This window comes from Scophthalmus maximus, chromosome 2 (genome assembly GCF_022379125.1).
Source record: "Scophthalmus maximus strain ysfricsl-2021 chromosome 2, ASM2237912v1, whole genome shotgun sequence".
Lineage (NCBI taxonomy): Eukaryota > Metazoa > Chordata > Actinopteri > Pleuronectiformes > Scophthalmidae > Scophthalmus > Scophthalmus maximus.
In genome coordinates, this window is record NC_061516.1 from 14,048,502 (window position 1) to 14,117,805 (window position 69,304).

At 42.1% G+C, this 69,304-nt stretch overlaps 7 protein-coding genes across 16 annotated transcripts in view; 4 read left to right on the forward strand and 3 right to left on the reverse strand.

Annotated features, from left to right (window-relative positions):
• The first annotated feature begins 301 nt into the window (after positions 1 to 301).
• Positions 302 to 3,737, forward strand: LOC118300595 (mitochondrial uncoupling protein 2-like). Its single transcript, XM_035625114.2, has 7 exons — positions 302 to 653; positions 1,088 to 1,283; positions 1,394 to 1,601; positions 1,692 to 1,889; positions 1,978 to 2,079; positions 2,185 to 2,365; positions 2,455 to 3,737. The coding sequence occupies exons 2-7, from the start codon at positions 1,140 to 1,142 to the stop codon at positions 2,564 to 2,566; spliced, it is 945 nt and encodes a 314-aa protein (XP_035481007.1). The 5' UTR covers positions 302 to 653; positions 1,088 to 1,139; the 3' UTR covers positions 2,567 to 3,737.
• Positions 3,738 to 6,169: 2,432 nt separating this feature from the next.
• On the forward strand, positions 6,170 to 8,978 carry LOC118300597 (mitochondrial uncoupling protein 2). Its single transcript, XM_035625115.2, has 6 exons — positions 6,170 to 6,312; positions 6,553 to 6,769; positions 6,855 to 7,052; positions 7,143 to 7,244; positions 7,336 to 7,516; positions 7,641 to 8,978. The coding sequence occupies exons 1-6, from the start codon at positions 6,187 to 6,189 to the stop codon at positions 7,753 to 7,755; spliced, it is 939 nt and encodes a 312-aa protein (XP_035481008.2). The 5' UTR covers positions 6,170 to 6,186; the 3' UTR covers positions 7,756 to 8,978.
• dnajb13 (DnaJ heat shock protein family (Hsp40) member B13) lies at positions 7,914 to 11,552 on the reverse strand. Of its 2 annotated transcripts, XM_035625116.2 has the most exons (8): positions 11,195 to 11,552; positions 10,991 to 11,094; positions 10,293 to 10,454; positions 10,020 to 10,168; positions 9,779 to 9,892; positions 8,554 to 8,667; positions 8,386 to 8,462; positions 7,914 to 8,095 (listed from the first exon to the last, which is right to left on the reverse strand). In XM_035625116.2, exons 1-8 carry the CDS (start codon positions 11,254 to 11,256, stop codon positions 7,945 to 7,947), a joined length of 933 nt encoding a protein of 310 aa, XP_035481009.1. In that variant the 5' UTR covers positions 11,257 to 11,552; the 3' UTR covers positions 7,914 to 7,944. The 2 variants fall into 2 exon arrangements, with proteins under 2 accessions (XP_035481009.1, XP_035481010.1); XM_035625117.2 differs by lacking the exon at positions 8,386 to 8,462.
• A 559-nt stretch (positions 11,553 to 12,111) lies between these two features.
• Positions 12,112 to 21,378, reverse strand: rab6a (RAB6A, member RAS oncogene family). Of its 4 annotated transcripts, none has more exons than XR_004790113.2 (9): positions 20,921 to 21,378; positions 18,738 to 18,796; positions 18,547 to 18,600; positions 17,823 to 17,928; positions 17,398 to 17,509; positions 16,795 to 16,888; positions 15,908 to 16,001; positions 15,182 to 15,248; positions 12,112 to 13,825 (listed from the first exon to the last, which is right to left on the reverse strand). XR_004790113.2 is itself a non-coding variant. In XM_035625120.2 (8 exons), exons 1-8 carry the CDS (start codon positions 20,988 to 20,990, stop codon positions 13,761 to 13,763), a joined length of 627 nt encoding a protein of 208 aa, XP_035481013.1. In that variant the 5' UTR covers positions 20,991 to 21,369; the 3' UTR covers positions 12,112 to 13,760. The 4 variants fall into 4 exon arrangements, 2 of the variants coding, with proteins under 2 accessions (XP_035481013.1, XP_035481011.1); XR_004790112.2 differs by lacking the exon at positions 16,795 to 16,888 and having other exon boundaries at positions 12,112 to 12,346; positions 13,706 to 13,825; positions 20,921 to 21,369; XM_035625120.2 differs by lacking the exon at positions 15,908 to 16,001 and having other exon boundaries at positions 20,921 to 21,369.
• Positions 21,379 to 24,955: 3,577 nt separating this feature from the next.
• Positions 24,956 to 43,729, forward strand: LOC118301558 (gap junction delta-2 protein-like). Of its 2 annotated transcripts, XM_035627176.2 has the most exons (3): positions 24,956 to 26,336; positions 28,054 to 28,110; positions 40,792 to 43,729. In XM_035627176.2, the coding sequence occupies exons 1-3, from the start codon at positions 26,266 to 26,268 to the stop codon at positions 41,651 to 41,653; spliced, it is 990 nt and encodes a 329-aa protein (XP_035483069.1). In that variant the 5' UTR covers positions 24,956 to 26,265; the 3' UTR covers positions 41,654 to 43,729. The 2 variants fall into 2 exon arrangements, with proteins under 2 accessions (XP_035483069.1, XP_035483070.1); XM_035627177.2 differs by lacking the exon at positions 28,054 to 28,110.
• An 8,516-nt stretch (positions 43,730 to 52,245) lies between these two features.
• LOC118300975 (transgelin-3) lies at positions 52,246 to 58,967 on the forward strand. 4 transcript variants are annotated; one of them, XM_035625935.2, is made up of 5 exons: positions 52,246 to 52,415; positions 56,824 to 57,010; positions 57,100 to 57,271; positions 57,447 to 57,549; positions 57,666 to 58,967. In XM_035625935.2, exons 2-5 carry the CDS (start codon positions 56,831 to 56,833, stop codon positions 57,814 to 57,816), a joined length of 606 nt encoding a protein of 201 aa, XP_035481828.2. In that variant the 5' UTR covers positions 52,246 to 52,415; positions 56,824 to 56,830; the 3' UTR covers positions 57,817 to 58,967. The 4 variants fall into 4 exon arrangements, with proteins under 4 accessions (XP_035481828.2, XP_035481832.2, XP_035481829.2 ...); XM_035625939.2 differs by lacking the exon at positions 52,246 to 52,415 and adding an exon at positions 56,497 to 56,631; XM_035625936.2 differs by lacking the exon at positions 52,246 to 52,415 and adding an exon at positions 56,546 to 56,676.
• A 7,241-nt stretch (positions 58,968 to 66,208) lies between these two features.
• pafah1b2 (platelet-activating factor acetylhydrolase 1b, catalytic subunit 2) overlaps positions 66,209 to 69,304 on the reverse strand; it is a 9,122-nt gene continuing 6,026 nt past the window's right edge. For both annotated transcript variants that reach the window (XM_035625495.2, XM_047328976.1), the window contains 4 exons: positions 68,733 to 68,822; positions 68,213 to 68,329; positions 67,908 to 68,030; positions 66,209 to 67,729 (listed from right to left, as the gene is read on the reverse strand). In XM_035625495.2, coding sequence (XP_035481388.1) covers positions 67,451 to 67,729; positions 67,908 to 68,030; positions 68,213 to 68,329; positions 68,733 to 68,822 — 609 coding nt within the window. In that variant the 3' untranslated portion in view covers positions 66,209 to 67,450. The remainder of the gene's footprint in view (positions 67,730 to 67,907; positions 68,031 to 68,212; positions 68,330 to 68,732; positions 68,823 to 69,304) is intronic.

A 69,304-nucleotide genomic window follows, 5' to 3' on the forward strand; every position in this document is an offset into this window, starting at 1 on the left:
TGTTACTTCAATACATGCAGGGAGGAGGGGGGAGGGAATTCCTAAAGCTTCTTGACCAGTTTTGCATTTTGCTATGGGGCACCGACACTTAGAAGAGAATGTGGTGTGAACGTTATCCACCATACAACTCTTGTCAGGCGAATGTCCCGTGAAAACATGTAGGGAATACAGACAGGCCACATATACATCAACCAATAGTAACAGGCGGTATGATATTTGATGTCAGTGTAGTTATATGACATAAGCTATACCCAAGTTAAAGTTGAAATTGCAACTTAAAATACATATTCTATATTCATGATATTTTCAGCGAGTGAGTGTTACTGTGAAATGTGCTGCTTGCTGTGTGATCATAGAGCGTGAGTCCACACCAGGCGGCCATAATGAGACCGTTGGGAACAGATCAACAAGTGCTCAAATTTCCGTTTGTCTCCCAGCGGCTATTTGGTAAACATGAGATTCGCAGGGTGTGTACGGCCTGTCACGCTGCCCTGCAGTCATGTGCAAAAGGTGCCTATAAATTCAGGAGCTTCCTCGTCCCAGTGAACAGTGCTGCACAGCAGGACAGGAGGACACTAACGGGACTAACTGCCTAAAGGATGCTATATTCTTTCAATTGCGGTGGATTATAACTTTCCTGGAAAGCTTCTCAGGTAAAGTGATTTGGGAAAAAAATGCACATTTTTCATTGGTTCACACTCAACTTGTATCACTTGATATTTAGACAGAACAGTAGCTATATAATAACAAGACAAATGTTTTATATTTCTTATTTGTATCGGATATATCATTTGCACGTCTTTCTCCTGTAATTTACATGAAATGAGAAAAACAAAACACTTCTGGGATCACAAGTTACTTGCTTTTTTGTATTGCTGGTTGGCTCACTTCAAATAGAATTTATGACCCCGGGCATTTCTACAACAGAACCACTTCCAAAAGACTGGTTTACTTCTCTGGAACAGTTTTAGCACAGTTAAATGTTATTATCAGAACAAACCAAAGTGATTTAATACATGAGGAGTTATATTCCGAGTGTGTGTCTTGCTGAGCTGAGTGATGATTTTTTTTTTATTGCTGTGTTTAGTGTATGCGGTGTGACATACAGAGATCTGAGAGCAGATTCTTCCGTTTGTATCATGAAACCGGGTGTCGTAATGGTTGGCACGAAACCCATTGACGCGTTGCCCTCTGCGGCAGTTAAGTTCTTCGGAGCGGGCACTGCAGCCTGCATCGCTGACCTCATCACCTTTCCCCTGGATACCGCCAAAGTCAGACTACAGGTTAGATGCACACATTTTAACATTGAGATTTTGTTTATTAATAGTTCTGTATTCTTTTAACCTTCTTTCAACACATGCTAAGATTCCTTGAATGTCACCCTGTTGCCCAGATTCAGGGAGAGGCTAGTAAAATTGAAGGCGCCAGTGCGACAAAGTACCGTGGAGTGTTTGGCACCATCATGACCATGGTGCGCACGGAGGGGCCCAGGAGTCTTTATAGTGGACTGGTGGCAGGACTCCAGAGGCAGATGAGCTTCGCCTCCGTCCGAATCGGTCTTTATGACTCCATGAAGCAATTCTACACGCGTGGCACTGAGAGTACGTGTTCTTACCTGAGTATCACTGTGTTATATGAGCATTGTTTCTATCCTGCTCCTACATTGTGACTGATACAAATGTTCTGCACAGGTGCTGGGATTGTGACTCGCCTCATGGCGGGCTGTACCACAGGAGCCATGGCCGTGGCCTTTGCCCAACCAACAGACGTGGTGAAGGTGCGTTTCCAAGCCCAGGTACGACTGGCTGATGGTGGCAGGAGATACAACAGCACCCTGGATGCCTACAAGACAATTGCGCGGAATGAAGGAATAAAGGGACTTTGGAAAGGTACCACTTCAAAATAAATTGTAAATGTTACCCACCATGAATATTCCTTCCAGAGGTTTTTGAACAATCCTCTGCTGCTTTCTTCCAGGCTGCATGCCCAACATCACTCGTAACGCCATTGTCAACTGTGCCGAGCTGGTGACCTATGACATGATCAAGGAACTCATCCTGAAGTACGACCTAATGACAGGTGAGGCCGAAAAAAGCAACTTGTTGTAGAAAGTTTCACTCCGAGTCCACTGTAACATCTCACACAACCAACATCACATGACAAAATGCTTCTGTTCCCCAACAGACAACCTGCCCTGCCACTTCACTGCTGCCTTTGGTGCAGGCTTCTGCACAACAGTAGTGGCGTCTCCGGTGGATGTAGTCAAAACTCGCTTCATGAACTCGGGAGCTGGACAGTACGGCAGCGCGATCAACTGTGCTCTCACTATGCTGAGAAGTGAAGGACCCACAGCCTTCTACAAGGGGTAAACACACGCTTACATAACAGTGACCCACACAACAGTAAAATATTCAAGCAACACATGTTTACATTTCTTTCACTTGTCTCCATCAGTTTCACTCCTTCTTTCTTGCGACTGGGGTCCTGGAACATTGTGATGTTCGTGACGTATGAACAAATCAAACGAGGCATGACCCGGACACAATACTGGGAGTCGCCGTTCTGACCTCACCTCGTCGGACTGTTACCTCAGACGGGGTTGCACAGACAGTGAGGCCTTGCCTTCAGCACGACACAGTGGAGACCAGTGGTGACCCATGGTTGGAAAAGAAGATCTCCAAGTGCAAGTGCAAAACAAAAAGAAGCTTCAAATGGTTTCAGGGGTCCAAAGTCACATTACCGACGTGGCGCGGGGGTGAACTTGAGGCGTCATAAGAGCTCATGTGTTGTGAAGACTGATGGTAGGAATCTGGCTCACCGAATTCCTGAACTGACACCGTGGGCATGGTGTAAAACCAGAAGGATTGAAGTTAAGAGAGACACTGTGAATTGTAAGGGTGAGCGTCTCCATTAGAAAAACACTTCCCTTAGAAGATGGATTTTCATGTTTACAAGAATGAACTGGAAGCTCATATTTATATATATATATAATATTACATAACATATATAAATGTTATGGTGTAATGTTATTTTTGCGTTTCGGGCCAGTTTTCCATGAAAGCAATAGAGAGATTGAATCTGGCATCACTGACCTCAACAGTGATCTTCTTGTGGATTGTTTACAATGTTTACCATTATATGTGATGCATGTAGTCAGGAATTCATAGGTTAATCTCCCTGCTGCTAACTTGTACTTCGTATGATTTATCGCTGGTCGATGAGTCATATGAATAGACTAGAACATATTGTACACAATGGTAAAATAATGCCAAAAATAAATAAAGTGGAGATTTTTTATTTCCTTTGTCTCTCTTACGCCTAACAACTCCTGGAATACAAGTGAAAGGATGGGAATACATTTTGGGGGAAAAAAACAAACATGGGATGACTGGAGTGAGCTGATGAATCAATCTGCTTGATAAAATGGTGGAAGTTGTTAACAGGATGTTAAATATCTTGGGATTAAAGCGGAGCGGTGCTAAGTAAGTTTCTTTGTTGTAGAAATCCATAGTGTACCGTACACCATCTCAAAGGCTTTAGTCACCCAAACAGGATTTACTTCACCACTTATAATTAGACGGATAAGGCGAGATGAGCACCCAAGATGGTCACAAGTTATTGAAATAAAGTTTTAACATTAAAACACATAGTTATTAAAAGATAGAAATTTTACACTTCTTACCTGTTTGTTTATAGATGTAGATATATTTGTCAAGCAAATGTGAATTAGTCATGACAAAGCCTCAGATGTAGCATAGTATTCATGAAGATGAACCATATAAATCCTAGACTTATTTCCTCCTATCAGACACATGATGCCCCCTTCTTGACATGTCAGTGCAAAAGGATGAACCAGTGGCTACTCTCAGGATGGAGAATAGGTGTTCATATCGGTAAGCACTGATCTGACACAAATACACTCATGTGAACATCTCGGTCGGCGCCCTCAGAACTAGAGCTGTGATATGACAGAAAGGAAGCAATGTTTTCTCGTGGCACAAGACCACTGAATAAATGCAGCTTTTTATTCGTTGGGCCTGGAATGTTTCCAGAAACATCTGCTCCTAATGCTGCAGTCTCACACGTGAGACAGTCAGACCTATTGAGTGTTGCGGTCTTCATACAGCTGCACGTGTTGGACCAAATGTAACCAAGTATTCCTGCATTGCAGTTAACATGGCCTGTATTTCATATGATATGACTACTTTTATGCAACTTCACCAACCATTAACTTATTACACTGTACTGCTTTACAAAGCCCTTTGGAGGGTCAGGGAAACTGTGGAAAAGGTTGCCTACATAAACTTCATTCAAATTTGCAACACAACACTGTTTGTGAATTTATTTTCATGAACGCTTTTCAATTAGCCTGGTGTAGCCAGACTGATAGTCAACTGCGTATTAGTCTGGGACCTCTCAGTTAATTTTTGATTTCCAAGAGGCGTTAATAATGGACGCAGACCAAAAAGCCTCCGGGCGCAATTGGATAGTTGTACAAAGAGTGAGAGCAACGAATCATGTGACGTCTGTTGAGTGACGCAAAAATGTCAGCAGACAGCGGCCTTGGTTGTTTACAAAAGTCGCTTCTCTATGAACCCATTATCAGATAATCGGTTGTGATTGGACCCGCAATATTTCTGCCGGAGGGGAAATCACTTCCCAATAGAGCGGATGCAGACCCTATTCTGGCAGAGCAAATGAAATGAGCTCCTCGAATTCCTCTGGGTCCCGGGCTACTTTCAGATGTAGCGCCGGATCAATCGGTGAAGGTCACGGACATGTCATTTTAACAAAGAGATAGTGGTGATTTGTAAAAGGGTCTGAACATACGGATCTAATCTGGTGGGCGAAACACCATGTGTTCTTGTATTTTTCAGCATGACTCAGCACACTCTGCATGTCAGGTACGCTCTGTACTATGATTCTATTCAAGGAAATTTAAACAGATGCCCGACTTGAGCAAATGTTTTGAAGCAAGTTAGACAATCTGCAATGCATGTAATTGTAATGCGTCATTTATTTGCATTAAATAGTCAGCTCTCAAAATGTGCAGCCTGTTTTATTAATCACAACGCTGGTTGATAATCCTCCTCATAGTTGTTGTTGGTCTCAGGACACAGTATAGAGAGGGAGCTTGAAGACAACCATAACACCGACACACAGCCCCAGGCTGTTTGTCACACAGACAGGTTTATGGTCTGTCCATCGCACCAGCAGGAAGCCCGTAGATGCAGTGGGGGTGGGGCCGCACCAGCAACACATGCCATGATGTAACAGCACAACAGCAGTATTTAAAGAAGGTGGTTCTCTTCCTGACTGCATCCTGTTCACGAGTCGGTTCAGAATCTGATTCTTCTCGGTGCTCTCCTTTCAAGATATTTCTGCATTTAACCAGGCAGTTTGACTTCAAAAACAAACCAAGGTACAATCTCAAATATGATTTTTTTTTCTCTCCCCCTTACGACGACGGTATTTTTGTGAATACTTTGTTACGCTGCTGTGTTGTTGTTGTTGTTGTTTTTAAACTTGTTTCTGTCTTCTCAGGATTTGGGAGTATGATTTTAAGATCCATCACTTTTGAAAAATCTTCTATGGAAAAACAAGACCAGTTCATAGATGGGACTAAGTTCAGCCAGAGGGACGCCTTTAGAGAATCCTGGTCGCAAACGTTTCTGTCCTAAACATCTCCAAAAAGGTAAGGATTTCTAACCAAAGGTCAGATTTCAATGAGACGATGCATCATCAAATTAAAAGACGTTGTCCTTAATCATTTGCAGGGCTTTTGTTTTTGGTTGCGTACATAAACTTCATTCAAATTTGCAATACAACACTGTTTGTGAATGTATTTATGCCTATGCCTGCAGCATTTTCCTGTCTGCAGCTGTATTTCACTAAGTATCAGTAGAAACCTATTCTTTACGATCTCTTTTTCTTAATTGCCATGCTACATGAGCCGCCCAGTGAGCATTTTAATGTACAGAGTTAAGCTCAAGACATAATGGCTGGCATTTTGTGATTCTACTGTGTTAAGTTTGCTGAGGTGCACTTTTTACTTATAAATACAATCATCTTGGGATGGAATGTGTTCTGGGTCTATTTTTTCCAGCTTTCGGAGGAGCTTCTTGTCCTGTCCACAAACTGTAAGCCACACTCCAGTGCTAGCATTGACCGAAATAGCCCTGAAAAATGGTTGGATTGGGACCTGCTGATGTGCCGCCATCGGCAGCTGTGAAGTTTGTAGGAGCAGGAGCCGCGGCCTGTATCGCCGACCTGCTCACCTTTCCCCTGGACACGGCCAAAGTGCGACTGCAGGTAAAAAAAAAAAAAAGTTAACTTTCCATCAGCACATGCACAGATGTGTATACTGTTTTTATATATTTTTTTTTTATAATAAATAAACCACCAGAGGGTCACTGTGTAGGTATAGGACATTTTATGCATTTCTTTGTGTCTAAAAAGCTGAAGAAGCTGTTATGTTTATTGCAGCCCCCCCCACCCCCAATCCTTTCTTAGTTTGTTTTTTCAGCCTCTTTTACCTTTTACTCTGCACAGATCCAAGGGGAGGCCAGAGCCCCAGCAGCTGCAGGGAATGGGTCTGCGGTGAAGTATCGTGGAGTGTTTGGCACCATCACCACCATGGTGCGAACGGAGGGGCCCAGGAGTCTCTACAGTGGACTGGTGGCAGGACTCCAGAGGCAGATGAGCTTCGCCTCTGTCCGCATCGGTCTCTACGACTCTGTGAAGCAGTTCTACACCCGAGGCTCTGATCGTGAGTCTCCGTGAATTGCATCACCATCTGTTGGTCTAGCTGAGGGAGCCCCCTGCGCCAATTACCTCCCTTCTCTCTGGTTCAGATGTGGGCATCGGCAGCCGGCTGCTCGCGGGGGGCACCACGGGTGCCATGGCGGTTGCTTTCGCTCAGCCCACAGATGTGGTGAAAGTCCGCTTCCAGGCACAGGCCAGGTCTTCTGGGCACGCCAGACGCTACTGTAGCACCATTGACGCTTACAAGACCATTGCTAAGGAAGAAGGCATTCGTGGTCTGTGGAGAGGTATATTTTCACTCAAGATGGTTATGGGGGTCCTCAGGGTTCTCCTTTAACTTTGTATGCTAAATGTCTTCATATCACTCTGTCCTGCAGGTACCGCTCCAAACATTGTGCGCAATGCGACGGTCAACTGCACAGAACTGGTGACGTACGACTTCATCAAGGATGCTCTTCTTAAGTCCACTCCTCTGACAGGTAACACAATGGCTGCAGTGCAACGCGGTCCAGAGGCATGATCGCAGTGTGTCCATTCCTGGGCTACTAACTTTCAGCCTCTGCTCTACAGACAATCTGCCCTGCCACCTTGTGTCAGCCTTCGGCGCAGGGCTGTGCACGACAGTGATCGCCTCCCCAGTCGACGTGGTCAAGACAAGATTCATGAACTCTTCTCTTGGCCAGTACAGCAGTGTCCTCAACTGCGCTGCCAACATGATGACCAAAGAAGGACCACTTGCCTTTTATAAAGGGTAAGCACTGACCGCATGGGCAGTATTTAAATGATGCTTGATATAAATGAAACTTTGACAGAGGAAGGTGAGGAGACCAATGGCTGTAAACAAAAATGTCAATTATGTTTTTTTTGCTCTTAAGGTTCATGCCATCTTTCTTACGCCTGGGCTCCTGGAACGTGGTGATGTTCGTCACATACGAGCAGCTGAAACGGGCCATGATGGCGGCCAATCACAACGGCTCAACTATTCAATAATCATTGTTGTCTGACTGATGCTGAAGCACAGCAATGTTGTTTAGAAATGCCTTTTTACCTTTTGTTTCCTCAGTATCAATGTTGTACAAACTGTATCTGGGCGCATAAAGGGAAATACATGTGATTGCAATAGTCATTAGTCACAGGATAGCGAGACATTAAAATGTGATCAATTTATTCAAAATCAATTTATTTTAGAGCTTGTTTGATCTGATGCTTCCTCTCAGCGGAGAGCTTCTCTGGGAACTGAATGTCAAAAGTGATGATGAGGTTTCCTCTCCGTGAAGGATCCTGGGACTTCGGCATTCCCTCTCCAGTCACCACTTTTCTGTACGTGGGGCTGATTGTGTTGTGACAAACGAAACCAGAGACAGGAAAATGGCAACGGATGTAGATGAGATGCATAAACCCAAAACATATCCATGTAGAGAACGTCCCTGTTTAACTGTACAGGTGATGTATAGTATTTGAATTTCTTATGAGCATCCCTTCCTGTTCTGATAATAATGTTTAAACGATTCAATCAGCTGCAATAATATCTGAGATTAATGCCAAATTAACAAAACTACAATATGCACATGAGTGTTATTTAGCGTTCCACTCTGGCTTCAGGATAGCAAAAGCACTTACTGCACAATTTCATTGATGGGGATATTGAGTAGCCTGCCATCTAGTGTCGGCACATCCACAGAGAAGCCAGTCAAGGCCTGTTGGAGGGGGTTTTGTTTTTTGCATCAGTGTTTCTTCTACTTAAACCCAAGGCTGACTGATAATAAAACCACGTGTCACCGGACTCACCATCTCCAGAGAGACGTTGGCCTTGTAGATCAGGTCATCGTGTTGTCGTACGAACAGAGGGTGACTCTTCTGTCGCACTATGAACACAATGTCTGCAGGGATGCTGTTTGGTCCCTGACGGTAGAGATACGGCACAAGATGATTACACTGTAGTCAGGTTTCTACCCCAAAAACATGGCATAATAATGTTTTACCATGCTTTGATTGATAAAGAATAGCTACTTGGACACATTTTGACCACAATTTGAACAGATCATATAAAAGAATTAACTAATTGAATGACAATCATATAAGCATGCGTGAGCTGCTTGAGAGATGAGACGCCACCTGCTGGTGACAATGACAGATCTTGTGGAAATACTAAGAATAAAAAATATATATTTATTTACCTTATCATATTAAACCATTACCTTTTTTCTATTGTCTATACCTTGTTCTGACATTATTAACCAATTCCAAACTGCCCAGTTCTGCAAGTTTCCAAGAACTTGATATCTAGGTGTAATTATAATATGAATCCCCCTCCGACAGAGATGCCGACAAACATCAAAATGGTTACTATTATATTATGATAGTCCATCATAAATGTGTACAATATTGCATTATTAAAAATATTATAAATTAATATTCATTATTTACTACAAAACAAAACTCTCATTCCCTTGCTAGACTTCCCTCTGAAGCCTAAAGTGCACTCAAAGCTTGGATTATCTATAATCAAGTCGCATTTGCTGAGAATTCATCTCCAAGTATGAGGCAACAGAGAGTTCAGCACCAGAGACAGCAAGGGAAACCGAAACTCAGGTCTTATTACACATTTTTGTGAGAAATTCATAGTAAGTAAAAAATGTATTTGTACAAAGCTTTTTCACAATAGCATCATACAACAAACAGGAACCACAGAAAAAAGGGAAACACAGAAGATGAAGACCAAAGCAGTACCTTGTTAAATCAAAATTAAACATCAAATGTTAAATACCCTTTACAGTATTACAGTATATATCCCCACCTAAATATCCTTACGGTCTTCTTCAATCTAATTAAGGTCATACTGATGTTGAACTTCGACACAACTGTTGAAATAACCATTAACAACTAAGATAAAGGGTTTACAGCCATAAAAATGTAACGTAACGTAATACCATCGGATGAGTTCCCTTTCCTATCACAGACAGCTGTTATAAATATCATCATGAGATGAGTTTGTGTACTGTAGCTCTTTTACCTGATCTCCCTCTTTGGGGAAAACGATTCTGGTGCCATCTTTCCAGCCAGGACTGACATCCACAGACAGAATCTTGTCTTTGATACTGGACGTGTATCCATCCTCATTCATAATCTGTTAAGGCGAAACATAAATTTCTAATCCACTCAATATTTTTTCATGTGAAGCTAATTTGACTCATGTGCACAAGTTGTTCTCTGTGTCATGAATGATGTGAGAAGATAGTTGCAGACGTTCCTACCCTGCGAGATATCTTGATCTTTTTTGTGCATCCGTGGAAGATGTCGTCCAGGGACAAATGAAGGTCTCTCTCTATTGGCGAGTCTTGTGTCTTCACCACGACTGGTTGCAGGCCACCGAACTGAAGCGGCACCTCATTTGTGTAGAAGTCTATCGATGAATAAATGAATAAATACATTAATTAAAATATCGAATCAATGCAGTTGGTGTCAAATTTAAAAAAAGGCACATTTAGTGTATAGTATTTATTTTCAGTTTTTTTTCGCCGCCTCACCTGCAAATGGGTTGTCACCGCCAAAAAACTGTTTGAAAGTTTTGTCTGGATTCCCATGGTAGGTGTATTTAGAGGACCAAGCCCCACCGGTGCCAAACTCGGGGGGAATACCATCTCTTAGACCCTCCGCACCAAACTTGTCGTATGTTGCCTTTTTCCGAGCTGTAACAAAGCAAAAGCGAGATTAGATGTGTAGACACAAATTGCCAGTCTGTAAATACTGTGAGGTCGAAGACGGGTCATGTTCATACACACATGTTGGTCATATCAGACTGAAGCTTTCCTTGCACCACTTCCATCCCCATTTTATAACCATGATACATGAAGTGTAATGTTGTGTATTAATGATCATTTGTTCATTTTGAGACATAAGAGCAGATAGGCTGGAAATCGGTGACATTAATAATAAAAAAGATATACAAGTTGCTATTAAAATCTAAAGGCCAAGCACGCTACTCCCTTTTTTATTTGCAGCCTTTCATTTGATTGATTATATGTAACATTTCCGTTATTTCTATTGGGTTTATTCTATTTCAGTTGTGCTTTAACTTCAGTAATCCTTCAGATGACCTACAGCAGCATGTTGGATGTTACAGTGAAGTACACACAACAGCCTGCATAATGGGCTCTACTGCTTAAATTCATGTTCCAGCTCCGAATCAACTCTTCCTCTTCACTCTTCCGTCCTCTGCACTCACGGTCGCTCAACACGTCGTAGGCTTCCCCGAGTCGACTGAACCTCTCGGCGCTTCCAGCTTCTCTGTTGCTGCTCGGATGGAACTTCAACGCAAGGCGCCGATATCTGAGGAACAAATGAGTAAGGTAAAAGAGCACAAACCGCCGTCACAGCGAAGGCAAAGCGACCGGTATTAAACATCTGGTGAGTGTTTACAGAGACCTACGCCTTTTTGATGTCTGCGTCCGCTGCGTTTCTGTTTATTTCCAGCGTCTCGTAGTAATCCATACCATACAGACTGCGCTGCGAAGCAGGGGTCTGCGGTTATCCAGGTAACCGTGGTAACCTATGCTGAAGGTTCCGAGAGGAGAGTTCAAAGCCGGTCACCGGGCCAACTGCTGACCAATCAGATCGCTTGGAAACCCAGAGTCGTCGTTCAACAGGACCCTGAATTTGACAAAAAAGAGTTCTAGAGTAACTTGAAAAATATTATTAAAGCGCCGACCTCGCTTCGTAGAGAACAGCACCCTGCGGGCTCTGTTAACACGAGCCACACACACAGAGCTGCGGTTGTTTGGCTGGGTTGCCAGGGTAACAGCTGCTATGGGGCAACTCACGCGAGACTTGGACGTAAAAGACTCTTTAACTCCTGTTGTAATGTTGGAGGAAAAAGACAGAAACTATTTTATTCGATGTCATATTGCTGCGTGGAAAACGATTCCTAGGACAATGCAATATATTTGTCCTGTTCGTTCATCGGTGTGCTACAGTTTTTTGGCATTCAGTTTTAAGGATTGGTAGCTGTACCACCTCTGTGTTTATGCCTCCTTACCTCTGTACATTAAGTACAGTCAGTGCGTTTTTAAGAAACCTGATTGAGCCTGGTTTAGGAATATGAAGATGAACTAAAACAATACTTAACAGTACAGTAGTCACTGGGCCATTCCTGTGGTTCACACACGGTCGCTGTACCACTGAGACGAAGGCAGACGACTCATCAGAAACAGATCAACATCTGCAGTACTCCAGATAATCTGATTACCATTCTAATGACTTATAATTTAAGATATTAAAAAATATGCCCAAGTGAAACACTAAATCCAAAATTTGACATCTGTCAATAAGATGCATTTCAGCAGCGGAGACAAGTATATTTTTTATTCTTTCATTTAAAACCATATCAGACAGAAACATTAGGACTACTACAATATACTATACAAATCAGACACACCTCCATAAGTTTACACAAAAATTGCACAGAATTATCTGAATGATCAAATTGCAATGTAGGAGTGGTGGAGGGAACAGCAGACGCTCTCGACTCTGTTAAAGGTGGTCCAGATGGATGCACGTTTTATTAGTGATTCAGGAGCCATACCTAAAGTAAAGATATTAACAGCCATAAAAAAAGAAACATCAGTACAACGGAAATAAATATTACAAGTCATTGTGGATTAAATACAGGTGTAATAATCACTAACCAAAGATCAATGCCAACAAAAAAATAAAAAAGAAGCAAAACAAATCAAAAACTTTCAATTGTTCGTAAAATATCATACCAAGCTTAACTAAACAAACCCAAAGCCAAGGAAAAGCCTCTATAATTATTTTCCAAAAGGCAAATATCTCCATATCTAATGTTTATGGTGGGTTTTATTATTATAATTTTTAATACAGGAAAGAAAACATCCTGTTAAAAAAACACTACCATCAAACAAACTGTTTTAATCTATCATCGCTTTAGTCTTCAAAAAAAAAATCTATCCAAATAAAGAGGTAATAGAAAATGGAAGCCAAGTGTGTGAAGAGAGGAAGGACGGTAATGTGGATGGTGCGGTGATAGTGTTGTTCTTAAGGTGTCGTGTGTCTTTGCTGGTCTGTGGTTGTGCGACTTTGTGGTTTCAGTGTGTTGACTGTGTCATGTCTCGCTGGTGCACGTTGAAAGGGCGAATCAGCTTGTACAGGCCCCTCAGAGGGCAATCTCACTTAACAATTAACTCACGGCTGCCACCCCAACTTCAGCTGCTCTCTCCCTGTGTGTGTGTGTGTGTGTGTGTGAGTGTGAGTGTGAGTGTGAGTGTGTGTGTGTGTGTGTGTGTGTGTGTGTGTGTGTGTGTGTGTGTGTGCGTGTGCGTGTGTGTGTGTGCGTGTGTGTGTGTACAGTAAACTTGTCTACACTGGGATCTCTCAAATATGTTATTGATTTACTTTGACACAACATTTTCCCCCATATTATTCAACAAAAGAAATAAAAAAAGATATGTTGTTGATAACACAATTCATGAATTTATCATTGCCAATCGACTGCAACGACACAAATTTTGTTAACTGACAAATGCACACAAGAGCCACATTGTGCTCATCAAGCTTAAAGCAACATTTAACTTTTTAAAGAATATTCTCATTTTTTAAACACATAGCTTGATTTGATATCTTAAACAACACACACTATCTTTCTTTCAGTTTGGTTCAAAATGGTCATTTCATCTGAAATGACAAACAACAGGAGCTCAGGCAGTAAACGGAGGCTGAGCTCCAGCTGTGAATACTGTTATAATGTGTGTGTGTGTGTGTTACAGTGCATATATTCAATTTAAGTGATTTATGATTTTCAGAGCATCTGGGTGAGCGCGCAAAGTTTTTCAAGATGGCGAGGATAATGGATGTGTAGTGTTCTCTTTCGGGCTGGGGCACAGAGGCGGGCGTAGTGAAGGGTATAGATACAGAGGAAACCCACTCGGTTTTGAGAAAGCGCCAGTGAGAGAATTGTTTAGCCAGGACACTGGCAGACATTAGCAGGGACAGCCTCCTTCACTCATGGGCATCTCTGGGGGTTTCTCCAGCTTAATGTCGATCACTGAAGGGTTTGGTAGTTAAGGATTGTCACAGAATGGGAAAAATGGCACTCTAAAATATATATAAGGGATAGTTAATACTATCCAAAACTGTTTTTCAGACCTAAGTTAATAGGCATAAGATTTTTAAAGTTTGTAGAAAGATAAATGATAAAGTTATTTGCGTGACATAAAACCTCCCCCAACTCTAATTATATTATATACAAGTATAAAGATGACCAACAGGGTTTCTTAAGTAACTCTGAGGGATATATGAAGTGTGTTGTTACTAATTGTAAATTTAATATTTTGTGATTTCCTTTTGTTCCTTGTACTTCCAGGTGTCCGTACTTGAAGCTTTCTGAAGCATCTGATGTGATTTGTTTTTGCTCTTTAAGCTCTGAAGAAAGAGCACTAGTCCCAAAACACCTGCTTATGGAATAAAGCTCATGGCCTGCATAACTGTCAGAGTGCTCCTGCCTCTTTGCAATTTTTTTTGCTTGTTCATTCACTGCAGTTATTGAGAAGTCTTGTGCAGAGGAGCGAACCTCCCGACAGTTTTTAATGCGTGAGTAATAAAATAGATTTGGTCTTATTTGGGGGACAGATTTTTTTTTTTATTTAACTGCCACTAGGGCTGTATGTCAGGTTTGAAAATAATTTCAATACAAGTGTCTTTGAACTTCTAAATTAAATATTCTAAATTTGGCCAAATCTTAATTTTATTCAGGAACTATCAGATCAAATGATTAGTAAATATGATAATACTTTTCAAATCGTTTCTAGGATGGTGCTACAGAAACATTTCTGTGGGATCAAGCCATTTTTTGTTTTCAATACAAATTCCTACATTTCAGTGTCAACAGTGTTTTAGCAGATTAAAACAATAAAAGCATAAACTAAAGGCTTTAAACATAATGAACATATGGATCAGCAGCTCAAAAGACTTGTGTTGCAGGAGTAGTTTGAGATGTTACTGTCAATGTTTTAAAAATATATAATAACCGCTTTTAATCCAAGTTGCTTTCGTCCACTGACCGCAGGAGCATCCTAAAAAAAATCCTTTCAGTCACTTTGTGAGCCAAGCGGTGGCGTCTATTTTAAACTCAAAAAAATAGATGTTTCAGTGGACCAAGCTTTTAAGATAATGCCCCAGTAAACCGGTCAAAGATTTCAAACACAATATATGTCCTCACTGATGAAGTAAATCTGAAAGGACACAGGCTAAATGACAATAGTGAGCTGTCACATCACCGCACCAGATTTTCCTGCTGGGACTACTACATTTGACATTTGACATGACAGAATAGAGCGAGCAGATCCCCCTGACTCTCTTCTGTCTTGACAGACATAGACTCCGACATTAACACAAAGGATACTGTCCTCTCTACTCTTGTCCTGTGTGGTATCCATGCCAGGGAGGGCAGCTGCCACACGGCGGAAAAGCTGCAGGGAAAAGAGAACCAGATGTTTACCGTCAGGAGAAGGAAACACACTCGCGGTCTGACCAACACACAATATGAAATCAAGACGGTGTGCCGTGTACATGATTTAGCACAAGGACTACTCGAAGCTCACACAGAGGAAGACGCCCCAAAAGAGCTTTATGAAAGTCGATTTGGATTTAGCAGCATGTTTTTGAACTACTGCGAAGCATATTTCTGCACTGCAGAGGCGGTGATTGTGCCTCACTGAGACCTTCCATTGATGAGAGCTTGGCATAATTTTAAGTGATTGATGGATTTACAAAAGTGCGTTGAATGCGTGATGATGCTCAACATGCTCGCCCCTGCCACTGAACAGCGTCACATAGAGCTGGACTTGATTACATGCAGATTTCCCAGCAACGCAAATACTGTTACTGTGGTGAGCTGTGATGTGAGGAGTTTTGGTTTACAAACCCTGACCCACGCAAATGTTTGCCAATGCAATTTATTACTTTTACCAGGTGGGAGAGAGCTTGAAAGACAAAATCCACACATCTCACACGTGTCAATAGGAAGCTGATGTTTACAGCACACCTTGACGCACGCATGCAAGTGTAAAACAGGAAGAAAGCATGAGCAAAATGAACACACACACACAAAAGGGTGCACACGCTCTACCTGTTTGACATTGTAGCCTGTCTTTGCACTTGTTTCAATAAAAAGAACATTCATCTCTTTCGCTCTCTGCTCTCCCTCCTCTGTGGTTATCTGTCTGTGGTGACCCACAAGTCACCGTGTACAACAATGCAAGCACCCACGGGGAGACACACGTACCATCACAGACATTGACAAGACAAGGAGAAAAAAAAAAGTACAGTCATTATGTTGAAGTGGGTTAACAAGTCGTGCCCCTCCCTGCTGCTTACTGTCACCTTTGCTCAAAAACCAAAAGTTTCCAAATAAACCTTAGTAATTGTGTCAGCTGCGCTACACAACAGGAAGAGAAGTGATAGTTTAACGTCGACTGGGAGTTAGATCAGACGATTGCTACCACTCCCTTGTGTGTATGGTAAGTGAGTAGCTGTAACCTTCTGCCGGTAACTTAGCAGAGCATAAGTGAGGCTAGCATCGCTTTGTCCAGAAGGGACAAAATCTGCCCACCATAAACATATTATATCTTGTATGTTTAATTATAAACGCTGTAAAAATGTAAATTTTCTGTTTTCCACGAGGTTATTCACTGGATCATTTCTGGCAGTTCCCAGGCAACTGGCGTGAAGTTGAACTTTAATTTAAGTTAGCTTTAGTGCACGTAAAAGAAGAATTTGCTGATTGCTGCCAGTTCTAGCTACTTATTTATCATTAGTAATAACATAAATAAGAAAAAACTTATTTTCCCAAAATGTTGAATGTTGTTTTGTCTTTAAAAATACGGACAGAAAAAAGGACTTTTAACATCCAGGGACATAACACAAAGTTGATTTTGACAGGTGACCCTTGTACGTGGAGCCCAGGTGGCAGCATCAGCAGCAGGATGACAGAGCACGACTCACACACACTCTTACCTGCTTCACGTTGTAGCCCGCTTTCGCACTAGTCTCAATAAACATTACATTTAGTTCTTTGGCTTTCCGCTCACCCTCTTCAATAGATACTTGCCTGTGGTAGATAGGGGGGTTAAAAGATGCAGAGCCAAAGACAAATGCGACTTCATTAAACAGGTACATGAAGGTACATATCACAGCTGCAAACTATGAATTTACTCATGAGCTTGACCAGTAAATATCTAATCAATACCTTTAAACAAAAATAAATATTACAAGTCATTGGGGTTTGAATACACATGTAGAATAATTACTAACAAAGTAGCAATTTAAGTGCTCCCAAAAATGTCATACCAGACCTATGTAGATACAGTACACCCAAAGCCAATGAAAACCCCTACAACTAAACGCGAAAGGCATATATCTCCAGGGAAGGCATTTAGTAATAAAAAAAACAACTAGAGTCAGTCAAAGCTTTGACACCACAAAGGGCAGAGACAACTCCCTCTGGTTGAATGCCGTCTGAGGACGGACCATCAGTGACAATCAATGCCTTCATTAGTATGCACTTAATGGAAAGAGCACTTTTACACTGAGGGAGGAGGAGGGAAGAACATACAGTACCTTTTGTCTGCAAGGTCCGTCTTGTTTCCCACCAACATGATAATGACGTCACTTCCTCTCTCCGTTCTCACGTCATCGATCCATTTTGTGGTTTGCTGGAAGGAATTGACATCTGAAAGAGAGACGGGGGAGAAACGGGAAGCGGAGCGTCAGTATTCAGGAGATTTTCAGCTGTGAAAAGAGACGAGCTTGAGACGGGGACACTATAACTACAAGTTGTATACATCTTGTCCAAGTCTGAAGCACAAATATGGTGTTACAATTTAAAAAAGAAAAGAAATATGTGCTTACGTCACATTATAAAGCAAACTTTTGTTTGCTGTAGTTGTAGCATTTTCAAGGATTTGAGCAGACACTCGTTTGTTTATGAATATTTAAAATCAAGAGAACAGAAAACAGGCAGGTTTCACAAGTAGTCTACCTACTTGTGATGTCATACACTACGACCGCAGCAGCAGAGTCTCTGATGTAACTCGGGATGAGGCTACGAAATCGCTCTTGTCCTGCCGTGTCCCACAACTGCAACCTGATCTGAGGGAGAGGAACGGGAAAAGGATGGTAGGAGAAATAAAAAGAGGAAAAGAAAAGAAGGGATGAAAACAAAACAAGAAAAAAACCAAGGTCAGAAATAAGGTAAGTTATGATGACAAAAAAAGCAAATTGAAAGAATAACAAAATCAAGTCAGACGCATGGGAAAAGACAAAGAGAACGTAGTTGCATGCAGGTAGTGAATGACCACCAGAAAGAGCAAGCCGTCCAGGCCCGTGGGGAGAAATAAATATCACCCTTCACTTGTCATCAAACCCTCCTCTCTTGATCAAGTAAGGTGTTTAATTCCAAAACAGGAATGGATAGAGTAGATGGAGGGGTAGGAGGGAGAGGAAGAAAAGTTGTGTTGAGGGACGAAACAAACAGAGAAACAGAGGACGGTCCAGGGAGTTCGGCAACCAGCTCACACTGGGAGAGCGGTGTGCGTTTTCTAGAGAGAATATAACTTAACTCCCGAAAAAGGATTAAAAAAATAAACAAAAAATATTGTTAGAAATCAGTTTGTCATGTGCCCCCTGGCATTCCTTACACTTCACAGTCAGTTGGGAGAATGTTCTTCATTCATTGATGTCACAAGTAGTGATGAAGATAAAACTTACTGTTCTGTCTTCAAGGTACATCGTCTTCGACAGGAAATCTATTCCTATTGTGGCCTGGAAATGGGTAAGATAAATAAACAACAAGATAAACACATATTCATAGCCATCTTCAATTAACATTACTGATGATATTTAGGATACTGGGGACTTTTTAAAATGGTGATTAAATTGGGTTGAGGTCTTCGTCTCACTTGGTAAGTGTTGTCAAAGCTGTCGTACATGAACCTGGTGATCAGCGACGTCTTTCCCACTGTAAAAACAAACAGAAACAAATGTGCAGTGATCATGCATTCGTCTCACTTCTCACAAAATGACTACTAATGGTGTGTTGTTACCACAAGTAAGACAGCGGCTATCGGTTATTTTTATAGTTGATTCATGTATCGATTCTATTCCACATCTGTTTAGCCAATAAAATGTAGGAGAAAATTGTAATGTCTCAGAGCCCAATTTAAAATATTCAGATTGCTTTTTTTTTATGGCCAACAGTCCAAAAATCAGACATTCAATTTATATAATAATAACATAAAAAACAGAAAAGTATCATACTCAACTTTTGACGGACTGGAATCATTGGCTTTTTGAAATTTGTGGTTGATAAACAATTATATTCTCTTGATTGATCACCAATCATTCAAACTCTAATCAACAACAATTAACAATGGCTAAATTAAATCCCAGAACGATATTAGCAGAATAATTGTGAGGAGTAAAAAGGTGGTCGGACTTTGCTGATATTGTAAAATGTTAGCAAATAACACATAGGGGATGGATCCTATCTATCTACAGCAAAATTTAAAGAGCGATGAATAAGAAACATCATCAAGTACCAAAAGGAATATTGTGCACTGGCCACAGATGAAGAACCTTTTTATCGGACTGCAGCTGAGAGAAGTGTGTTACGTAACACCTGCTTCCCTCTGAAGCTTCTAGGGCGTGGCGCACGATCACTCCCAAGTATTTGGGTTTGAAGTTGAAGGTTTGAAGAATGTAGAGAAATGGGAAGGGTTTAGAAAAAAAAGCACCCAGTTTACTTATCTTCTGAATAATGTTTTGCCTCACTGCGTCAAAACCCAAACTTCAACTTCATACCCAACATCATATACCACTTTCTCTACACGGAGCAGTTGTACACTGGTTTGTAAAAATCTCTTTCAACCATGCTTGATATTTTGGTAAACCTTACTCTGAGCACACAGAGGGACACACTCGAACAGTTGCTTTGAGGACCGGGAAGGAGCTTCGCAGACTGTTTTGCAGAGCTCGAGTTACATGATCGGTTACACCGAGCATGACACGGCCAAAGCCAGGACCGATGTTTACAAGGACATATTGAACCATGGCTGTGCAGAGTTATACACCTGTAGAAATATTTACTGGCAAAAGGTAACGGCCATCTCCTCTACACAACCTCGTCCTGATTCTACACTAGGGTGGCACCAACAAGATCAGCTGGGAACAGTACTGGTGCCGATACAGGATGGATATTGTCAAACCGAAAGATCCCGATCAAGCAGTTTCTCAATATGTGTCATACAAGCCCATTTTCACCATGAGGTCCATCGTTTGTGACCAGCAGTTTTTTAGCACCAAAACACATTTTACACCACACACACACACACACACACACACACACACACACACACACACACACAAAGCTCTGAAAGTAGGGAGTACGCAGAGAGTACTACATATTTGTACTTGTTGCCAGCACATAGCCCAAGTTGAGGCAACAGTGAAGGGTTGGGTCTACACACAAAGCCCCGAATTCATCGAGGCTAGTCTGTGATTTGTGTTGACGTGCCACACACACAGTTATGGAGGCAGTGGGAATCGGACTCTAGACTAAACTTCCCTGACCCCTCTCTTCTTCTTCTTCTTCTTCTTCTTCTTCCAAATGGAGCACACCCAGTTCAGATCGGATGGGAAAGGGGAGAGCCAGCAGGGAGAGTGTGGGAATGTCACCGGGCAGGTTCGGTCGTTTGGTCGCACCCGTCGGGGCACACAGAGTGACGGTGGACTTCGACCGACATTTGTGGTATTCTTCTGAACACAGTAGCCAAGCCTATAAGTGGCACCCCTAGCGAGTACATACTCAGAGTACTTCAGGAACACCAGCCACTCAGTTTGTCCCCTGCAGTGGCCTTTGTCACTTCCTACTAACTGCCCCTGCCTACGTCAGCGCGGGCGAGTTGGCCACCAGACGGGTTCTTGTCCGATACGACTCATCTGGCAGACGACAGTGTCCCCGCGCCACGTCCAACCGAGCCCCGCTAGCGTTAGCTCGTCGTCTGGTTGACGTCCATCGCTCCACCGTCCACATCCGACTCTTGTGTTAGCCACATCTCGCATGGTTCACACTCGACAAACTTACCACTCTGCTCCCCGAGGAAGACCAACTTGAATTTCCTCAGCGGGTTGCCGAAGTCTCCGGCCGAAGACATGACTGTACGCACCGAGCCCTGGCGTCGCTTGTCAAAAGCTCCCCCAGCTAGCCGGCTAACGCTGGTAAAACGAGTTGTGTGACAGGTGGCCGCAGGTCCGCGATCCGCCGCGTGTCGCCGCTCCGCCAACCCTCTACACGGGCCAGCTGGCGAGGTTCCGTGCGCTAAAAGAACCACCCCTCGAGGCTTCGAGACACTTTTCGGACAACTCGCGAACTACTACCGCATTAGCATGACTCCTGTCATGTCTCCACCACTGGCGGCGATCCCCTCTTCTTCTTCGTAGGCCGAGGTCACACTGGCACATGTGCTATGCTGCCCCCTGCCGCTGGAGAAACAGAAATCCCTCAACCACCAAAAGGAGCAGTCCTGTGGCGGAGCGACGCACCGACGGATTTAACACGGAACGACACGAGTCGAAGCACACACAACCTCTGCTGCAACCACTTGAACACATTCAAGACAAATTCAAGGCTTGATCACAACAAGCGGTCTGTGGTAGAAGATTGTTGTTTCTTCATAATACCACGAGAGGGCGCACTCACGCCACCACCACAAGCATGACTTGTCTCGAGGAACCTGGGATATGACCTGTACTGACAGACTGCTGAGATCATACTTTACACACAAATAATTTGTTGTATCTACCTATCTATCTATCTATCTATCTATCTATCTATCTATCTATCTATCTATCTATCTATCTATCTACCTATCTATCTATCTATCTATCTATCTATCTATCAATCTATCTATCTATCTATCTATCTATCTATCTATCTATCTATCTATCTATCTATCTATCTATCTATCTATCTATCTATCTATCTATCTATCTATCTATCTATCTATCTATCTACCTAGCTACCTATCTATCTATCTATCTATCTGTCTATCTATCTATCTATCTATCTATCTATCTATCTATCTATCTATCTATCTACCTACCTACCTACCTATCTACCTATCTATCTATCTATCTATCTATCTATCTATCTATCTATCTATCTATCTATCTATCTATCTATCTATCATCATCATCTATCTAATTGGCTTATGTTTTACAGAATGATACACAGTTAGAGTTGAAATGGTTAGAATATCCCTGCCTAATATAACACGACTTAATGCTTCATACTTAATCCTTAATCTTTTCTACACCCCCCCCATGACAGTATTAGGCCACTTTGATGACGATGAAAGAATGGCTGTTCTCTTTGTTCAGGTTCTTCTATTTGGAGACATCGCCGTCATGTGCACATGTTTCACAGTTTTATATTTGCTATATTTGTTGCTGGGTTTCGCCAGCAACATTTCAACATCAAGTCGTCTAGCATTAATTATCTCTGTGAACAAAATGAAATTGCAGTTATGGTTAGCAGTAAGAATGTGTGAACGTGGAAATAGAATTTGTCAGGTCCATAATGTCATACATTTTATTTTAAAATTGGTCACATGCTGCAGTGTTTACAGGACCCACTCGAACTCGATAACTCATGACCTCCAGCTCTCCTGACAGCTGCTTTCCAGAAGGTTAAACCCCTGTAGCAACATACAAGGTGCTTTGATTTACTTACTTCAGCTAAACACAGGCAAATAAATGAAAGCACTGGTATTATCATTTATTGAGATAATTATATTGTTTGCGTTTAATAATAATAATAATAATAATACATTTCATTTATGGGCGCCTTTCAGGACACCCAAGGACACTTAACATGTACAAATGATAAAAGATATCATCAATACATTATTAATAAATGTTTTACAGATTAGTTATTACCTGTTAACTAAAGTTAATTATGATGTTTCTTACAAAGCTCACCACTGACCAAGCTGCGGTCTGCTCTTTTGTACCAGCATTCCTTTGAATACTAAACCATGATTCATCATCACCACATTTATTAATAATCAAATTCGATTTCCATATTTTATCAAGTGTCCTTGTTGTGAGGATGGTGGGGAATATTTAACTCTACACAACCCCCTTATTACACCTTAAATATTGTTTGTGTCTGCAAGATGTGTACAGTACATGGGAAAAATGTTTACATAGGCATCTTAATGATACATATTTACAGATAAATATAGCCACAAACTGAAAATAGTAATAAATATTGGATCCCTACAGAATTTAAGTATATAAGCAGGCCAGATATTATAATTACATAAATCATAAGTATGCACGATAAAAGAAAGACCCTCACACTTGCACCTTTTTAAATCACTTCTATCTTATCATTGATGTAAGTGTGTATGGTGATGGATTATGATTGTGTGGGTACAGTATGTGTGTTTATGCATGCTTGAGCTAACTGTTCTAGGTCACTGAAGACACACCTGCGCCGCTCTCATTCATGTGCCATCCAGCTCTGACGTCTCTTACGGAGCGCAGACCGGCTGATGCCAGTGCTTCAGCTGCTCTGTTCGTAACCAAAGCCTTGCCAATCTCGAGCCATTACACCCCACCTCCCCTCCCTGCTCGCCTCAACTGCACTCCTATGCCATATGTCCTTGGTAAGGGAAAGACCCCAAATCACCCCCCCCCCCCTCCCTCACACACTCACACACACACATACACACACACACACACACACACACACACACACGCACACAGAACAGAAGATGCTGAACTCACAAAATCCTCTTTTGCTCTCCGACTCTCCCACTCAGTCTTTTTTCTTTTCACACTGCACTCACACACACACACACACACACACACACACACACACACACACACACACACACACACACACACACACACTAACACTCACAAGGATTTTGCATCATGCATGTGGACAACAAGATAGATTGATCTCTGATGCACTGTTGAGGTTGCTGTGCAAAGGCTGTGATTGTGAATATGCTCACCTCGCTGATAATTGTGTGATACAAATACACTGGCACAGGATTTGAGGTTGTTAAGGTGGTATTAAAAATAAGTGTGTACCCTAAAGGGACACACTTTGTTCTTGAACAAACAAACTGTCAACAAGAGAAGCACGTCATCCAAAGTCAAAGGAGCAGAACTAAAAAGAATGAATTGAAGTTGTCACCTCAAGCCATGATTTCATTCTGGTGTGCTGGTCTCATGTCATGTCACTGCATCATTTACTTCTGCAGAAGCTGACTCAGTCCTCTAGTTGGGGACGCCTTGTAATGACTCATCTCTTGAAGACAAAACATGTAATGCTTTCATCTATCCAGTTGTTTATCTCATTCCGTCTGGGGATGCACATACATATTTTAGGTTTCAAACTGTATATAGGCGTGAGAGCATGCTGATTACATGCCATACATCTGCCCGTATCTGTGTGTAATGGAGGGAGACCATCCCATTCCCTCACCACCTTAATATAAATCTAACGAATGCAGCTTTCAATGTCATAGCAAAGTACAATACGGCACTGATCTCTCCTGAGAGGGAGAGAGAGCATGGGGGTTGAACTAGAGGAGGGAGGGGGGATGGACTGAATGAGGAACAGAAAGAGAAGATGAGGAGAGGAAATACGAAAAGGGTACGAGGGTTGGGTCAGGGTAGGTGTGTTGTCATCACCAGAACAGTAAGATGGGGAAAGGGGGGAGATAGATGGGGGATGGGGTGGAGCAGAGCCACAATTCTCCTGTAATCCTCCTCCTGGAAGCCTGGGCTAGATGATGTGTGACAGAGTGAGAAAACAGAGGAAGAGCATGGGAAACACTGCTGAGCCATGAGGACAGGGTATAGAAGGAACGTTCAGATCACAAATCCCTTCTTACTGTGCAACATCAGGCAGGAACAGGCACAGCAGTGCGGTGGGAGGCGTTCTTGCAAGCATAAGTGAAGCAGCGATCAGGGTAGCAATCCAAGCACATTTACCAGAGGAGGGAGGGGGGGAGAGAGGGAAGAGAGAGAGAGAGAGAGAGAGAGAGAGAGAGAGCAGATCTATGAGAGTGGAAGGGGGGTTGTGGCATGCTCACACAGACACAGATAGAGTGATTTCATGAGCAAGAGAGAGACACAGAGGCAGAGAGGGAGAGCACAAAGCAGAGATGGGGACCGAACACTGAGGCAGAGGCAGTTGGCATGACTGAGATCTGCACACAAACGTGAGCAAAGGCGGGGAGGGAGGAAGAGAGTGGAGGTTGAAGGAGAGCCGGAGGAGAGGGAGAGAGAGGGATGCAAGATGATGGAACCCAGAAATAGGCTTCACAGGACAGCTCCTCATCCCCGCTCTCTGCGGAAGACATGACTCTGGGCATTGGACTGTGCCGAAATTAGCCAGGGGGACAACACAGGACAGCAGGTCTGCAGCACACTGCCTTGGTTCAGCCTCACTGGATGCAGCTAGGCAGCTGATTTATTACTGAGGGGCTGGGTGGTAGCGTGTTTGTGTGTACGGCTCTGAGTGTGTGTATGCAGGTTTTTATGGGTTCTTGAAGTGCTCAGAGCCGTAGGAGCAACCATTCCTTCAGTCGTAAAATGACATTCAGCAGGCAGGAGCTTTGTGTGCTGGTGTGCATCTGCAGTCCTCAGTAGGAAGTGGGAGAGAGGGAGTCAGAGCTGTCATCGAGTGCAAGTGTGTGTCTTGTCGGTGCCGTTTACTGAGGGGAGCCGAGGAGGATCAGCTAAATGCGGTGTGTGTGTTTAGGTTAGAGTAGCAAGGGTGCAGCAAAGGCAAAGATCCTACACAATGCAAGGACGAGCGCAGAGCAGCACTGATGGCATGGAGTGCAGCTGAAGTATAAGGAGTGCCCTGGGGGTAGGGTGGAGGACGACGGCAGGGACAGACGAGAAAGAGGAGAAAAGAGCAAGGTGACGAAGAGAGGCAAGTGGACAAGAGAGGGTGATCATGGCTGTCATATGGTGAGCTATAGCATATGCTGTAGCGCAGAAGAGACTGGTGCGGCAGGGAGAGGACAAGCATCACTGCAGAGGGGAGGGGGAGAGACTGAGGGAGAGAGGAGGAGGAGGAGGCAATCAGCTCAGCACCTCTCCTCAAGCAGGAAGAGAAGCACAACGGGACAGGCCCAGGAGAAGACACACTCACTCACACACACAAAGTCAAAGACATACTGACGAGTGGCAGGGTCAGCGTGTAGAGGTCAAAAAGGAGCTGGTGTGGGACAGGGAGGGGGGGCTGGGTGAACCCCCGCTGGCTGGCAGGTTCACAAGAGGGCAGGCCGGTCCTGGGAAGAAGAAGAAGAAGAAGAAGAAGAAGGAATCTGTCAGAGAAAGAGGGGTCTGCTCCCCAGGTGCTGTTTCCTTTGACAGCTCTGCCACCTTTCCATCACCATGGGAGAATGGACGATTTTGGAGAGGCTGCTGGAGGCGGCTGTCCAGCAGCACTCTACCATGATTGGAAGGTAAGAAACAGATCGATTTTGTGTGTGAAGGTTTTGTTTTATCTGTCTTGTGTTGTTGTTGTATTTTTTTTTTACAATGACGAGCATTTTTTGAGTGTTTTACGTACACACATATAAATGTATTTCTAAATGTATCAGTTGATGGCATCCAGAAATCCCCCACCTCAGGCTTGTCCCGGTGCTCTCCTCTGTTCTACAGTCCCCCACAATGATCCCTGCCTCCCCCATCCTTTCCTCATCCCTGCTCTCCTTACTCTTATTCTCCACACTCATTGTTAGTTAAGGGATAAACTAATTGCACATAATCAAAAGCAGGCTATACTGGGCATTATGGTTAATTCAGAGAGGGTTCCTGTGTTGATACTAATAGCCTATATTGATAGATTACACTTGATACTGTTGGCCACAGACCAATAGGACAGAAGGAGGAGAGGGGAGTGGGAGTGAGGGGAGAGCAGAGGTGCAGAAGATGAAAGGATGGTGAACAAGCAGGTGTGGAAGGTAGAATCAAAGGGGAGTCGATGGAACCTAACTCTGTGTGAACTTGAGAGAAGATAAAAGTGAAGAAAAATTCAATGTTTTCTCATCTGCAGACACTTATTTGCACTGTAATAAACTTCACATGAAATGATTTCTTATATTATGCGTGGCAATGGTTCGTGGTGGAGAGTTGAACAGATGAGCTTTTTGTTGGATTAGCAGTGGAGACATGCCATGGAGACACGCTGTAAAGTCGGTGCCCAAAAAAAATGTGCTCCACATCATCTCTGTGTGATTAATTAAACGCAAAAGGGAAATTTTCCACCCATTAAACACAATCCCTGTGTCACGCTGGGACGCTCATTTGGAAAAGTGAAGAGTCAACGTACTTTTGGCCTGTGAAGCTTGGATGCATAGATTTGTGAATTGAAAATTCAGGGGGGAAAAAACAAAGCCAGGAATTTGACTGCATTGCTGTGCTCATTACTCCAGACTACAGTTAGTCTAAAACAAGGGCATGATCTAACCTCTCTGTTCCAGCAGCATTGTGTGTGTGTGTGTGTGTGTGTGTACATTAACGGAGTGAAAATTGGCTCATGCTTTTACTGGCTACAGAGCCATATACTTCAAAATCCGCGACATTGTAACTGCATCAGAGCGACAGAGATGATGTGAGCCACTTTATACCAAAAACGTGCTGATCAGGAATCCGAGACCATGTGAGATGGAGATTTTCCTTCCGACCAAACGCTACACCAAGTCATTTCACTGAGTTCTTCCTCGGTTGTTGAAAGTGCGTCAACCAATGAAATCACCTGGTCTAGTCTAGTGGAAAGAAAACCTGCATATAATGGAGCATGTGACTTGATTTAAAGATGCATTAAGCAATATTTTCTATACCCTTTGATTAAATGACTCCGTCCAGCCTCTTGGGTCGGTAGACTCGCTGCTACCACTGCGGATCAACATCCCACTTTGAAGCCATTTGCGGGGTTCAGTCATTTTTAGCCCATTGTTTTTTTTCTTTTTCTGGAGCGACAAAAACCAAAACAATGCTGTATGTAAAGATGGGTACAGTAGCTGCTCCCGGCAGAGACGCCAAAAGCCACCTGTACACCAACTGCCCAGCACGAAATGCCAAAGAGCTGAGGTGGCGAAGAAAGTTGGACATTAAGCATTGAGCCGGGAGACCGAACAGGGGCTAAATGCCAGTGAATATTGGGATTACATTCAACAGGTGGCCAGAAAAGGGAGACCGAAGGGATGTCCGTGTTGCTCTGTTTCTGCTGGATATGTAAGTAGGCAACTGTTTGCTAACATGTTAGCCATAACAACTTCATAAGCTAACTGCTAACTGTTGTGGACTTGGTCTGGAGTCTTTCCGCCCCCTAGTGGTCAACAATCACTTAATGCAGCTTTAAAATCCAGTCCTGGCAGCTGAATTAGTAATGCCCTGGAAGCACAGGCTACAAAAATGGTGAAAATGAATCTTTGGATGATTCAATGACTATAAGCCACCTACAGTTCTTCAGAGGCACAGAGGCGACTCTCAATTAGTCTGCTACCTCTTTCAAAAGCCATAATGAATATTTTCTGATGATGTACTGGCGTCCCCATGCTTAATTTGAGCTATTTGTTGATCATGCACTTCACTGGCCGAACATTATAAAAGATTCCCTGAATGCCAAAAAATACATTTAGTAAAAAGAGCTATGCTTTTCTGGGTCAATTAAGTAAAGTCTTGGATGCAACAATTCTTGTTCTTCATCTACTAGATGAGTTACCCACTCTCCAAAATGATATATAGGGAGTTCAATGACAATAGTAAAATCATTTGATCATACAGGAGGTAGTTTCTATGATGCCCACAGTTATGTGCTACTGTGCTGAATACAGTGAATTGCTCTGTAAATGATCCCTGTGTGTTTTGGCTTCCCTCAGACTGTGTTTGTCCTACAAGGCTCTCTAGTTCACCCTAGGGTATTAGCTGTAACATTAGCTGCTTTCCAATGAGGTTCTCACCTTCTACTCTGCTTGTCTATGCCATGTGGGCCAAGAAGCATTGTCTTTGGAGTCACTTTGTACAGTAGTTTGTGAGTATTTTAGACAGCAGATCCCTGATTTTTTTTTCCACCCTTGCCAAACCGATATTGATTTCGTCTCTTTTAGTTAGCCTGTTTGCAGGATATTTAAAAATGTACTGGAGAATTATTGGTGAATAGAGAGACTTAGGTTAAGAGTGTATTAATATAAAATTAATTGGCGGTCTGGATCTTGGCTTTTTACCTGTAGACAGGCATTCGTAGATATCAGATGTCAGACATACTTAGATGATCCTAGCAATAACACAAAACTACTAAACATAAAGACTTGACTCCTAATCCTAAGCATGTGTCTGCATGGTCAGGAAATCAGTGACAATTAATATTTAAATGATCAGAATCATGTTTTTGGATGTACAAGCAAGTTCACCACTGGCACAGTTTTGTGCTGTTTAGGTGCCTCCCAGATTGTTTAAGAGCAACTCCACACTAAGTCATGTATGGAGTCAAAATTGTTACACTGACCTCTATGGGTTGAAAGGTTCAAGTCTGTTGCACTACTGACCACACCCAACTGTGTTGTTGGGTGTGGTCAGGTGTGAACACAGCCAACTGTGTGTAGTGTTGCACTGTTGTGCATTGTGAAGTCCTGCACTTCACAGGGTGTGGCCGCAGCATGCAGCAACTGCTAGATGGCATCATAAGTAGGATGTTCAGCCTTTGTGTAGTTTCTTTTCAAAGAGTGTGCATGTGTGCGCTTGCGGCTCCAAGGTTGCGGTTCCAAAGAACAGAACAGTGATATCTCCCCACGGCTGACATGTCTCCCCTGCATCAAAACTTTGGAACGTGGTTGCATGTCAGTCATTTGTCTGAGTGGCAACCCTCTCTTGCAACGTGAGGATGTACTTTTACAATGAGAAACTGTCAGAAAGCATTGTTGGATTTTTAGACTGTCTGATCCAGCTACAATTAAGCTACTTCTTAATTGTAGGTTTTAAGCTAATCTATGCCCTTGCATAGGACAGATAATTAGCCTAGGAATACAGAACAGTGGTAAAAATAGAAATGGACCAACTCTACGCAGTGGCATAGGTTAGCTTAATTATGGTCCTTAAAAGAAACCGACTTGAGAGTTGCTTTTGTGCCTCTGACTAACCACAGGTGGCTTGCATAATATGACTCATTCAAAGATTCAAGTTGTGTATTGTGATTTCCATAAGCCTGACTTTTAACCTGGTGATGTATAGTGTGCATGGATAACCAATGAACTTAATCCTTGATTACACACCAAAAGGAATCATTGTCAAGGCTGCATTATTAACCTCATTCTCCAGGATAAAACCAAATGCAAATACTGTATATCCACAGTTGTAATGATCCTGGGGTTTTCAGCATTACATATCCGGCAGGTCAGTATGGCCTGTGTCTCAACCTTTCCCACTCTGTGTGCTAATTTGGTAAATTAATCAAGTTTCTGCTCTTTATGGACAAAGGCATTCTGCAAACAGGCCATGATACAACCAGGGATATACATAGTTGAAAAAGTGTTGCACATTATAAAAACACAAGATAATTTTTGATCAAAGCTCTTAATCGATTTTGGGTACATGATGCAGATATTCATACATATATTTATCGCAGAAACTGTCAGTTGACTAACTTTCAAAGCAACGTGTTTCTACAGAGCAGCTTCAGATTTCCATACTTCAAAAAGTCTTCTACATATCTTATTTTTTGTCACCAACACCAAAAGGTTTTTAGTTGATATGCTGATGACATACAGCTTTAGTTGTGTAAAATATGACACCAGCAGCCTTGATAATGTTTGCAGTTGTGTTATGTCTTAACGTTTTGTACACATACTGATTCATTAAACTCACTGTAGTAAATACATTGTTGTAATTCATAAAATTGCAGCTAATATTTTAGTGTCAGACAGGGATTTGCTGGTAGGTCTGGTGTGACACCATACAATGTAATAATGTTCAAATGTCACATTAGTTATTAATTTACTTTTCTTACCATCCTCTTCATTATTTCTCTGTATCAGAGCAGCATTTGAACACCGCCACAATATTCCCATGAATATAAGAGATGTTTGCAGAAACAACTGCTTGTATACTTTCTTTCGATCTGCCAAAAATATTTGTCCAAACAACATTGTCCACACAAAACTGCACACAACTGTGTGTTCCATTTTCTAGCATCTCGGGCCATCTTGTCTTCATCTTTTCATGAGAGGTGTCATTTTTTTTTATTTTGATTGAAGTAACATACGTGTGAACTTTAATTTCTCGGACTACCCTAAAGACTGTACGTAAATCAAAATTTTCTACAACCTATTTTTACGCGACAAACATAACTCTGTGAATACTTGAAGCATATTCCAGTAAAACGTGTTGTATACACATGAGAAAACATGTTTTATTTTCACATGTCGTGCATGTGTTGCCGACCACAGGTGTGTGTGTGTGTGTGTCTCATAAAAAAAGTGTTCTACCGTAACAGGATGAATCCTTTGGGTTTGAGTCATTCACCTTGCAGGTAGGAAGGAAGAGAGATGCATCTTCCCCTACACTGCAATGCTGCAGTGAGGTCAGTGCCAAAGACAAGTAGAGTGAAAAAAAGAGGTAAAGATAATGGAGGACTAGAGTGATCTATGGAAGATAAAAAAAATAAAGGTTGCCGGATGAAAGGATAGAGAGGAGAGGATGTGAGCTATAGCAGCTGAACAAAAAGTGTACTGAGGGTAGAAGTAGGGGACAGAGGAAGGAAGAGAGTTTTCCCTCTGCAGAGGTTTTGTGGAGAATCTGTGTCAGAGCTTCTTCATATTCATCTGAAAGACATTTTCTTGTGGTATCTCTGGTAAAAGGTGAGGATTAAGCCATTCAGAGAGAAACTACATGCAATATTCACATATTCACAAAAAAGATGCTGTATGTATTCATCTATTTGTTTCTGCATAATAAAGTTCAACTATCTATTATTTAACTCATATCACTCCCCACTTGAGTGTTATACATTAAATACTTCATAAAAGCTTAATAAGTGTTATGTGGCCCCTGTTGCAGGTTGGGATGGATGTCAAGCCACTCATCAAAAATGTATGAATATTTGACATGCCTTTTAATGTAGTGGACAAAGTAATACATACAATACCGGGTTGTTCTTTTAATCCGTTTACGTAGTTACATACTGTAACTCAAAAGGCTTTAAGGATTTGATGAAACCAAATATATCTACATCCTTGTTTGTTGGCTCTAAAAGCAAATGCAGATGATGATCTGCTACTTTGCCCCGAGGTTGTTCACTCCTGTGGTTTACAGAGATGTTCGTGTTCTCTGTCCACTTTTCCTAAATAGGTCAGGATATCCACAAGAAGAGGGTACCCTACTTTGAGAAGGGCACCCTACTTCTCCCAAAATAATCTGAGATGTAGAAACTCTGCTGTAATTGAGGGATTCATTCTGTCTGATAGTGAACTGGAACATACAGTATTTTGCTGTATCATTAATAGTCATCACCCTGGATCAAATCTATACTGCCCGGGAAGATTGTGTTGCAAAACAAACCAAACAAGGCCATATCTCAGCATTGGACGGGATTAGTAATCCATCATACTGCGGTGAGGAGCAGGGACTGTCTTTCAAATGAAACCATTTTTCTGCACATCCAGAGTTGTCATTAGTGTATTTGTGCAGCAATCCCCAATGTTGAATGCTATTGATTATGATGGTTGACGGGGGATTTTGCCAGTAAAGCTGACCTCAGCTTTCATTCAGCACAGGTTATTATTCATCTCAGCAACACATCAATGGTGTGTATGTGTTTATGTGTGTGTGTGAGAGAGAGCTTTACTAGGCGTGTAATAGTCTCCTATACACAGCTTGAATGTATGTTGGTATGTATGTAATTTTATTCCAATGATTTTCCCCAGATATGGTGAAATTCTTTAGATTTTCATGCTGACCTGGAAGCTGGTTTTGAGATTCGATAACTCTCATAAATCCAGAAGTATGTACAGTATGTTTGAGGGCGTAATTGTTGGCTGCTCATTTCAGAGCTCATAAAAACCAGTACGAGTATATTGTATATAGATAAAAATTCATTTTAATGCTATGTACATACACCGAACAACCCTGACCATATTATGACTAGAAATCGACTGTAATACCGTTTGCATGTTGAATTATTCGTGGTAATTATATGTGGTCCAATAAGCAGCAAACCTGTATTAGAGTTAAATGCACTGATAGGCGTGATTTATTTCATTAAGAGAAAATATAGGTTCAATTAAAAAAATAAAGAGAATGTCAGGCAACACATCTACAGCATCTATTGTGCATTATTTTTTCCTTGATATTGTGTCACACTAATTACAGTGAGTCATCATCATAATACGATCACGATAGTTAATGACTACAATAAGCTTTCACATATGCCTGATGCGTATAGATCATACCATACCGGACTGGTATGGATCATACCAGGCAGGAACTAAAAGCTCTGAGTATAGGTTTGCTAATCGAAATTTACACTGTGCACCCAAATTACTCACAATGAGGAGAAAAAAGCAGGATGGGTGTGTGGTAAAAATAATGATTTTTAAAGCTGCACAAGTCAATATTTTTTTTAGCAATTGATAAAAAAATGGCTTAAGGTGTCAGCCTCTGTGACTAAATCACAGAAAACCAAAACACCTGACTCCCTTCATCTCATTTCATTACCATGTTGTCCCCCGGTGGGACCCGGGCATCCCAACCCCTCAGCCTGCGACCTACTACTGCAGGTTTACTATCCTCATGTGGAGCTCTGATTTTATTTTACAACAAATGTCATGACACAATCAACCACAACCAAGAAAAATGCAATTGTGAACATTTCATTGTTCATGTCAAGTCAGATTTATTTCTACACTCTTTAAACCCTCCATCTTCGACTCTGTAAGCTGGCCAAGTGGGGCAATGCACAGTGAGCCGAGTCAATGACCATTATGACTGAGGAGCTGAGGTCATGTCAGTCTTATGCGCTTCGGGTTCATTTTTTCAGTTTAAGAAACGTTCAAAACAGATTTAGAGGACTAAGATACTTGCTTTTATGATTAAATTATATTCTTTTCATATTCATTCACCAACATTCACCACAACTCGTACAAGCCTTGATCACAGGACTTGACACGTGAACGTGTTTAATAAATCATGACAACAACTCCAGCAGACGTAATGAATTGATTATGAGACTGGCCATGTATCTCCAGCAAACCACAACTAAAAGTGGTAACATGCTTGATAAAATACCATAATATATTAGCCTGCACATTTTCAAAGCATTTGGTATTAACAGCATGTCATGATTCATATTGAACGTCCCATAAGGTTTGCAACACAACATTCCGAGCTGAGGAACAAAAATAATTTTGCATTAATTCAGCAGCTCTACGTTTACACTCATCCTCGCATCAGTACAGGCTCGATTAACTCAGACACAGCTGTGATCTGATGTGCTCATTGTGTTTAACTGTCACTGAGGAAGTAACATTTTTTTCATTAAAAGCTGGAAAATGCTAAATGCTACACGAAATCTGCTACAAAAATGATGCACCTTTTTTTTCTGTATTTCAAGTCCATTTTCATTTTTGGTTTTGTATTTTTTGCATTCAAACAGATAACATGTCAAACATACTGTAGAGGACAACCTAAGAGTTTGGATACAGCCCCATCAGTGCTGTTGACCGCACAAAAATCTTTACCCTGTAAACGGGAAATGGCAGATTTTGCTGTCAGTCCCTCTAAATCAAGGAGAAAGAGTTTTCTCTGAGCTCCCCATTAACATTCATATACATAATGAGATACTCAGAGGCAATGATGTCAGTGTACTTATGTATTGCAGCCACAAGAGGACATTCATTTTTCAGCAGCTTTGCCTAAAAAAAAGATGTCTGCAACAGGTTGAGATTCAACACGTGAGGCATTCAAAGAAATTTACAACTGAAGTAGAGCAAAAATTTGAACAAAGCAAACAAACAAACAGGAGTTCAGTAGCCCACCAGCCCCTAACTGCTGGTATGTGCAGAGTATCTGAATTTGTCCAAGTGAGGGTCCACTTGTGTTCTTTATCACCAAAACATTAGATCTTGTGCAGAAGCACGGAATAATGATAATAATAATGATAACCTTCCAGCTTAAAAAGTTTAGTTTGTGTTTTACACTGAGTTGAAACTCATACCCTGCTTCTATTTTCCTATTTTCCATGTATGGAAATATTTTCAACTTGCATATTGACCCAATCAGCAAAAATATAGGAACTAAAGGGAATTGCTGATACCATTCATTTTACGGTTTCTAATATTCAAGTTATTTTAGATGAAACACTTCTGCATAATGTTTCTCCCCTCACAGAGATAAAAGGGTGATTTTAGTTGGCACAAAGACAAATGGGATGGAGGAGGGCTGCATCTGGTAGACACTGCATTCTCATCATCACAGATGGTTGAGCTGTGCAATGACTTAGTGGAAAAGTTATATGTGGAATTTCCTCAAACAACAATATCCTCCAGCTTTGGACAGTTGTTGTTGTGTCATTTTGTTTGGACCGAGGCGTTTTTTCTAAGAAAAGAAATCGCTGTTGGCATCTGAAGATTTCAACATGGGCCATTTGACAATTTTTTTTTTTCTCTGATTAGATATAACTGGCAGTTATCTCTGGAGTCTTCTCCAATTAACCTTCTGTTTCCTTTGTCAATCACCATAAAACAGTTGGAAGCTGTTTCCCTTCATTGTTGAGTGATCAGGGGAGATAATTGCTCTTCTGCACATGTCCACGTTTGATTATTTTATTTAAAAATGGACAACACAACATATACTAACACAAGCACTCTGTGGTGTGGATGTGCCAGCTTTAGGAACACAGGCTCATTTTCCCCTGCAGTCCCAGACAGTTTGACAGCATGGAGAATAACTTGAAAAAACATTCAAAAGCACATGAGCACATGAACAGGGTGAAAGATTTGCGAAATGATGTTGATGTCCCTTAGCTCTGTGGGTGGTGGTATGTGCTGCTCCATAGGAAAGGGATGACTGTGATTATAGATTTTTCTGGTGCAGCACAGAGGACTTTGACCAATTGAAATGGCCTTCGTGATTTTTTTTCATACTCTGGAATATATTTAAACACGTGTTTGAAGTGGAAGCCAGAAATAAGTGAACCACTGCTGCCTAATTTGGCTTAAATCAGTGTATTCGTCACTCCGACATCTTAGTGGCGCCTTAGGCGTTCATGCATGTCTGCTTGATATGTGAGCAAGGCCTGAAAGTATTAAAAGAGTTTGAGAGACAAACAGTAGATGAGGGGCGAGAGGAAAGAAATGTCTGCACTCTGATAATTAAGCTGCCTAATTTCTATGCTTGGTGAGGTCTTTATTCATCATGTGCTGCCATCAGCAATCAGCGGAGCTTCTTAAAAAAGAATGCATGGGCGAGAAGAATAATTTTAATCAGGGTCTCCGCACAGATAATACCGAACACACCAGCGCTTCGGAGGAATCTTTCTGTGTACCTACACATGCAGATGTGTTTGTTAATCTTGACTCAGACATGGTGAAAGGTAATTTCTTTTCACAATATGTGTATATGTGTGTGAGAGTAAAGTGTGCGTGTGTTTCCCGATGCATCTGCTGCTGTGCTCCGGGTCATTTCTTTCCCTGGAGGCTGGTGACAGCAGCTGCTGTATGAATGAAGGTATGTGTGTGTGCGCTTGTTTGTATGTGTGTGTGTGTGTGTGTGTGTGTGCGTGTGACAGTGTGTGAATGCCTCTGGGAGAGAGAGAGCCGGCATGTCCAGCCGACACACCAGCTGAAGAGCAGTTATCGTCAGACTACACACACACTCTTACAGGTCAGTCAGCTGCCTACAGATCAGTCTCCAGAGTTACACAGCGGTGAAGTACCACGTCACTAATCTTTACTTCCTCACTTCGTTACCTAGGAGCCGCTGTTAGTCTTTAGACTCTGTGAAAATGCCAGCTGTCAGCGATGCAGCACGAGCAAGTGATAATTTGGATAGAGTCTATCGGGTGATTCATTTTCCCTAAAAACTCACAGACTTTTAGATTCAGAAAGTCTGAACATTTTTAGGTCTCAGCCAAGAGGATGTACTCGAGGAGGCAGGCAGCCGGCGGTGTGCAGTGTCTGCATCTTCACGTTGTCCTTTTTGAATCGACTCAGCAAGTGGTCCTCTTTTCATATTCAGGCCCTCAGGATTGAGATGCTAAAAATTGTTTGAAATTGTTCATCATTTATGTAAGTTATTGAATATTCTGCAGGTTCAGGCCTCGGAGCTGTCTAAACCAAATCTGCTCTGACGCACAGTATTGGCTTGTTACTCTGCAGTGCTTAAAACACTGATGTTTGCAGATAACCTTCGTCCACTGCTTTCTGCTAATGCAGCAATCTGCATTATGCTGATTATCCTGTTGTCCAGCAGCAGAGTACTCACACATACACATGCACACACACACACACACACACAAATACACACAGGCATGCCTGCAAATGCACACAGCACCAACACTCAAGTTTCCGCAATGTCTTGGAATTTCTCTAAAGATGTAAAAGGCCCAACAAACACGAACAAACTGATGCCTCTGACATAGTTCTTCAAAATAAAAACATTTAAAAAATAACCCTGTACAATATAGTACCTATTTCTACAGTATATACCTGTATATATACAATAATTAAATCAGTACAGATGTCTGCAGGTGGTGAACAAAGCTGCACTGAGAAAAAAATTCCAGTCACAATATAATATTGTATTTCGGGGGCAAACAAAAAGGTTTATCCGTTGTGGTCCACATATTTCATGTGACATTTGTTCCACATCCAGTCAGTCCGGCACAACTCATGCATTTAGAAAATTAGCACACGACCAAGAAAATGTTATTAGGTTTGTGCTTTTAGGTGGTCATGAGTAACTTGTAAACACTTCACATAAAGCAGGTCTCTGAAAGGCTGTAATACGTTTTAAAGGGGGGGCTATCCATAAACTCCCTGTTTGTTCTTGCAGAGTGGAAACAAAGTTTGTCCCACACAGGTTATCAGAATCATTCAAATTCAAATAGCGAAATCTCAGCCACTATGTTATATATTCTATTTAGTTTGTAATTATGTATCACAACCAAATTTTCCACTATTCACCACTTTATGACTTCATGGTGGCAAAGTTTCTCTTATATGTCTCTGCAAAAATGTATCAAAATGAACCTAAAAAAACCCAAGTCTCAGATACTGTACTGTCTCATGAATAGTAAATGAATTGTATATGTTAGGATAAGAGATATCCACAGTCTACTAGCAATGAAAAGAAAGTCACAGGTCTGCCTTTATTTCAATGTATTGCACAGTGGTGCTCTATTTTTTATTTTGAAAAGATAACATAAAAACTATTAATAATATACTTCAACCATCTGTTAGGTTTGGAAGATAAAAATATTTTGAGAGAATTTCTTGAATAAAAACATTTTCAATCAAAATAATTACCCCTTATATGAGTACGTAGAAATGTGGAATTGGAGGCAAACTTAGTGACATTTAGTTAAATACCGTTACAATGAAGTAATTATCCTTATAGCATCAGAAGAGGTAGACCTTGAATAGAAATTGAAACTGAGAGCAGACATGGTGTAAGTCTCATTTTTGACATCGCTGTAAATCAGCAGTGCCGCATATTGTCACTGACCCCCGAACGTGAGCTAGTTTCATATTCCACATGTTGTTTAAGTAAATATTTGCATATTAATGTGCAGCATCGACTACAAATTTCTATCTCGGTGAGCGGTATGCTTCAAACGACTCCCTGTGGTACAGAGAACCATCAATAATGGTCCTCAGTTTCAAATCCACTGCTCTCACATGACCAGTGAAGCGAGGCACATCTGGCCCGCAGCAAAGGATCAGCGAGTGACCGAGTGTCTTCACCCAAATTTCATACCCGACCTGCATTTAGCTTCTGTAAGACCAAAGGTGCAGGGGAGCTTTATTCTGCCGACTTCTGAACACAATGAAAGTCGGCGAAGCGAATCCGCTTGCAGCTGCTCCAAGCACAGACAGCCGGACACGTATGCCGTTTTGCACAAGTCACACACATGGCTGACTCCCCCTCTTTGTCTCTGTGCCCTTGTGTCTGTCTTTGTCACACGAAAAACACACTCACAGGTGGACCAGAGACAGTCCTGCAGCGTTGCGCTGCTCTATTTTTCACACTCACCCATGTTCCTGCACTGTAACTCTTACCTTCTCCTGTTTTCCGCTTGGCTCTCACATGAGCGCCGCTCCCCGAAGGAGTAAAAAACTTTGTAGACGCTTCTCACAGTTTTCTCACGTGTATTTATTTGTTTTTCTTTTTTTGCTCCCTACCTCTCTTCTCTCCCTACAATCGTCGCAGAACCTCACCTTTCACTAAGTCGCTGGTTGCTGTAGTAACTGGCCATCCTAGGGAGGTGGTGGCATTTTTCGAGTCCTCATTAATAGAAAGACCAATTTTTCATGTGCAGATCTAAAGTGCACAGGAATCATATCACCTACATCCCCTCAATCAAAGGTTATTGTCGTACGTGGCAACAGTTTTTCTAACCCACCCTGGGCCGCATGGTCCCATCTATCTCTGTCCTTTTAGCAGCCTTGGGTGGCCTTCTTGTTGCTTGGAAAGAATTGTGTCCTAGGTAATCGGCTCCACCGTGCAGGGAGCGTGCACAACCACTGCACTGTGGCATAAATACCGTGGAGCCCCCTGATGTACAGGCTTTCCTTGCTCATTATAAAGAGCTGACAGTGCAGTCCTAAAGCCTCACTCTTCCTCCGCAGTGCCCAAAATGGATCGACACTGGAAGATAACACTATAGCACACCATTCTCTTCAGAGGCCTAACAGCTGCACCGCTCTCTAGATGCACTGGCTCCTGGATACAGCTTTCTGTTACTACAGCAATGCACAAATGACGCTTAGCGTGAAGTCCCCCCCGGTTCTCAGAAGATGACACCTGTGATTTGCCTCCACATGAGGACCCTCAGTGCAGAAGATGCCCCCATTTTAACAAATTTGAGGCGACTGACTTTTTTTGGGTACCAAAGCTTTTCATACAGATGCAGATGAGCAGTGAAAAGAGGTCATTCGTTCAACCGTTAAGCATGTATTAAATAGCTTTGCTACAGTTGGGAAATATATGATAGAAATACAACAAAATGCACAAATGAAAAAAAAATACTGCCAATGGATTTTACAAACACTGTTCCTTGTATCTGTTGTAATAAATGTTTTAATGTGTACGTGCAGTCACGGACCTGATATCAATGAATGTGATGTGCTATTTTTACCCAGCAGTGAAGATGGGTGTGATATCACCTTTCGTCTGACAAGCCCTTCAGTTGCAGCCTTTTATGATTGTTGAGCTTGTGTGTGTGTGTGTGTGTGTGTGTGTGTGTGTGTGTTTGTTATCTGGAGTGAAACTCCACCATCCTATGGTATCGTTTGTCACGGCAGCTGAGTGATAACACATGATAAAACACACATATTCATGCATGCAAAAACCCATATATACAAACACCGACATATATTGACATAATGATGTTCGACAAGGGTTCTTAGCACAAACACGTTTTCCTTTCTTTTGCCCTTGAATGGCTTTACAGTATATAATGAACCACATGTGCCTTTAGCATCTAAAAAGCAAAAACTCAAGTAAACCTACAAAACAGCATCAACTCGCTAATAACATAGATTATACTAAAACAAGACAATCAAGGCAATCATTATATTTTCAGAATCATACCCAGATATTCCCTGAACCTCGGTGCATTCGCATGTCATTAATTGAATCTGTCTTTCTCCCCTTCACCTCCTCCCCCTGTTGCCCTTTCCTTCTCACTCTGTCTCTCTGCAGGATCCTGCTGACTGTGGTGGTGATCTTCCGTATCCTGATAGTTGGCATAGTGGGCGAGAAGGTTTATGAGGACGAGCAAATTATGTTCATCTGCAACACCATGCAGCCCGGCTGCAACCAGGCTTGTTATGACAAGGCCTTCCCCATCTCGCACATCCGCTACTGGGTCTTTCAGATCATCCTGGTGTGCACGCCGAGCCTGTGCTTCATCACATATTCTGTTCATCAGTCTGCCAAAGCGCGTGACCGAAGCTATTCTCTCCTGCACCCCCACATGGATCACCATGGTCACGGCCACCACGGGCGCCATCACGATCATCATCGCAAGCTTCACTCTCGCAACATCAATGGCATCCTGGTGCACCCTGACAGCAGTAAGGAGGACCACGACTGCCTGGAGGTCAAAGAGATCCCCAACGGACCCCGAGGACTCCCTCAAACACACAAGAGTTCCAAAGTGCGACGGCAGGAAGGCATCTCACGGTTCTACGTCATCCAGGTGGTGTTCCGCAATGCGCTGGAGATCGGCTTTCTGGCCGGCCAGTACTTCCTGTACGGCTTCAACGTGCCGGGGATGTTTGAATGCGATCGCTACCCGTGTGTGAAGGAGGTGGAGTGTTACGTGTCCCGGCCCACAGAAAAGACCGTGTTTCTGGTCTTTATGTTTGCAGTAAGTGGCATATGTGTGGTTCTCAACCTGGCTGAGCTCAACCACCTTGGCTGGAGGAAGATAAAGACGGCCATGCAAGGGGTGCAGGCCCGAAGGAAGTCCATCTGTGAAGTGCGCAAGAAGGATGTTTCGCACCTGTCCCAGGCCCCCAACCTGGGCAGGACCCAGTCTAGTGAGTCAGCCTATGTCTGACAGAGGCTTCTCAGCCTGGGGGCTCGAGGACCTCTTAGATTTTGGAGAAGAGCTTTTCCCTGGCCCAGGACCCCCGATCATTAGGGCACAAAACTCACCGCTGCATAATTATTCAGGAGCACAGACGGACTCTGTGCAGTCATGATGAAGCATCAATTCACAAAGTAGAGACTTTGACACTTGAAGAGAGACTTTCCTAAAAGAAAAAGCAACTGTGTTGCTGAAACAAAGCTTACACCTAAAGCTTACATGCTGGAGAGTTCTGCTCTGTCTAGGTGACACTAGCTGCCTTCAAAGAACCCAACAGATACAACTGAGCAATTGATTAATAGTGAAATCAAATGAAAATGAAAATACTGTGTCTGAGGTCGACTTAACTCAAGCTTTTTCATTATTTGCCTTTGCTGTAGGTCAGAAATAATCCCCTCAGTTTTTAGTTATGTGTGCATATGCAAGAGCTTAGGCGTGTGCATGCATACGCATGTGTGCGGGGGAAAAAAGCCAATCTCTGACTTTAAGACTGAAAAAGGAATGCCAAGCTTATCCGAGCTATCTGAGAGAAAGATAATGTTATTTCTCACTGTCCATAGTCTTTGAGTGGAGCCACTCGGCAGACAAACAAGCACCTTTTTAAACATGTTCTCGGCAAGTGACAAAATGTCAAACACAAAAAAAAAAACAACTGCAACAAAAGAAACTATGAGCATAAGCTGGTATATGACACAGAATTTGTTGTCAGAGTCTTTTTCTTAAAAAAAAAAAAAAAAGAGTCACTATTCTTCTTCATATTTGTTGCATTAGGTGCCAGTCAGACTGCAGTCTGACATTGCCTGGGAACTTTGCTCTGAGCGAGACACATGGTGCATTGTAGATGAGTTAGGTTTACTTTTCAAAGCGGTGTTATGCACTGCGGTGCTCCCGTTGCCTGCAAGAACGAAACAGAAATGTGCGCCAGTCTTTCAATTTCAGCTTGTTTAGTGTGATCGCTGGCAAAGCGGATGAATGGAGTTTTTTTTCCTTTTTTTTAAACAGGACAAATGTTGTAGTCACAAATATTTTAATGTGTAATCTCATGTATTTTTTTTTTCACAAGCAGATTTGGTGCCATATTTTTTTTCAAAGTTACTGTACATAGATGAAATTTGATAAGTACATGTAGCCATTTTCCTGTGTGGTATAGAGGGGCGTCACTTAGATGGGGGAATAGGGATTTGGGGGGTAATGAAGATTAATCATAGATTGCCAGCTTTAACAATATGTATTATTAATGTGCTTTTTGTTAAGCCTTCACCCTCTAATGAAGAGTATATGTACCGAAAAGTGTTTTCCCCCTATGGACTTTGAAAAAGGCATGTTACTCAAGCATTAATAGAATGGATAGATTATGACATGTATCTAAAAGAACTGTTTAATTGATTTGCATCCTGCTCCTGTGAAATGTAATACTCAGCATGCATGAAGATGAAAAATATGAAGAGATATCAACATAGAATCCCATTGTGGGAATATTGAAAGTGAATAAGTGAAAGGCTCCAGAACTGCAGCAATAATTATAATAATTATAATAATAATAATATATAGTATGTGAAAAAAAAAATATGTGAATAAATTATTATGCAAATAGTTATTCTGGTTGTGCTGTGTTTAACAAAGAAATATTAACTACACCTGCCATTTTACTTAAATAGGGAGGTTGTGACAATTACACATTCTGAATAAACCACACTACTGCCAATCACAATGTGACAATACTCCAAGTTAAAGTTCCACATTCAAAATGTTTCTTTAATAAAAAAGAAAGGTTTTTTTCCTCCAGCAAAATGTAATTAGAGAATCAAAGTTAAAAGTTGAAGGTAAAAGCAGTTGTTGTGAAGAAAAATGTTGCCTCTGAGTGTTATATTATCAATTATTATATTATCGGATTGTTAATGATGATGAACTTTTTACTGTTAAAGCTGTTCAATGTGGAGCAAATTCTGTCAACTTCAAATACAATGAGGTGTTTTCAGTCGCACAGATTTTAAACCGCCTGTGCATGTATTATTCACTACTGAGAAATGATACATCTCTCTGAGAGATACATGTGTGCGCTCTGAGTTTATATCGATAAATTAAAGATACTTAACCAGTTCACTTCCATGATACAAAAACTCCAGAGGGAAGTCAATTTACTATAAAAAAGTCATTGTTGTTTTTCCACATTTACCCTCATAACCATTCAGCATTTGTGTGCAGGAAAACATTTTTTTCACAGAAGGATGTTTATGATACTCACAGTATTGTTGCTTACAGGTGCAATGACAGTGACTAAATCATTAGAGAGGAACCTGATCATTTCAGTAATGAGTGAGGTTACCGAGGGAGAAAAGAAAGGTGTTGGGGGCAGCGAACCTTTTAGCTTTATTAAACCTTCAGTCAGTGCGAGCAGCATGTGACCACGTCCCAGGATACAGTGAACGCACCATGGGAATGGAGGAGGAGAGACTATAGCGTGATGGAGAGGTGTGTTAATAAAGTTGATTGTCTGATAGGATGTAAAGTAATGAATGTTATTCATTCACTTAAAGGCCTTATTGACACGAGGATAGCTGTGATTGACTCTCTGCTGCATGTGATACACATTCACATCAACAAGCACCTGGCAGAATGCTCACACACACACGCACACGTACACACACACACACACGCACACACACACACACAGAGAGAGAGAGAGAGAGAGAGTCAATAGATGCCTGAACAAAAGCACTGCTGAGGATGTAGCTCGGCCGGTTGCTGTGGTGACAGGGGGGCAGTAACGATGTTAAGCACCACAGAGACTGTGGTAAGGGCAGAAGCAGCACTGCACCATCTCTCCTGCTGTTGCTGCTCAGCACCATATCAACCGACAGAATATGCTCCACCAGACTCATTCACGGGGAAAGTTATAAACCTACTGTGCTGCAGTGCCGCCGCTGCAGAACAAGTAGGACATCAGTTACAGGTAAGTATTCTACAGTACTTAACTGCTGAAGATATGTGTAATTACAATGGTGGCTCCAAATAATTTTGTGTACCAAAATAAAAATGGATAACAGAGTAGAAACTATCTAAGTGTTTCAATATTACATATAGGTTACCACTGGAGTGAGCATAGCAACCAGTTCCTTTATTAGAGCCAAGTTCCCCCACATTCAGACTTTTACTGAAAGTATATGAATTCTGTATGTTTAGAGAACATTATGAAATGAGAAATGAAATTCCTCATCTTAACTGTAGAATTATCTCAGTGGAAAATGTTGGCATTTCACACAGTTAGATTTTAACAACACTTACAGTATTCGGATGACTTACATGTGCACTTTGTGTCTTTCCATCTGGTGTAGCATGATTAATAGAGAAGCTGTCTTCAACAATATAACAACACATTACACACTGACAATGTATTGTAGTCTAAGTTGCTCAGGCCTGTTTGTGCTGAACAAAGCTGCAGTCTGACTTGACTGCCTACAAGAAGACATATGCAGGTGTTTCTGTATTCTGAGTTCAGATGATAGTAACAAACAGAGCTGGCACTCAGCACCCACAGACCTCGTGTGTATTCAGGCACAATAAAGTATGGCAGTTTGCATATCTACAACTTCAGATTGTATCCTACTTGCTCCCTCATGCATTAAAGCATGCAAAATGGACGGTTCACCTCACCGTGTAAACACAGTGATGGTTCCGGGCGCTGCAGAGAATTTCATTTTGAGTTGCAATAAGAACACATGGTATGCTAATATGTCGGACCACAAAAAAGAAATGGAGGAAATGAAATATGAGTACTCAAAGCACATGGGCAACTAACCTGCTGTGCAAACTATTTAGAAAGCGACGACGTACATTCCTTGATTGTACATGATAAAATATGAAAAAAGATACACATGACAAAGTCCTTGTGAGGTACAATAGGTAGTGTCTGACTAGATGAGTCAGAAAGTGGAACCGTTAGAGGATTTCCTTCCTACCTGTTCTGTGCCCCCACTGAGCGTGATCCCAAGTTCTATAATCTGACTCGTCTAATTTTATGTGCATTATATTTGGGCTTTATATTCGTAGCAACACAGGTCCCATCTCTGTGTGAGTCTCTCGGCGTGATGCTCAGTAAGGTTTGTTGTTCATGTAACTGTTTCTGACTTTGAGTGTTGTATCTATAATTAATGTTTTAATCTGAGCCGATTGATTCATTGGGATTGACCTGCCATTTACAGACATTCATTTCTTGGAACCTCATAAAATTATAATCTGCTGCGTGACCAACTCTCCACCGCCGATTCATTTTTATCCCCGGTGATAAGTCAGCACAACCACAATAATCATTTCATTATTCCTCTCCTGTGTTCCTTGGATATTTCCCTCTCTGCCTCTTCACTCATTCATAAAAATAAATCTGGTGATGGATCATTCCTCTCTGGAGCCTGCTCTGCTTCCAGCCTCGTAATGTCTTGGACCATCAATTTGTGTCAGTCTCCATTCTGCTCTCTGCAAGGGACTTGGTCTCCTTTCATGATTTCCCTGCTTGGCACAGTCTCTCTGCTCTTCCTCCCTCTCTGTCTCCATATGGCCCACTCCTCCTCCTCCACCTGACTCATTCCTCTCTTTCCACTCCTTCCTCCACCTCCACATTTCATTCTGCCCTCCTGCCTTCATCTGACCTTCTCTGGCTTCTTCCATACGGCTCCTGCTCTGGCTTTCCCACCTGGCGCATACTTGAATTAAACATTGATTCCAACACTCCCTTTTCTCCCCTTCATGTATCTGTAAAAGAGGGAGAAACTAAAATCCAGTCTTCTGCTATGCTGCAGAAAAGCCCTTCTTCATGCTTTTCTCATTCCTATAGACTGCCTTTGACCCCAATTCCTCCCTTTGTTCGCACCAAAAAGGATTCCGTTGCTCTTTCAAAAGAGAACACTGACCGACAATAGCACCCCAACTTTAATTATCTCCTTCTATAGGCCAAGTCTCCCCAGTTAATAATCGTGGAAATGTGAAATATATGGAGCACACAAGATTTGCAATGGGGTACAAAAGCCAGAGACCGCCCTTTTTCTGAATGATAAGGTGGTCACAAATTTTTGGGACCCCACTGTATCATCATGTCTGGTGACACTATGTGACGCTCCTTAGCCACTGGCCATCTACATCAAATTATGAGACTCTTCAACCATCTTTCATTCGTCTTTGGGATCTGCAGTGTCAGATCTGAAGAAAATACCCCTTTGCTGGTATTTTAGAAAATGTACACGCTTCTGACAAAAGCGTGTAAAAATGAGAATTGCATTCTGCTAGAATTTATTCATCCAAACTCAACTGTTGAAACTTAAAGGATGATGTTAGGACATGCACGTAGATGCTCACAAGCTTTTCCTGTGTCCAATCTATGAGACAGGGTTCGAAGCTGAAGTGTTTCTGTTATTTTTCAGCTTGTGTGTCTTATTCATGCCAGGAAAGCAAATCAGAGTCAGAGGTGGACGCAACATGCGGCAATGTGCATAATGCTGTAAATACCGTACCTCACATTTAACTGTGCCTGATGCTGCCGCGGTGAGCTGGAATCAGCTCCTGTGCAGCAATAATAATCTTTGTTTACCTCACACAGACAGCAAGGACCCCCCCAACCCCCAATGTACCTCTGCCTCCTGGATCAATAAACAGAGGTCACATAAATTAAATGGCAGCCCATACTCTTATTTTGTATGTATGCTACATTTAGCATGTAATTCATCAAGTCAAGCAGTAGAGTAGAATAGCTGAGGATGCAGCTGTTTCCACTGCAGGTGTTTTGTTTTTCTCCTTTACAAAATACCTAGGCATGCAGTAATGCTTGTAAAGGAGATGGTGTATAGTCATCTGATCTGAGCATGAATGTGACCAAGTAATTAAAGAAAATTGCTGTTATGAGTGACTAACACTCAACAGCTCCACCTTGAACACAGAAAAAAAACAGGTCTGTCCTTGCTTTCCCCCCCTCTGGACAGCCGGGTGCTGTCTCACAGCATTATTAGAGGGGGGAAGGTGGAGAGCAGAAGATTTATATGGACATTTAGGGGTCAGAGTTTGGAGGCTGAGTGTCAGCAGAGCGTACTGTGCGTTTGGCGGCGAGCATCGCACTGAAACGCAGCGCCCCCTAGAGGACTAACCGACACACTTCAGCTGTCAAACGCACAAACAAACCACTCATATACTGTATATCAAAACTGTTCCTTCTCTGCACACCGTTCAGATGTTATTCATCTCCATATTTTACTGGGTTAAATCTGCTGCAGGACTGTAGATCAGGCTTATTTGTCATATACTTACCTAGGAAGAGAACAGAAGTGTAAATATATACTGTGGCCGCCTGGCACAGATTTGATTTACAGAATGGAAAAGTGAATAAATGAGGAGTTTAAGCAGATGCTGCCTGCTGTGTCAAACTGGCATTTTTATCCCGAAGGGTCAGGGACTCGCTGGAACACCTGCAGTCTTAATCTAGACTTCTTTATTCACCCCCGTATCTCATCATCACACCTCCCACAGCTCGCCACCACTGATCTGTGGATGTGTGCATGAAATGTCTAGATAAGGAGGTGATGAGGCGCACAGGTTCAAAGCGCCTTCCGTTTATTAAGGCAACATTGCACAGGTTGTTGTGAGTGCCAGTGTGCAAGATCCTTTCTTCATCATTTTTCTCCTGTTGTTAGTTTTTCCTTTTGATGCCACCCAAGATGAGTGCAGACTGACATCTCATATGCTTTTATTATTGTGTTCTGAACAAAGTGAAAGGAAATTGAAATAATTATTATAATAATAATAATAATAATAATAATAATAATAATAATAATTCCCTTTCAGCAGACTACTCTATATGCAGTTTTGAGAACCTATACAGTACACAATCACATTAGCATTTAGTTTTAAGATGGAATTTGGACAGAAATATCCAATATAATCAGGACCTTACTCACATGCCAAAAAGAGAATGTAGGCAATATATTATCAATGATTAAAAGATTAAGCAGCAATCTTGGCTTGCTTTCAAAAAATTACAAAAGTAATCATTTTCGTCATTCGTCTTAGTAGTTTCGTCAACTACTAAGTCAAACAGACACAAAAAAACTCACACACAATATTAACATCATGTTATTCAATGTATAAATGGTATCATGGTATTAATTATTTTGAATAAATGTCATGAAATATGTTCATCCTTAACTTTTTAGCCGTGGCAAAGACAAGATGTTGACAACAATTTTCCATGACAAAATCTCCATAATATATCTTTGGTGAAAAAAAGTGAAAAGTGGTGATGTGGCTCCATATTTTTGTTGATGACTAAAAGAGGATATTACACACATACTGTAGTTTTTCATCTTTCCTGGATTCTCAGGGTTTGTGTTATCAAACAGACACTGCAGATCATAGCCGTGATTGATTCGTATTGCACGTGTTAGATTGCATTCGATTAGCTGATGTTGTTGCGGCTCTCCAGGCTGCATTGTTTTATCCCCTCTCGTGTCCGGGAGTATCGTCAATAACCCCGGCTCAGACACCCTCTCCACAAAGCTGCTTTCCCAATCACACGACACCATCAATTTGTGGTTTATGAAAAAAGATGAAATCTTGTTTAGAAAAGGAGTTTGCTGAAATTTGACATTCTCGGTCTGGACTGAACCGAGAATGAAGATGTTGATTTTTATCTGATGACAGAAAAAACGAATTGTTTTACTGGAGTTTTATCGGACACTGGAAAATTAATTGGATGTTTAAAGTGAAGGAGAAAAAAAAATTCCCTTTACTGTAAAAATCACTCTTGGATTATTTATCCTCATTCAGTCCCATCTTTTGATCTGTCTACCCAGCAGCAGCTCTGCAGTCACACTGGTGCTTAGAAATAAATCAGACTAAAAGGCAGATGTTATAGTGAGGTATAATGTCTACCATGTTCATCATCGTGGCCTGGCATGTTAGCGAGATAGCATTTGCCGATCACCACACTCAAATGTTGAGCCGTTTCAGTCTGGACCAGAGCTGTTTACTGACAGACCCTCCCCAAATCTAATCATCTATGTTTATTTTTTGACCAAAGACAGACCACTTCACTTTAAGTATTTATAGCTCCCAGAGTCATAAACCACCAAGACAGATTTAAAGAACATCACAACCTTTTCTTTTTTTTTTAACCTAAAATAGGTTTATCATTGAATTATTCATTCTGAGGTTGAAAACAACAAAAATCCCCCAGTGGAGCTCAGTTATTCTTCCCCATCTGTTTCTTTTTCTGTGCATCAGCGTCAGATGCTACAGCCCGATGACGCCACCTCTTTGTGTCCACCGGGCAACTCTTTTCCAATTAGCAGCTCCCAGCAGGGTCATCAGCACCCAGCGGTGTGCGAGTCCATCTACAATAAAGTAAAATTAAACCTGTTAAGTCTGTGCCCTTGTCTTCCTCCCCTTGGAACAAAATCCCACGTAACACATTGCTTGCTCGGTGTGGAAATGAAGTGCTGCTTTTTGCTGTTTGTGCCGTGGCAGCGGAGTTAAGACTACACTGCGGAGGAAGGCGGAAGGCGGAGGAGTGGCTGCCCCCCTGAGCCACCAGATGCTGCTGTGGTGCAGAAACGGCCTGCAGAGACTCACAGGGGGGCTAATCAGTATCTGCCATGAAAAGCATGCAGATACAGGCTGGGTTTCCCACTTCCTGCAAAAGAAAGACAATTTTTGCAAGATGCCAAAATTAAATAGTAAAGTTATGGATGGCATGAAACCATCCTGCTCTGGACATGTGATATTGTTGGTACCACTTTGGCTTATAAAGAAGCTCTGAGTGAAAAACAAAGACATTTTGAGTGTGCCCCCACACCCCCCTCCGCTCAGAGCTCACCCACATGTGGAATTTTTCATCTCTGTATCTTCACCATTTACTGGTTTGCTGGATAATGTTTCCCATATTCCCACGTACACACACACATGCACACACACACACACACACACACACACACACACACACACACATCCATCATCTGGTTGAACTCCAAGTCACACCCCTCTTACTCTCCACCCACCATGTCAACCAGTACACTGTGAATTCACGAGCTGGGGGTCATTGCCAATGGAGATCCTTCACTTGATTACAAGTAGTAATACCAGAGAGCAAAAAAAATAGTAAAAAGTCCTGGATTTAAAATCTGAATTAAATATCACAAGTAGAAATATTCCTTATGTAATATTCCTTATACAACATCTAAATAAATCTAAATTTAAACTTTATCTAAATAAAAATAATTTTATAATGACAAAATCAAAAATAATCTCACGCATAAATACAGTACAAATTGTTTCATTTAATCATTTAAAATGCCATAGTTAAATAAATGAAGATAGATTTGCTTTTTTTTTCTCAATTAGATGAATTCCCATGCCACAAATAAAAATAAAATCACAACACAGGATATAAAGTGAAGAGGTGTCTTTTTAGTGTTGTTTGACTCAGGATCTTTTTATTTTGTTTGCATGTCCCCGTTCTTCTTCATTCTATGTTATTTTGAAGTTGACTTTGCTCGATTACAGCCTAACTTATCTACTATGATGCAAACTCAAACAATAAATGGAAAAAAAAGTGCTGACAGTGAAAGTAACATCGGCAGCTGACCTGAACTTTCATGAGGAAACAGTATTTGTTCGCAGGAAAGAAGAAGTGTTCTGCTGCCGCAAAAACCCCTTTCAGGTTGTGATCTTTAACCCTTGTTGTTGTCCTGGTGGTTACACAATGTACAGTGTAAGTGGGTGTTGAAATGACACAGGCCGTGGCTGACATAAACGTTGTTGATGCAGTTCTCAACGGCTACATTCTCATGACTGACTCAGTCGATGACTTCATACATTTCCAAGCGCTCATCTGATGTTATTGTTTCGTCTCAAAGCACCGCCAGGTCCCGACTTGCTTGTGTCGACGAGGTCGGAATGCCTCGGAGGGAGTGTCTCTGCTCGTTGTCATGGGAACCATCTGGGTGAACAGCTGTAGCCTCTATAATGACACTGTGCACAAGGACAAGAGCCACCTCCATTTCTCATGCATTTACATTATCAGCTAATCGGAAAGAAATGTTGTGATGTGTCATGGCCTGTTCCTCTCCTCGCTCTTTATTGTGTCTTGACATGAAGCTCAGCAGAGGGGAGGGGTTTACATTCCACAGCTGCCTGCTGTCTGTGTCAGTTTTTGGGCAGATTTGAGAGACCACAAACATCACCCATTTGAATTAAGGCAGTAAATAATCTCCTACATGTGCTTGGCTGCTCTTTAATTACTGTGACTCCCTCCCTGTGCTCCCGCAAACTCCACTGTTCGGGAGGATTTCATCATCCCTCCCTCTTTTGCTCCCTCATCCCGTCCTGCTTTGTGGCGGTAAAGGGAGAAATTTTGAGAATTCTCCTCAGTGACCACGCCAGACTCTCCAGTCACATGCTCTCTTTTTCCTTTCCGTCCTTCTCCTAAATAAGGAGTAACAATTTGAGTGGGGAAAAGGAGAAAGAGCAAAGGGGCGTGTCAGGGAGTGAAATAAGAGGACCCAAAGGCGTATCTCTCTCTTGCTCCCTCTCTCTGTTGAAGTCATAGAGCTCAGACAAGGGTGTTTGCTGTGTTCATACTAGCGCCACTCCTGTACAGTGCACTCAGCGCTGTGTTGTAAGACGGAAGAGGAGCGGAGCCACAGCGACACAAAACTAGACCCCACCTGTACTTTCCTGAAAGCTACTACACAAAGTAAGTAACACTTATCTCAAAGCCTCATTCATCAATCTTGGTTCTCCTGGTTTCTCAGCGGCAGTGAGCAGATTTCTTTGTTGCTCTGTGAGAGCTTGTGGTTAACTCTGTGCAGGAAACGTGAAAAAAAAGGGAGTGTAATGTATCGCACACCCCACCCTCTCTGTCTCGGTCTCACTTCTCTCTTGCACATGCTTGAACATGCAGAGAATAAGAATAAAAAGTTGAATTATTCCTGTAATGATTAGATGCCCGTCGAATGACCCACCCGTCTGTAAATTCTTGCGTTGTGAAATCCTCCTTATCTACCTCTCGGCTCTCAGCTCCATTCGAATGTGCCCGTGGCAAAATGTGAGGCCTCACCGTTTTCAGGGGATGTGAACTGGCACAGCTCCTGACATCAGAGACCCTTCAACATGAAGCCAGCACTGTCTGATAATATGTCATTTTTCTCCTTTTATCCATGCTCTGAGCATCAGTGTTGCCAGGTCGGGATACAGAAGTAGAACATGTGTCTTTCACATGTGTTGTCACATTTATGGACCAGGGTAAAACTGGATGTGCAAGCGAGTGCTTTGGACTGTGAAGTAACTTAAAAACTGTGACTTCAGCTGGTGTCTGTTCTTCTTATCTACATTAACAAAGTAAACTAAAGAACATTGTTATAACAGTGTGGCTCAGCAGCAGCAGCATCAGCAGCGGGGCCTGTGCAGGACAAAGGGGAACATGGTCATGGACGCTGTTAGAAATAATCACGTGAACTACTTAATCCTTTTAGATCCATTACGTTTATATCATTAAGGTTTCAGAACAATCTGTTGGACTAAACGAGCCACTTATCAGATTTCGGCCAGTTGGGATGGTGTTAAGTTGTAAAAAAAAAAGAGTAAAGCTACCGATGACGCTGTTTCACGCAGCCATGTCGCAACTGCAAGGAAGTTGTTAACATCTTGTAATGGAGTTATTGTGACTCAAAAAAAAATCAGTTCCAGCAATGGAAATGATAAATAAAACAGTAACAGCTGGAGTTGCATCTGTGTGAGACACTTAACCCTCAAATGGCTCATGGGAGCTGATCAGTGGGCGAACAGAGAGAGACAGCGAGACAGAGAGAGACAGAAGGGATTTCTCTATGACGCAGTCAGTAATTAATAAGTGCCACAGTGTAAAGGGAAAGCAGAGGAATAATGGAAAAGCTCATCTACACGCAGACTCTTGAGCTACTGAAGGCTCAAAATGGATATTTAGTGAGATAGTAACAATGCTGGTCATATAAATATAATTATTTTTCAAATTACTTTTGTTTGAATGATGAAGGTTAACATTTTTTTTAATCATAATTAACTATCACTGTATGATTTGTGCTGTTGCTGAGTTAGTTAATAAATAGACTGAGCAGTTATAATGAACTATGAGAGATGTCACAGTCACGTCACAGAAGCCACACAGATAATTCAGTGTGAGGTGGCATGTTGAACATTAGAGCCCGCAGAGCAAAAGAATGACAATCATGAAACAACTCCCGCTGGACAGAGGCCAGACAAGGCTGAATATATTGTATGGAAATGTGTCACTGCAGTTTTTTTCTCTTTGCTAGAGCAGGTTTGAGCAATACATTAACAAAATTCACGACACTTATTTTACATGATTGAAATCAAGGCAGTAACCTCAGCAGCACACCATCCCTTACATACATCCTGCTTTTGTTGTGCGGGGCTTGTAGCTGTGGCTCTGTGAGCACAAGTTGTTCTCAGCCACTACTAGGCCGCTCCCTGATCATTTGTAAAAACACATGCTCACGTGTACATACTTTACACTCTGCTCGCCCTGCTATGTCTGTTTTACTATCACGTTTTCACTCATTTGGTCGAGTGACAGTGGCGTGACCTCATCTTGTGACATCCAGTCGGTGGCGCGAGGGTCTAGTTGAAGAGATCGAAGTGCAGTTTTGGTCAAAGGGTTAGTCGGAGGGAGTGGCCTCATGACTTCATCATCCTTTAGTGCTCACTGCGTGAGTCCTGATGTTTGCAGTGACTTGACGCCCCCCCCCCCCCCATATCCTCTTATTGAGAAAGATACAGTTCAAGAGTTAAGACATGTGGATGTTTACTTCACCCTTGCCGCTGTCACAAACTGGCCCGGGAAAGAAACTTAATGGACAGGAAGAGGCTTCAGCTCCACAGCGCGACCTCAGACAATGAACAGACACTCAAGTGGAATCTGTGGCAGCCAGGGCTCCAGTGTGGAGCCATGGGACACAGTGATGATTTGTCAAACTATCAACACATATTGTGCAAGACTGGCAAGCCTCTGTTTTGCAAGGGATGTGATATGTGTGTGTTTGCTATTCTGGCCTGGAGGGACAAATGTACTTTATGCAGTACATTTAATTAATTTTGCCTGCATTTTTAACTGTTGCGCGAATCCTAAATGGTATGTTCAGCCTTTAACAATGCAAAAAATAAATGACATAAATGCACTTTTTTTTTTTTCATTTCTGCACCCACACTTGGACAGAGAGTGAAGAAAAGTAAGAGCAGGAGGACTTTACTTAACCTATGTGCAATAAACATCTTCATTTACTTTGCCAGACATTCAGAAATGTCAGAGACAGCCGATCTGAGAGTCGAAAGGTTCGTCTTGAGGCCCACGCCTTGAGCAGTCAGGACCCTGACCTTGACTGCTGTGATTCCCCTACTCTCTCACCCTGTTTCCGTCTCTCCACTATCTCCATAAAGGCAACAAAAAAAAGGTCACTATGATGTGTAATTCAGTGATTCTGTAAAAGTAACAACTGCATCATCAATGCGTACTGCCTCGTGCTTTCAAAGTTTAACACGTTTTGGGTTTTTTTGCCTTTTCCATAGTGAGAGCAGCAGTGTGTTGTTTTGTTTAGAGTCCTGCATACACATGGCTACCTTTGTCAGGGAAGGAGGAAGGAAATGACAGCTGAATGAGCAAACAGGATGTAGGGGAGGAGGAGGGCGGGGGAGCAGGGGGGGGGGGTGCTCTGCTGAAACTAACAGGAAGCTCATACTGCATTAATAAGTGAGATAGGCCAACCATAATTACTTTCAGAGAGCAGCAGGGCTGAAAGACATTTAACATTTCCAATTCCATACATATAGATAATGACACGTGCATGATGTGTGTAACGCAAATGGAAGGCAGAGAAAGGTGGGGAACATGTGCACATTAAATCATTACATTCAACAAAGAACATGATTAAATGTGCTCTTCTGTGTTATAGAAAAGGAGACACGCACATGCACCTCCGCTTTATTGACTCCTGTCTTGAAATTCTAGTTTGAATTAGTGGTTTGAAAAAATGGAGACCACACCCTTTTCTCTTTCTGGTAGGATAGATGGATGAGATTCTCCACCAGAATCTGAATAATTGCAATTCCTACAATTTCAACTGTTCCTTTTAGTATCAGCACTGGGTTCTTAATATCAAGTCTTAACCGAACCAATGTTTGCACAATAAAAAGAAGCGGGCCTGCCAAAATGTTCTCACTCGTTCTTAAAGTTTGAAACTAATATCAGCTAACAAAATACAGAGCACACAACTGCAGCACACACACACGCACACACATGCACTCTTCAGGAAGTCTACTTGAAAGCAGGCCTAGGCCTGTACTTAAGTGTAAGTGAGTTCAACATAATCAGGATATGTTTCCTTTTTTCTGGTTTGACTGAATCTAACATTGACCATCCTGGATAACCTGCACTGCAAAGCTGCGTATCAACTGTCTCAGTCAACCATGGGTTTTCCTATCTGGTTATGAGCGTGCTCAGGTGGAAGAGGCAGAGTCTCATATTAAAGTTTTTAATATGATACGAAAAGAAACACTGATACCTGCAAGTCAATTTGGTTTAAGTGAAAATCCCATTCATATTCTGAATCAACATTTTGATTATTAGCAATAATGTCATAATGTTTAGGCGATCACTGTTGAGCCCAATGTCTGCTGCACATTATTATTTGTCACTTTACTCTAAACTCTTTTGTCCCAGTCAGGATCCTGTAGAATGATGATTGGTTTTCCAGTGATCTCATTGGTCAGTAGTTGGACTGGTGACTGGCTTTGATCCTTTATCTTGAACTTCACCTGCTTTGAAGCAGGTTAGCCATTCAGCATAAGTTACCATGGTGATTTACCCCAGTAAGAAGAGAACCAGCTTCGTAGGACGAAAACCCAGAGATTAAACCAAAGTAATCTCGATAACCGCAAATCCTGCTTCGTAGTACAGGCCTCTGGTCCGTGGGTGTGAGCAGCCTAGAGATTTCAATCTGAATGTTTTCGTATCCATCAAATATCCATATTGAAAAGGACACAATGTGCTGTTACGGAGCAATGCTTGCAGAGCTATTTGCTGATCTAATGATAACTTTCCCTCCCAACAGGATCAGCATGGCAAACCATGGTCCAGCCTACGGTCTGAGCCGTGAGGTCCAGAGTAAGATTGATAAGAAATACGACCAGGAACTGGAAGGAAGGCTGGTGGCGTGGATAGTCGCCCAGTGTGGCTCTGGCATCGACGAGCCTGAGCCAGGCAAGATCGGCTTCCAGAAATGGCTGAAGGATGGATGTGTGAGTGCAGGGTTTGCATGAACAGAAATATCTCTGTACATTACTGTACTATATATCTATAAGGATCTGCTCCTTGTGTGTGCCCCTAGGTGCTCTGTAAACTCATCAACAGTCTGCATGGAGACAAGAAGCCTATCAGGAACATCAAGACCTCCAGTATGCCTTTCAAGCAGATGGAGCAAATCTCCATGTTCCTCAAAGCTGCAGAAAACTATGGAGTCACCAAAATGGACATGTTCCAGACTGTAGACCTCTATGAAGGTAAGACGAGAACTAATCCGCATTATTACAACAGTCTTGTTAAGTTGTTTTGAAGATTTATTTTAGTATACCATAAATGAGGAAATTAAGCTACACCCACTGGTCGGAGTGTCACTGTCTCCTCTGTGTATTTGGTCGAGGCCCCTATTCATTTGAGAATGTTGCATGTCTTCAGGCACAGACCTGGCTGCTGTCCAGAGGACCCTGATGGCTCTGGGTAGTTTCGCAGTCACAAAGCATGATGGGTTTTACAAAGGAGATCCCACTTGGTTCCATAGGTAAGTATGGGCATTTCCCCTCACGCAACTAGTCTGGTAAAACAAAGGGGCTTTCATTTTCATTGCTGAGGAAGGACATTGTGGACTGAGGGGCTGTGTTGTTTGTATGTGTGCAGGAAGGCCCAAGAGAACAGGAGAGACTTCTCAGAGGAACAGCTGAGCGAGGGCAGAAATGTCATCGGCCTGCAAATGGGCACAAATAAAGGAGCATCTCAAGCTGGCATGACAGGCTACGGACAAGCCAGGCAGATTATCAACAACAACTAAACCAAAGAAGCACCCCCCCCCCCAATACACTCCTCCCTCTGTCCTCCGAAAGGCCAGTCAGCGAGGATGAGGAAACTCTGACTCCGACCTTGGCCTTTAGGAGAAAAGTGACCTGACTCTGTTTTCGAGACAAAACTGGATCAAAAATACAGGGACCAACGAGAAAATGTGCACATAGACAGCCCACACTCCATGTTGAGGAAACACACAGAAGCAGCGCTCGACAACAGCACAAGTGATTAGACATCTAGGCAGGACATTGTGCATGTATGTTTTCAACTACACGTTTCATCTTAAATTACATCTTTAGGATCATTACAGTTTAGCATCCTTCAAGTTAAGATCAAATATGCTTTTCAATTCTGCAAAACAATTACATTTTAGATTTCCTACCTTCCAGACATCCACTGGTTTCAGTTCATTTAAGTGCACTATAATAATTCATCTGAGACATGAGACTGTCTTAAGATATTTAATCCATTCAACAATTAAGTTTTCTTACTTCAAAAAGCCATAAACTATGCCCTTTCAGTGCATTCAAGGACTCTCCGGTAATGTGAGATATCCGAGTGCATTGGACTAAACAACAAAATCCATGTTTGCATTTTGTTAATCTGCCAGTGTTGCTCTTCTGAAAGGGGAGCTATCAATCACCGGACTACAGGGCGTCCTTGAATGAACCAACAAGAAGAGTTTTGAAAATCTCCCCTGCTCATGTTTGCAGGACAAGACAGCTATAATGCTACTTTAACAAAAATGAATGATAAAAAGCAAACTGAGCACATTGTTCAGTGTGATTAATGACCTGTTTCAAACCCTGCTGATCCGTTGTGCAATGGGATGAACTGAAACATGTGGCAGCCTGGACGTTAAGAAGTGCAGTGAGTGCTGTGGTTTACGATCATATTAAGTCCAAAATTTGAAGTTAATAGGTTATAGCAAACAAATATACCTGTATAATCAAGTGTAAGCAAGTGTAGAAAGTAAATTTTCTTTTAGTTTAAAGTTTTAGTGACAAACAAAATACAGTCATGTGTGTTACACATGCTCCATAACATAATTTGCATTTAGATGTTGTCCACAAATTTCTCAAACGTTGGACCTTCTCTTTAGCATTTAAAGATGAAGAAAATAAAGATTTCAACTGTAAAGAAGCCTCTTGTGTGCTGATTAGATTACCTAGGAGAAGCTCTGTTGACACCTGGTGTGTGGTTCTTGATAATCAAGTAAGCATAAAAAGAAGAACTGCTGTACATGGCAACCCAGAGTAAACATGCCAGGTAACTATAGCCTCACACTTGGCTGTGTTTGCTTTAAACCTGAGCAGTTCACACAAAGAGATAAGAGTCTGCAGAGGAAAAAAAAGGCAATCCGCCCAAAGGTGGGAGGAGAAAAAATGATGGGTGGGGATAAAGCTTGGATCTTTCCTGGCCATGATATCTCTGGTTGGATGGAACAAGAGAAACAAGGGGGATTCAGAGAAGGACTATCACGATCCCCTGCCAAGGTTTTGTTTATACTGTTTTCACTCGAGAACAGACTAAGCTGTTCAGCATGAACTGACTCAGAAAAAGGCCAGCGATGGAGAAAAAAAGCAGGAAGGAGATGGTGGTGCAGAAAGCTGGGTTTAAAGATTTTTTTTTTTAAAGGCACGTCTGAGTCAGACAGAGGAGATTAAGGTAGCTGGGGTCAAAACGTACAGGTCAAGACAGAGTAGGACTTAAGAAGTCAGAGCATTTCCAAAAAAGGAGTGACCATGGCAGGGGGAGGACAAACAAAAACACTTCCTTTTCCCCTTCCTTTTTATTCTTAGTCTGGTAACAGGAAACTTTGTGTAAAGCATATTGACACAGGGGGTTGAAATGGTACAGCCCATTATAACTTCTGTCTTAGTTACATGCTTGACCACAGCGCAGTCACAGATTAAATAGTTTACGAAGTCTTTTTACAAAATCCACTAGCCTCAGCTGGAGCGAGCTCATTTGCCTTTTAAAACATCCTGAATATTAAAACTTACTTCACTGTTCATGAGGTCGCAGCCCATTAGTCTCTGTGGGAAAGTGGCCGTCATCTCAGCTGTTTACATCACCATAATGGCCAAAAAGTACTTATTATTTCAACACGGATATTTATTGCTGCACCAGCAGACTGGTTGGCGATGGCACACACAAGTTCCAAGAGTCTCACACCACTCAAGACATCAGCTTTCGTTTATCTCAAGGGTCCATTAACGGAACGAGCCAGGACTCCCTTTTACACTGGGACTCTGATTCCTTCTCGCTGTTCAACACCATTCACATCAAACATCACTGTTAACTGTGCACTGTTTTTTTGTCAGAAAGCAAAAAAATAATAAATGTGATGTGCCAGGCTGGTCATAATACGACAGTAAAGCAGAGTAGATTAAAATGGATGCATCTGGTTTAATTTATAAGCGTTTATTTTGAAGATTTGTATTCATTTGAGGGTAGCTATCACAAACCTTTGTTGTCATTGGGGGATCATAATGCAAAGGTAACAAGTAGGATTAGTGAAGATTTTTTTCTCTGTTTCTTCTGATTCCATCATTTTAGGTTTCTTTATCTTTGAATTTTTTTTTGCCACCAAATTATTCCATTCCCGGGCGCAGTCTACAAATGATAAAGTACCACTGACTTGTTGACTGACTGAGCAAACAAACTTTGTCAAACACAGTATAACTTACTCCCTGACTTTGTAATCTTATCAGCTACTGTTTGCAAATGCGACGTACTGTATTAATGATTAGTTCACGAATCTGTTAAGTTACAGATTGGGAGTCAACAAACAGCAGCAGGTACTGAAGCTGTAACAAGAAGTTTACCGATCACGTTGGGTATTGAGGTACCGATGTAAATTAGAGGTAAGATCTTAATCCGTGACCATGTTTTCATGAATCATACTTTTTCTATCCACACCCGGCAAGTCACACCAGAGTGGAAGGTATCTTAAATCAATAAGATTTTTTTTCAATGCACTTTCCACAGCTGAAATATTTCTGCAAACGTCCTTATCTCATGGTCTCAATCGGTTAAACTTCTCTGCGGTTAATTTGTTGCAGAGCAGTGGTGCCTATAGCCTTTTGGACACAGGAGCCATTTTTGTTCATTCCATCATGGCTTTAATGAAAGTGTGGAAACACCAACACACCACTGGCCTCACTGTAGTGGAATGTACTCTGCTGCCATACAGGGGCATAACGGGGGCGACGATAGCCTGGGGTTACAAAAGTGGTATTTTGACTGGAGAGCAGCCAGTTCCTTAGACTGTCTGAGAAGATGTGAATGGGGGAAGCTGATACAACACCTCGTCTTCCTATAACGGCCCAGTGTGATTTAGGCTGTTGTATTAGCAGAAATGGAAAAGAGTATTCGTAATTATTTCTCTAGAAGTGTGTAATTTGCCTTAAAATAAGAAGTCATCAGCTTAGAATGATCCATTCAGAAGCAAGTCCTCCACCACAGAGTCCACCATGTTTCTACAGTAGCCCAGAATGGACAAACCAAACACTGGCCCTCGAGAGGGGCTTTTACTGTGTCCCAAAGCTAATGATGGAAGTGTCAAAAAACTGCATTTTCTGGAATGAACAGCAGAGGGCGACTAAAATAATTTTATTTTTGGAGAAGTCTTTGAGAAAATGACTCTACTTCTCTTTTTCCTGACACATTTATGGTCTCAATCTCTACTTTAATGTCAAGACGGCGATGGCATGATGCTTAACTTGGCAGGTAAATGGCAGTTCATAAACCAGTGGGTGACATCACAGTGGATCGCAACTCGGTTCTGCTACATGTTTGGTATAAGGGAGGGGCGAGGGGGGGCTGAAGCCTGCTCCAGACTCAATGAAATGGCCATTCAGTGTGATCATCAGGCCGGAACTAATGCCACTGTTGGTAAGGCATCAAGGGGGTGTAAGGGCGTGGAGTGACGTGGTGGAAAAGGCTGTCACACACTTCTTCAGAGGCATGGCTTCAACCACCACGAGTGGATTTTCTGGCATGGCCATTAATGAATATAACTATTAGTCTGCTTGCTCCGCCTCATTCTTACACCCTCACCCATCAGGCATGATGTTGGATGTACAGCAACACGCAAAATTCCTCAAATAACATCACAACAATGTCCAAGCCAACATAGAGGAAAGTGTAATTCCATTCCAACTGGGCAAAGTCCATCTGCCGATGAAGATCAGGTGAAACGGTTTGAAAGCCCCCAAAGAGCTACTAATGGTCTGTCATAACAGAGGCATCTAGTCCCTCGTCAACAGATGTATTTCACATTGGCATGGCACTCACAGATCAGCTGATTTCAGACACGCACTGAAGTCCGCACATTTTCCTGAACTTCTCCGGAGGGGCCGTTTGTGTAAATGTTGGCAAATGTTGCTCCAGAACTTGTCCATAACTTCCCCCACCCAGCCCCCAGATAAAAAATGCAGGGAGCAAGTCTAAGTGAGCCCATCTGAGAATACTGCAGGAAAAAAAATGCCACAGAATGTTCTAGAAATTTTCCTGTTGGGAAAACAGCAAACTCAAAAAGACAAAAATCCTCCTGGATCTGCCTCCCTAATCCACATCCATACCATTATTTAATGGGTTGTTCCCGGGCCAAGACCCCAGCCCACAACCACGTTTGGTGGAAAGTAGTTTTTGCGTATAATCCTGCGAACAAATAAACCAACAAACCAACTCACCAACAAACAAATACGGGTGAAAACAGAACATCCCAGGCGCAGGTAATAAAGGGAAATGTAATGCCCTTGTCAAGGGTACAAACTACAAAGACACACTTTTGCTCTCTCAGACATAGAAATGTTTCAGGTTTCCCCAAAGACGAAACAGATTCCTTCTAATGATACCAACAGGGCTGCTGGATTTCAGTGCTTTTCCCTGATTTCCCCATTTCCCCCAATGCAGATCAATTACGCTATTATATGCATTGCTTGAATGTCACATTCCTCAAGATAAGTCTCTACTTCGGGGGAACCCTGAATTTAAATTATGTATATTTTGACGACACTTGCCTTACAGTAGATGTCTCACCATGTGAGAATGGAATAAAAATTCTAACTTGGGTTTGTACACAATGTCAGGAAGAGATGTCAAGCCTGAGGTTAGGAGTGACACCTCAGTCACAAGGCTCATGAATAAATCTCATGACAAAAAGCAGGAAAGATAATCGGTTCGTAGCCATTTCAATTCCGCGGAGAGAAAAGGGAAACTTGTCATGCTGCGTATTTGGCCCCAAACGGCATTGAGCCACCAAAGGTTTGATTTCGTATTTCATGAGAAACACGTGCAGACATTGATTGACAGCAGAGGCAACGTTAGGCTGCTTTGGTTTGTATGCGGCAGGGTGATGTCAGTGTAAAAGGTCTTCGAGCGGTGCCGCAAAAAGGCGGCGGTCAAGGACTGATGCCCTGGAAAGAGAAGTGAACACGACAGCGTGACCCCGACCTGAGACCTGCTGAATTAGCTCTGGGAGCAAGACAGTTATCGAGGAGTGCAGAGCAGAAATCAATGGGTGTAAATGAATTTTCGATGACCTGGTCGTGGAGCAGAAAGCCCCGTTGGAATACTTCTGGACTGAGTGATGAAGAGACGGTGTTACACAAGCCTTAATGCAGGTAAAACACCTCCTGCCCCGTGAGGAGGTAGGTCCCAGGAGCATCAGGTGTAAATGGAGGCTGATGTTTCCCTGCAAGGACAAGTTGAAAGCTCAGAAGGCATTGTTAATATTCACTTTTCTTGTTATTCTTTTTGTGTAACCTGCCAACAGCTCTGTAGTTTATCACCTAAATAACCAACAATGACAGAGACTTATCACATGACACTAACTGAGGCAGTGATGCTGTAAGTGCTCCTTGCAGACAACGAGGAGTCCCTCGGTCCGAGAGATGAGGCCTTGTGTCGTTTGAACACGAATCCTGCCGTGAAAGTGAAATCACGCGTTGCATTAATTGCAATAATTTGTGTGCCTCAAATTCCTAATGCAATTTCAATCTTCCTAGAATTATAATGACTGACATTTTGTCACAAAAATGTTTTGCTTGTGGTTTCAATCCATTTTTATATTGTAAATCACAACTTTACTACATGAAGACGGGCTCAAGAGGTCCCTCACCTGGCTGATGCAGGTTACTACCACAGGCCAAAGGACAGGTCCAGCACAGAATGAAAAACCCATAGTACTCTGGTGACAGCAGATACAGATTGGTGCTGAGAATAAAATCTAAAATCATCCCAGTAACTAAAAAAACTCTTGGGGTTTTCTGAAGTTCTGCTCATGTCATGACCACAATGCCCGTATTTCATTTCCTCAGAAATGTAATTTGATTGGGACGTTGAAACATGTGACAGATTCATCTTGACTTCTGACCATGAAATACAACATCAAGACAATGTCGTCGTCGCAAACAACAACAAGAGTCACGGTACAAGCACATGGCACTGGCCCAAATATGCACTTACAGCAAAACGATGACATCTGAGAGCATCACACTGAAATGGAAGTCGCATCACATGGGGATCACAGAGGCTCAAAACCCATGAGGGACATTTAACTAATTTGGAACAAAGTCGCTCATATTCAAGGAAGCAAATTTAATCTCTGGAATCATTCCGAGGACACAATCGTTCAATTCATAAGACTGCTTTTGTTCTTAGCTTACGTCAAAGCATTAAATCGGTAAATGAGTTGAAATCTTTTACTTTTGAGACTTTGCTGAGTCCCTGCACTTTGTTACTAGATACAGCATCGAAGCTTTGGCCCGAAGCAGACGACATATGGGTCTAACACCCAGATTTGTAACCATTGCACCATTTATCACGAGGCAGCATATTATAGACTCCAACCAACCAGGATCATATGGAAAAAAGAAACCCCTTGATAATTGAGAACTGCCTCTGAAAGTTTCACAAAAAAATTAAAAAGAAAAAAAAATAGCAACTGGTAAATGTAACTGCTTGAATTCCCCATGAACGTGACCTCATAATCTGATTTCCACAATGACTTTACTTTGTTTAGTCTTGGTGTGAGCTCCGAACTCCGAACAGGCCTGCGCAAAAAGAGCAACATTAAGGTGAGCAAATGTTTTATTAACTAAGTGCTTACAACTCCCCATGAATCATACACACTTCAGCACACTTAACTAAATGTTTAATGAGGATGTTTTAACAGGAGATTGCCTCTACCTCTCCGAGCGCCGTTGGTGAGCTATTACAGACATGGAGAGGTAGAGGCAAATTAATTGGGCAATGACAAACTCTCGAGCTGAAATCAAAGAGGTGGAACAAGCAGCTTCGTCTTGTTCTCGTGTTTCTTAATTCTCACTGCAGGTTCTCTATAGTGAAATGGTTCCCTCTGTTGGCAAGTGTGCAACTTTAACACATATGGATCACTCACCATTTGATAATAACAAAAAATAAAACACCGACACATGATCAGATCCTTGTTGTTTTTTTTATTGGAATGCTTCAACGCAATAATGTGACAGCGAGTCAAAAACAGTGCAAATACTATATTGCACCAAAATCACACACTCCCAAACCCTGAACCCTCTTCAAACATCATTTCCTTGAGCTTCACGTCTTATGTACTGTAGAACCGGGGGTCACTTCTCAACACGCGCACGTCCAACTTACACAACCCAGTACCAGACATACTGTACACAACTGTCCCAGTGAACACATAAGGCACACACATACACCACTTATACTCAACATGGCACGTGAATGTGCGGAGCTTAAGACAACAGCATGCGTTGATGCTGGCAACAGAACTGAAGCCACGGAGAAACAGCTACTGTACAGTGCAAGCTCACAGAGGGATACTTGGATTTCTCTTTAGCATTTAGCGTGAAAATATTCACAATAGCGTTGTTCAGTCTGTTAAACGAGCGGATAGGGCTTTTTTTTCTTCTTCTTAAAAAATATTCCAGTAACTACATGTAAAGGTGTTAGGTCCCGGCGTGGCGGGGGGATGATTCACTACGAACGACAACAGGGACAGAACTAAAGAGGAAGTTAGAAACAGAAGGGAGAGGAACTTCTAAGACAAAAAATATTTGACATATTCAAGTAAATAGAAGGGCGAGTGTCTTCTGAGGGAACTTCTGAGGGTCTATTTGAACATATTAGTGTGAGATAAAAGGAGGAAGCTGTGCATGTCCCACATCAACTTGTATTCATAAGGAATAAGTCGTGTTATGATCAGCAACGTAAGATGAATGCGGGAGGATTGCATTCTAATGTGACAACCACTTTTGTCTCAAAATGTCCCAATTTGTTGAGAAAAATTAAAAATCAAGTACACTGTTACAAGAAAATATCATGGTGATATTTTTTTTCTACTCAAAAATGTCACAGTACAGTACTTTTACCTAAATGGTGAAAAGTAATTCCACAAATAAAATGCAAATCCAATTTTTCTGGATGTGAAAGACACTTTGCACGAAAGCAGCAGGTTCGGCGTCTTTTTGGAAGACGTATGTAGACAGCAGCACAACACCACCAGTGGAAATGTATGAATACATGATTTTGACATTCGCTCAATTAACGTACATACATTATTAATGCACACTTATGTGTAATATACAGAGGCGTCGGCCTACTTTCGACGCCAAAGTTGAGGCTGTCCTTAAAAACGTGCATGCAGGTAACACCGACGTCAGGTTTGAGTTGAATAATTAGTTTGACGTCACGTGAGATGAAGCGGTGATGTGTGGTCTCTCCAGATATCGTCTATCTATATTGATTCACAAATTGTAGAGACGCCTAAATAGTTACACATCGAGTTAGAAAATGTACATCTAGAAGACTAAGTGCTCCGTATATCTGGTTGAACATAAACAACTGGACTGAGTGAATTTGTAAAAATTATTTGCAGGATTACACTGTAAGTAAACTCATTGTAGGAGTTATTTTTTTAAAATACTGTTCACTGTAATACATCGTGTCTCAGCAGTAGCCTCTCTGTAGCAGTGGCCCCCGACCTTTTTCACTTGTGGACCCTTGAAAAGAGGTAAAGCAATATGGGATGACCACCAGGTCGGGGACCACTGCTCTGTTGTGTACTGGTCAGACTGGTAACATTGTTCATAGATAGATAAAGTTCTTCCCATTGCGTGTAGTCACTGCGCTGGACTTTTCCTGTGTTAACAGCGAGACGTCACAGCAAACAGTTCTGAAGACATCAAAGAAATACACGGGGGAAGATTGAGATTGTGTTTTTCTTTTTTGTAACATGTTTCCTTGGCAACAGCTACAGAGGGGAAACACTAATTTTATCCTCAGCCCAAGATAAATCTGTTTGTAGTCCCATATGGTCTATGTTTCAGAGTAGTCTGACCTTGGTAAATCCTTTTGCAATCTGCAATCACAGTGTCTACGTCTGTAGTGAGGTCTCTCTCTCTCCCTCCTCTTCACCTCCCCACACCTCCCCACAGTTCATAAATTTCACCCCGCATCCCTCGTGGGCCCACTCACATCAGGGTATGGGTTCCCCCCTCTGTGAGTGGGCCCTTCCTCCTCCAGATACCAGGGGCACATCTCCCCCTTCTCCCACAGCAGCGGGGGAGACATGCCTCTGGGTAAATGTCGCTGCTGGGCCGTGGCCCTCACACCAGCGATGCCCGTCTCTCCTCGGGAATCTCCTCCAGTATCTGGAGCAGCAGGTCACTGAGGGGCTTGGCCACGGTGCGGTAACCCGTCGCAGTCAGGTGAAGGAAGTCAAACATGTCCTGGGGGATGATGGTTCCGTCGGAGTGAACAAACTCCCCGCTCACATCCAGGAACTGCGCCCTGCCCAGACGGGGCAGCCAGGAGCGCAGGAACCCATTGACAGCAGCGTTCTTCACCCTCAGTGGGTTGGGCCGCTCCCCTCGAGGCAACAGGCCCTGAGGACATCCAAAACATATTTGTTGACCATACAAACAGTTTTTTTCTAATCATGAAATGTTCATCACATTGAATGGGAAAAAGGTGTTTCGTTAGATGGTCGAATTGAAAAAGTTACTTTGTCTCAATAGAAAACCTGTCAATAGAACGAGACACAAAACATCCATCTGAACTTACCAGTACGAGTATCTTTGCCTTTGGGAGACGGGACGTGAGCAGTTGTGCAATCGCAAGAATTCCTCCTGCAACTTGCTCTGCTGTGTGTCCATAATTGTTAGTTCCTACCCACAGCACCACCACCTGGACAAGACCACAGTCAAACGTGAACTGAGATCCCCTCAGTCGTTTTCTGAGAATGAGTTCTCATGGCTTTATAACTGGGCAGTAAACACAGCTAGGGTAAAACAACATACTGTTGCTACTACGGCATTCATCAACAGCACAAACACAAGTCAGGAGCACGGCTGCCGAGCTCGTCTTACTTTGGGACGAATGTTCTCCAGTTCTCCGTTCTGTAGTCTCCACAGCACGTTGCAGGTTGTGTCTCCTCCAATGCCAAAGTTGAGAGCGTGAAGAGGAGAAAACAACTCCCTCCAGACCTGTGGGCAGGAAAACAGAAATATGCATGTGATACGAGCATTCATGCATTTCTTACTTTGGTGACTAATACTTCAATAACTCACTGATGCCGACAACAAACCATGCCAGTCAAGAACAAGATGCATTACAACAATATATGTGTGTGTGTATATATATATATATATATATATATATATATATAAAATATGAGACACATACATTTATATTGTTTATCTAGAGCAATGATTCTCAACCTCGAGGTCCAAACCCCCACAGAGGTCGCAAAATTTTTTCTTGTGGGTTGCAAATCGAAAAAGGTTGAGAACCACTGATCTAAAGTAATGTTAAAATATTGTGGTTCAGAGAAAAAAAAGGAAGAAATATGTGTCTGCCATGCAAACAGATGTCCAGGTCTTATCTCACCTCATACTGCTGCATTAGCTGTATCATAGAATCTCCCACAAAAAGCACATCTGGTTCAGCGTCCTTACACTCCAGCACAAACCGTGTGTGCTGCAAAACAAAACAACAACATAAATAAATGACATAAGCCTCATTTGCATTCCAAGTCACACAAAATCCTGTTGGCTCGTCGCAGCCAAGACACGTCTGGTGTCCCACTGAGAGCTCGGCCCGAAAGCAGACCGCCTCGGTCCCCGTCAGCTTTGGAGGATTAACCTTTGCACAGACCTACTAGACAAGATGGGAGACAGTGGTTGTCTGAAAGAAATACTCAGTCTAAGGAATGGTTGCATCTTCTACATCGACCACACTCCAACATTGTCTCGTCACTGGTGCAGATCTAGTTTTTGCATCTCAACATATTACCCCTCAAAAACAATGAATTGTACAAGACCACGGCACAATTGTGACCATTAAGGTTTTAATATAAGTGCAAGATCCAATGCGTTGCTGCCGCCGCCTTATAACGTGTGCAGAGATTTGAGTCAAACATCACACTTGGGATGTTATGGTGTTCGTTTTTCGAATTTTTG

Excerpts from the sequence above, each read along its gene's own strand:
- LOC118300595 (XM_035625114.2), top strand. The coding sequence starts at position 1,140 with ATGAAACCGGGTGTCGTAATGGTTGGCACGAAACCCATTGACGCGTTG. Across the intron at positions 1,284-1,393 it reads CCGCCAAAGTCAGACTACAG|ATTCAGGGAGAGGCTAGTAA; the intron begins GTTAGATGCACA and ends CCTGTTGCCCAG. Across the intron at positions 1,890-1,977 it reads AATAAAGGGACTTTGGAAAG|GCTGCATGCCCAACATCACT; the intron begins GTACCACTTCAA and ends GCTTTCTTCCAG.
- LOC118300597 (XM_035625115.2), top strand. The coding sequence starts at position 6,187 with ATGGTTGGATTGGGACCTGCTGATGTGCCGCCATCGGCAGCTGTGAAG. Across the intron at positions 6,770-6,854 it reads CTACACCCGAGGCTCTGATC|ATGTGGGCATCGGCAGCCGG; the intron begins GTGAGTCTCCGT and ends TCTCTGGTTCAG. Across the intron at positions 7,517-7,640 it reads CCACTTGCCTTTTATAAAGG|GTTCATGCCATCTTTCTTAC; the intron begins GTAAGCACTGAC and ends TTTGCTCTTAAG.
- dnajb13 (XM_035625116.2), bottom strand. The coding sequence starts at position 11,256 with ATGGATTACTACGAGACGCTGGAAATAAACAGAAACGCAGCGGACGCA. Across the intron at positions 10,455-10,990 it reads CTACGACGTGTTGAGCGACC|CTCGGAAAAAGGCAACATAC; the intron begins GTGAGTGCAGAG and ends GCTTTGTTACAG. Across the intron at positions 9,893-10,019 it reads AGATCAAGATATCTCGCAGG|ATTATGAATGAGGATGGATA; the intron begins GTAGGAACGTCT and ends TCGCCTTAACAG.
- rab6a (XM_035625120.2), bottom strand. The coding sequence starts at position 20,990 with ATGTCTTCGGCCGGAGACTTCGGCAACCCGCTGAGGAAATTCAAGTTG. Across the intron at positions 18,601-18,737 it reads GCTTTGACAACACTTACCAA|GCCACAATAGGAATAGATTT; the intron begins GTGAGACGAAGA and ends ACCCATTTCCAG. Across the intron at positions 13,826-15,181 it reads GGACAAGAGTAGAGAGGACA|TGATCGACATTAAGCTGGAG; the intron begins GTATCCTTTGTG and ends CAAACCCTTCAG.
- LOC118301558 (XM_035627176.2), top strand. The coding sequence starts at position 26,266 with ATGGGAGAATGGACGATTTTGGAGAGGCTGCTGGAGGCGGCTGTCCAG. Across the intron at positions 26,337-28,053 it reads CACTCTACCATGATTGGAAG|GTGGCCAGAAAAGGGAGACC; the intron begins GTAAGAAACAGA and ends TACATTCAACAG. Across the intron at positions 28,111-40,791 it reads GCTCTGTTTCTGCTGGATAT|GATCCTGCTGACTGTGGTGG; the intron begins GTAAGTAGGCAA and ends GTCTCTCTGCAG.
- LOC118300975 (XM_035625935.2), top strand. The coding sequence starts at position 56,831 with ATGGCAAACCATGGTCCAGCCTACGGTCTGAGCCGTGAGGTCCAGAGT. Across the intron at positions 57,011-57,099 it reads AATGGCTGAAGGATGGATGT|GTGCTCTGTAAACTCATCAA; the intron begins GTGAGTGCAGGG and ends GTGTGCCCCTAG. Across the intron at positions 57,550-57,665 it reads GATCCCACTTGGTTCCATAG|GAAGGCCCAAGAGAACAGGA; the intron begins GTAAGTATGGGC and ends GTATGTGTGCAG.